Genomic DNA, 65,347 nt, shown 5'->3' with positions numbered 1-65,347 from the left:
GAGCAATTCCAAAGTAAGTTAAGACCCATAAAGATGGTATATTTTTTAAAAATTACTGCATAAATAGGCAAAGAGGTGTCAAAGATTCCACTTAAACCTGACCAACAAAAGTAAATTTTGTTTATAGATTATTGCTTTGTAAAAAAATATATTCTCTTAACAGTAGTATAACACATTATTAACAACATATAATAATGTGTCTTGTTCAACTTTATAAGAACCTTGCAGTTGGTAGACAATGGCCGAAGTTCAAATACAATTGGATTATCATGCCTTTCCCTATGCCTTAATGGTGATGTATGTATTGCTTAAAATTTCGAACCTATTGTTTATTATGCACGAGAGAGATTCGATATACGGAAATAGGAATCATACGTCAGAGTGCCTAGCTACGAAAGCAACCTCTCCCTCCCCGGTGAACGCGACAAATTTTCATTTACCAAGAGAAGAAGCCTTACATTTCTATATTAATAGCTGGAAAATGTAGCCTTTAGAAAAAGAAAAGCTGCGGAAAACAAAAATAACAAATCGTTTCAATGAATAGCGAACGTTTCTCTTTCTCAGGCCTTATACTAGCTTTCTATTTATTTATTTTTTTTTTCTTCGCTTCGGTTCAAGAAAGGTAGAGGTGAAGGTAGGGCGGGCACCTTAACTTATTGGAAAGTGTGTTGAAAATTTGTTTTTCTCAAAACAAGAAAACCACAAAAAAAATCCAATCCTAGTCACTAGGTAAAGCTCACTCCGTCAATGTGGTTCGATGCAATTAAGCGGGAGACAAAGTAATTCGATAAAATTTACACAAATTTTATAACAATCAGTAACGAAATTTGAAAACGGAAATGTAATAAATAAGTAAATGATATAACATTTTTTCTTATTCTTCTTTTATTCTATTTTAGAGGTTTTATGGAATTTGTTGAACTACTATCAGTGATCATCATTTTAGGAAGACGACATAACCAATAACAACAAACAAATAAACAAACAAATAAGCAAACAAACAATATTAAAACTATTAAAAGTAAATGATAACAAAACAGTAACAGCAGCAGCAGCAGCAACAACAACAGCAGCAGCAGAAGTTACAACAACAATAAAAAACGTCTCCAGCATTCAATGCCTGAAAGGACTTTGGCACCAGCATTAAGCGTAAACTTTAACAGAACTTGAAACTAATTGAAAATATCAAAATAATTATAAAAGAAAAGCAACGGAGGGGAAGCAAAGAAAATAAAAAAGTAATAGCAAGCAATGCTTTAGCATTCTTTTGAACTTCGTAACCAACCAAGTCAGCCAGCCAGTCAGCAGTAAATCAAACCGATAATCAATCTATTCAATACTACTGTGAATGCTATTCCTCAGCTGGCATTAGAAGCGAAAACGCAAAGCAAAAAAAAAAGAAGTATAGAGCGCAAGAGAGAAAGAGAAAGAAGGAGAAAGAACGAACGAGAATAAGTAAACGTTGGACTTCATCAATCTCTCATCATCACATCCTTACCGCCGTTCCATTGCTATTTAAAGTAATCAAATAAAGGTCAAAATAGTTCCAATTGATAGAATATTGACAAGCGCCCACGAATATACTCAAATAATTAATTATAAAAGTTTAATAGGTGAAAAAGAAATAAATAAATACAAGGCGAAAGGAGGAAGGAAAACAATTTCCGGAACATTTCAATCATTCAATATACGTAATAATTATTAATTACAATAATTAAAAATCATCTAAACAACCTGAGGCGGCTTCTAAGCAGCGTAAGCGGCTTTAAATTTAGTTAGTATGGAGTGCTGTTTGTCGGAAGAGGCCAAAGAACAGAAACGCATCAATCAAGAAATCGAACGCCAACTGCGTAGGGATAAACGTGATGCGCGAAGAGAACTCAAGCTTTTGCTATTGGGTAAGTTTTAACGTGCAAACGTAAGCATATTTATTTTTAAATAACCGAAGAAGAAGAAGAAAAATAATATATGTCTTTTTATTGCCATCCCCTCGAATTCCCTAAATAATCGATAAGAGTCAATCTTTCCCCAGATATTGAAAGATAATAAGAACACTTTTTAAATTTACAATTTTACTCCATTTTTTTTTACTCATTTTTTTTCTTTTCGATAAATTATGGTTTTGCCCAAAATCTGATGTTAAAACAGTAAAAACTTTGAAGGAGACCACGGTCTACCATTATATATCTCGCAGCGGCCTTCAATATAATGACTTTTCAAAACAACGCAGTATACGCGAAGTGGTCGAAAAATGGACGAAATGGGCCGAAACATTTTTGTGTACTAAATTCCATTAAAATATTTAAACTTTTCGAGCCTGTAGACACAAAAAAACAAAGCGGACAGATGGACAGACAAGCTTAAATCGATTTAACGTGTAATTCTGAATCGAGCGGTGTAGCAAAAGGTGATTCTATATCAAGCCCTTCCGGGTGTTAAATACATCCGCACAAACTTAACACACCCTTGTAACAAGTTCCTTTTTGGATTACTAGGACACTTTGGGTACCGTATTCACATTCCTTGAGTAAGTTTTGCAATATGCAGACATGCGCTGTTTTCACTAGTTTTGATCTCTTCGCCTTCATTGATTGAACCAGTTGTTCGCCTAATTTCTCATTCAGATGACGAAGTATGAGCATGTACTGCCCTGATTCGATTCTTCGATTTGACTATTAAATAGTTTCTCCCGCTTGGATTAATATTTTCTAAGCTTTGGATTACTACGAGTAGTCACTTTTTCATCGACTGTCGCCTTTCCTTCCTATAGAACTGGAAAAATAATCCTTCCCGACAACACACACATAAGTCGCGAGGAAGGCAAAAAAACGAACAAGATACTGTCGCCTTGATAGGAAGATGACGCGACATTATCCATCTAGCACAATCTTATCCAATCCTCTCTTGTTCTTCTCGTCTCTTTCTCTTGCCTTCTCTTGAAAATCCTACCAAACTTAATCACATATGCAGTAAATTGCAAACTGATGAACTTGATTTAAAATTTTTCGTCTTCTCGCCACTCGTTATGCAAAAATTTGCTCCTTTCTCTCGCAATTTGTTTGTTCAGGTGAATTGATGCAAAATTAAGGAACACTGAAATGGTTTGGACTTAACTTCATAGTATGCAGACATCGTCAGAAGTGTGTACTCCTTCAGATCAACATTTGAAACCTTAGCTATCTTACAATAGTAATCTTAGAAAGTAATAAGACGACGGATTAGGTCACTTAGGTGCAACGAAAGAAGAAACTTCAACTAATTGAAAAAAAATATATATATTAAATAAAGATAATAAAAACAAGTAAAAACACTAACCTACGTCAGCCTACTACTATTATATGGGAAGCAGTTGAAAAAGTGGTCCGATCCGAACCATTTTCAGTGGCATTTGTCGTTGACCCAAAACATGTTTGTGTACCATATGTTATTAATAAAATACCTTAGAACTAGCGGACTGTAGACTGAGCACATAATAAGGACAAGACGGACCGAGGGACAGACGTACTTAAAATGATTCAGAAACTGATCCCGAAACAAGTGATATAATAAACGATGGTTCAATCTCAAATGTTTTTTACCGCACAACACCACAAGTGGTGCAGAGTAATAAGAAAAAAAAATCCTCCTTACCTTCAGAAACGTCCAATTAGAACATTGTGTTCGTCAAAATGTTCTGCCTTAAGGGAGAGGAGGGATCGACTGCCTGTAGTGTAACTGAATATGACTCAGCTCTCATAAGTTAAGTTTACATCGATTTTTATTTAATTTCTTAATATTTGTGTGTTAATTGAATTTACTTACATATGTTATTGTTCCGTAGGGTGAGTACTAAACGTATGTACACAAAAGCACGCGTACACACACACACCCACACACACAACCGAATAAATGAATAAATTTATATATATTTTTACTGCAAGCGTTGATTTTGTTTTGGAAACCATAAGAGTGTATTTTTGTAAACATAAAATGAATCCAAGTTATTAAGCGATACATGTGTTATTATATATGCACTTAAGAATAAACCGAAATTATGTTTTTCGTTAAAAAAATGTTTTAGATAAATGAAAAAATAATAATAATAATAATAATAGAAATAAAATTGTATTCTTATTTATGCACAGGTACCGGTGAATCGGGTAAATCCACATTTATCAAACAGATGCGTATTATTCACGGAAGCGGTTATTCGGATGAAGATAAACGTGGTTATATAAAATTAGTCTTTCAAAATATATTCATGGCGATGCAGTCGATGATCAAAGCTATGGATATGTTACGAATTTCCTATGGCAAAGAAGAACATAGTGTATGTATATGTTTTACCTTTATGTTATATATATATATATATATATTTTTATTTTTTTTTTTTTTTTTTTTTTTTTGTGGAAATTTCAGGAACTTGCTGCCCTCATTATGAGCATTGATTACGAAACAGTAACTACATTTGAAGATCCATATTTGTCAGCCATTAAAACGTTATGGGATGATACGGGTATACAAGAGTGCTACGATCGACGAAGAGAATATCAATTGACAGATTCAGCTAAATAGTAAGTTATATCTTGACTTGAATGAATTCTTTCAAATTGGACAATTGGACGTTTATACTGATCTCTTCTCTCCATGCATATATATTATTATCATTTTAATTATATTATACTTTTCGATATAATAATCTCTTTAGTTATCTAATGGATCTTGATCGTGTGGCTCAACCTGACTATTTACCAACGGTGCAGGATATATTACGTGTTCGTGTGCCGACAACGGGGATCATTGAATATCCTTTCGATTTAGAAGAAATACGTTTTAGGTATATTCTATTTTCCTTCTCTTTCTACACTTTAATTATAACTTTGCCCTTATTTCTAACACTCGTCTTCTCAAGCATGTTTACGTTCTGTTCAAATTGTTAATTTTTCTTCGAAATTTGCATGTTTTATATATTTCAGAAGATTTCGTAAATAAAACTCTCTTTAGATATGGACTTCGAAATCTGAAACTAATGTTGCTGATAAATTAGGTTGAGGCATAAGTAATTTCCGATCCAGCTAGGTAGAATCCAATGTCCGTGTTTATCCACCATAAGTCACCGAAATAGGCGAGATATTATTTTCACTCTATAGATGAGATGATCCAGTTAGTCTTCTATCAAGTGTTTTATGTCGTGTATGTTACGTTCGAGCATTTTTCTTAAGCTCTGCAATGAAGAGTCAAAAAGTGAATATTTGACATGTAATGCTTTGGGAATTTAAACAAGGCCATAGCGTTAAGATGACAGCTGAAAAAATCTGCAGCGTATAAGGTGAAGAACTGACAACTGGTCGGGCAGCTAGAAATTGGTTTGCAAAATTCCGTTCTAGGGGTACGACCATAAAGGACAATCTTTTAAAGGCAATATTAGACCAAAATCCACGCCAATCAACAAGAGTTATAGCAAAACGGCTTACCTCACAATCAACTGTTAAATTAATATAATTTTTTGATTCAACGGAAACAAAATAAAAGTCTGATAAAAAAACGCAAGTTACTTATGACTCGACCTAATATAAAAGAAAAATTGCAACAAAAAATTATATATGTTTTCTTATGAGAAATGTAAAAAAACCAAGAGATATATATCGTATATCAAATTGAAAAAGCAACAGATTTATATCCCTCTTGGCTGGAATCGTTGCCATCTTCTACTTTAACCTAATAGATGAAAATTAAAACGTACTAAGACTATACTTATTTAGGCAAAACTATATTTTCTGTAGGTTGTCAGATGTGTTCAGATCAGATATTCACACCCAAAATATTGGTTACGTAAAAATTGCAAAGTGTTTTTTTTTTTTACCCATCACCAAAGGATGAGGGATATATTCATTTTGTCAAAACACTTGGAGGGAAGCATCATAGATCCCACAAAGTGTACACATACTCGATCAACATTAAATTCTAAGTCGCATGTCCGTCCGTCTATCTATGTGATGTGTGTTGTAAACGTTCTCCTGGCCGCAAAAATTAAGTTAAGGCATTGACTTGAAATTTAGCAGAACCATTGAAAGTTCTTGCACGTACACGATGGGCGAAATTGGTGGAAGAATATGTTCACGGTACCAAGTAAAATGAGAACACCTCTTTTGTTCGAAAGGAAAAAAAAAATTGAATTGTTGCTTATTACTCATAAACTGCAGTAGCTTAACGTACAAAAATTTGTATGCGCAATCTACGGGCTTTAGCACCTGTACAAAAAATCGCATATTTATGCGAATAAAAAGTGTGCATATAATTAGCTGGGATTCTGGGAGGTTTTCTTAACCACTGCAAATCCCTTGAAACCTATAAAAATGTTAATTCTTCATCGGCATATTATTCCTTCAAGGGATAAGAGATCTCTTTACGCCCAAATGGGATAATATTATTAGATTTTCTCAAAAGAAATGAAAATATTAACCTTTCTCACATGTGAAAGAAAGTAAGAGCGCCAAGCTATAAAAAAACACTTTTTGAAATTGCACAAATAAAGTGAAGGCTCGCTTCGCTTTTATACCCTACACCCGCTGGGAGTACAAGAGTATATTGTGCGAATGTGCACAATAACCAAAACCGTTTGAGATCGGTCCACTTCTTATTATACCGATCACTTTCTGAATCGATTTTAACTCGTCTGTCCATCTTCTTCTCTTGTGTTCAACCTTCGGTTCCCAAATTTTAAGGTATTTTGATGAAATTTAATGCGCCAACATCTTTTGGCCCAAGGACAAACGTTAATGAAAATACACCACTTTTCGATCGTTCCCCACGTAAAGTCGTATTTTTAAAAGTGGTTATGCGGTGAATAACTGTACTAAACGAAGTCGTGTAGGATACTTAATAGAATGCTGCATTTCCCTATAGTGTTTTCACTTGTTTTGCTTTTAGAAATGGACAAAAAATTTCTTTGCTTTTTACAAAATGAAAAAAATGACGATATTCCTATTATATGCTCGATTTTAAAGACAACAACACATCTACGATATTAAGGGATTCTTTTCATCATCTGGTTATTTTCTTAATTTTAATTTTTTCATTGTGACTGGACGGTCTCTTCGAAAGAGAATTTTTCTAATATTACGGGAAATAGATTTAAATTTTATTAAAATTATTTAATTTAGCTATTTAAGTGATCTACCACGTATCGAGCTACCAGATTATTTACCGACTGAACAAGATATTCTGCGTGCTCGTGTTCCTACTACCGGTATACTCGAATATCCATTCGATTTGGATGGCATTGTGTTTAGGTATTTTTTTTCACATTTTCGAAATCCCATCTTTTAAGATAAAATGTATGACGCTCTGCTAGGATTTATATGCTAGAGAAAGTAAAAAAAAAAAAAAACAATCGCTTCAAATCTCCCATTATTGTCATTGAAATTGTAGAGAAATTTGAAAGTAAAAAATGCTTTTTATGTGTTTGTTAAAATTTCAAGCCTGTGTTGTTAAATTAAATTAATTTTTCATATTTTTCTTAAAAAAAAAAATTAATTATTTCAATTAAAAAAAAATTTTCAATATTCAATAGAATGGTAGACGTAGGCGGCCAGCGTTCGGAGAGAAGAAAATGGATTCATTGCTTTGAAAACGTAACATCCATTATATTTTTGGTTGCCCTATCGGAATATGATCAAATTTTATTCGAATCTGATAACGAGGTTTGCATTAAGAGAATCAATTAATTTCTTTTACGTTCTTTTTTCAATTTACGCAATTTTCTTTCTTCTATTCGAACAGAATCGTATGGAAGAATCAAAAGCTTTATTTAGAACTATAATTACGTATCCATGGTTCCAAAACTCATCCGTTATTCTTTTCTTAAATAAGAAAGACTTGTTAGAAGAAAAAATTATGTATTCGCATTTGGTGGACTATTTTCCTGAATACGATGGTAAGTTTTCTTTGCTATTGCTTTCTTAATGAAAGTTGTTTTTTTTTTTTGGTTATTGTTTAATGAGAAACTTAAAAAATAATCATTGCAAAAGGTCCTAAATGCGATCACGCTGCCGCCAAACAGTTTGTATTAAAAAAATATTTAGCAGCAAATCCTGATCCTGATCGTCAATGTTACTCTCATTTTACTACAGCCACAGGTTAATTTTATTTATCTATTAAAAAAAATAAGAAAAATGTTTTCGCTTTAAAAGCGAAACATTTTGTACCCACCAGCGTAAAAACTTATTGTAGAATTTTTTCAAAACATATGTCCATGAGAAGTGGACGCCATGTCTGCTCACTTTCGACAACAACATATAATGACAAGGATTTTTCATGCGAGGTATGACAATATGGTGACACACGTCAAAGTCAAATTGGCAGTTAGTCAAGTGGACAGCAATCGGCGAAAACCGTCCATATGAGCAGTGTCACTAAAACAACTGTAACTTGTAAATATCATAAAATCTTGATAGGTATCGTTTGAAGGTTGCTACTATCCACAAATCGTACGGGTCTGTCAAGAGTGTTGGCACATATTGCCAGAACAGAGACTTATTGAGTGATGTGATTTGACAAAAAACCTAATCTTGCGTTTAGGTGCACGCACACGTCCAATTTCAGATGATTTCTTACTTTTTAGGCCATAAATCATTTAGAAATATATATATGAAAAGTTGCTATAGTTGTATGAATTTCAGAGAGTGGATTCCGGATGTTCATCTGCGAGCTTGATTGTTGAAATTGTAACAAATTTTGAAATTTTGACAGACTATTATTTCTCGACATGTTGGGTACAAAAGTAAAATTTGAAAAATTTATTGCAGATCAGCGTGAAGTAGTAAAATCATGAGATCTTCATATTAAATAATTAAGTGTGCAGAGCTTTTATTTTCTCTTTCCTTTTATGGGAAAATTATCGCTATAACGTGTGTGACATTAGAAAAATGCTTTTATTTATTTTTTATTATATGCTGCTATTTGTTGTTGTACATTATAGATAATATATTCCTTAAAAATTTGCTTATAGGTCCACAAAGAGACGCTATAGCCGCCCGTGAGTTTATATTGCGTATGTTTGTAGATTTAAATCCCGATTCTGAAAAAATCATTTATTCTCATTTTACATGTGCTACAGGTAAGTGAAGAAGAAATTCCCGAAGAATTCTTACACCACATACCCATTACACACTGTTTTTTTTTTTTTTTTTTTTTTTGTACAAAAAAAGTTCTTTTAAAGATGATCTCTGTGCACCTCGAATTTGAAAATTCTCTGTGGTAAGGCGTATAATAAGGGAATATTTATTTTATTTTACAAATGCTTTCTACAGTAGTTTACGGTTACTTTGTCCTTCATTTACATTTCGCCAGAAATTGCTTTTATGGCAGTAGTATTGTTGCTCGTCGGTAATCATTTTTCTTTTTATATGATATGAAATAATTTAATGTTTGTCCTTATCTTCACTTTTTTACTCTGCGTGAATTCTGGAATTCGTATGCTGTTTGTGTATGTCGCTCTTTAAAACAGATACTGAAAATATTAAACTTGTATTTTGCGCCGTCAAGGATACCATTATGCAAAATGCTCTTAAGGAATTCAATTTGGGTTAAGTATTTTCTGGTTTCCTTTTTCTACTTTTACTCACCGCCACTTCAATTGTCCACTATGACTCATTCTAAGTAATCATTGGCTAATTTATGAAAATGAAATTATATCAAATTAGTAAAAAAAAAAAAAAAAAAAAAAAAAAATTTAATTATTCTAAAATATATCCTATGTACTATATGACCAAGAAGAAAACAAGGAATAATAAATGCATTAAAATTTGTCTATTGTTTTATTCATAAAAAAAAATAATAATAATAAAAACGCTACGCTCAACGCTCAAATGTTAATCAGTTCAGTGCAACTGTTTCGCTGTCTTTGGAAAGCGATTCGCAAGTTGAACGCCAATATGTACTTGACTAGGTAGCTGTGTTACATATTCGATATTTAAGTAAGCCTCCCTTTTATTTCGACTTGGCCTCACCTTCAATATTTCAAACATGTCGAATGCATTTGAGTTTGCGCATAAATTGTCGCTAATTACTACTCATGACGGATATACTCGTCTTACCCTTGTTTATACTTTTCTCATGACCTGTATACTTATGAGCAGTTAATTGGTTCATTTCACGTCCGCTATGTTTTCGTAATTTCCCTAGTATGCATCCAATGTAAGGCACGATTTTTGAATTCTTTTTCTTCTAACAACAATCATTCTTCTCTGCCTAATGTATGCCATTTCCATCGTATTATATCTATCCCCTGTGCTTCTTCGGCAGCTAACCATTCCGCAACCTTTGCAAGTGCATAGTACAGTCATTTCTGACGTAACGTTAACCAACTAAATTTGTTTTCTTGAGTCTACGACGTTCAAAGTTATTTTATGCTTCATTTCTTGAATTCTTTCTTTATCGCATGCGAGTGCAATTTCGTATTGAACATTAATAACTGCCTCTACTTTAGGCAACATAACCTACTTAACTTGGAGACGATGTCAAATTTTCCCTTTAGATTGATAGTTCTCGTTAACAGGAATTGAGTTGTATTGTTCTACAAGCACTTATGATATCACAAATAGTCGTTTATGTAAATATAACGAATGAGAAAGCCAGCTCGATAAGAAAGAGTGCCATCAACTTCAAATGCGATCGTATCGTGTTAGATAGCTCGACTGTAAACCGGCCCCTGATTTTTTTATTTGCACATATTGCAAGTTTTGGCTATTGAATCGCTTTGGTAAGACTCAGTGGGCGTAGATAATACAATCCACTGTTTTTGTTTTGCTAATTGCTTGGTGTTCACGCCGGGCAAGTTTCGGAACTTGATTCCATTTAATGGTTAGAAGCGTTATTTTCTTGATAAAATTGGATAACCCATGGAATAACCCATTAGAATTGTTTTGCTCAGGGTTTACTGTGCAGGCACGTAGAAGTCTCAGGCATCTGGAAGATGTTTACATATACGTCGCTCAAGTAATGCAGCCTATTGGTATCGCGGCAATCAGCAATTAGTATGTCTTGTATGTTGATATTAATCTGTATTCAACTAGGGCTTGGATTGTGGATATGGATGTGTGAAATCTGAACATTATCATTACGAGATGTACAGGTCTATTATCTCTATTTGAAAGACCCAACAATTGCCAACGCCGTGAATGGGATTCAGTCGTTGAATGCCGATCTTCGTTGTTCAATCCATTCCCCAAGTTGCTGCAAGGGAGATGGAATCCTGAACTAGGGAGCAGTGCTTAAAAAATTTATCAGTAATGGACTTTTGTAAAATATTAATACAATCTCTAGTAGTTTTCATCATGGCTTATTTCCTTGTGGAAAAGTGCCTTATTCAGTGCAAAAAGTTAATGGTATCGCCATCGACAGGCATGTAAATATAGGAATTAACCTTTAAAAACAAATAAAAACTGACGTTGTCTAGTATGTCCACCGCTTTTGGTTGTCCACTGTTTTCAGCATAATCGGCTTTCTTAAGGCGTCGGCTTTCTTATGGCCTCGAGAAGAGTTGCCATTACGCAGTTCAAGTTTATGTTCGAATAGTGATTTTGAGAGCTTATAGTATCTTCAAGATCTTTATCGGTCAAAGATCATGAGCGGATCATGAGAATCAGGTGTCCACAGAAACATCGGTCCACGTAGGAACATCTTTCGCTCAGAACTACTGATGGCAGAATTTTTGCGCGGAGAATGACTCCGGAACACAGGTGGATCGCTTTTTGAATAATGTGATCTCCCAATTGACGGGGACTGTTTGTCTCACTAATGGGCGCCGGGTACTGTTTCCTATTTAACCCCTGTGTTATCGGAAACCATAGAATTATACTTTTGTGTGCGGATATAAACAAACTGAGACAGCTGTACTGGGAGATACTGATACCAAAGTCGGTTCTCGGTTTTCCGTTTGTGATTAATAATAATGTTTTCTTTTTCCAAAGACCTACTGACGCCGAAGAACTAGGGAAGTCGATTGCGTTTGGCTCCTTTCTAATGTCGCGTACAGGCCCTAATACTCCCTGCATTTTTCAAGCTTCACTGCTTTCATCGAAACATTATTAAAAGGCTATTCAAACTGCTTATCTCTGCTCCTTAAATTAAATTTTCGTGTCCCCTCTGCTAACCAAAGATGTGTTCATTGAATCTTTGCATGATTCAGATCTATATCTCTAAAATTTTTTCAAAGATATCCCTTTCTTAAAGAGAGTATGCACGTGGCTTGGAGGATTCCAACTCGTAGACCGGAAATAGACGATCTAACCTAAAGTAAATGAAAAATTGATTTCAATGCACGCAAGGTATCCGTAATAATCAAGCGCTCGCTGAAAAGTTTGACTTATAATAATTTGTAAACAAGGAGGTGACAAACATATGTGAATTTTGTTCTGTAAAAATATGCCTACCGAGGTCATTTGCATTTTAACATACGCTGCTTGCAGACATGTTCTGGCGTCCAGTGACCGGTCATTAGCCGTTAACGCGGACAATGCTTCTTCTTGTCTAATTTTTCAACTCTTGTTTTTGGGTATTTCGGAGCAGTAGTCAAAATGAGACTCTCTCTGATACCAATTTTCATATACAACAAGCAACTCTGGTCACTGTGCTCACGAAAACCACAAAAATGCTTACAATGTTTAAGACTCACTTGTGACATATCTGCGATGATTCAACCGTTCTATTTCGGTTAAGAAATGCAAAACGTTTATGCGGCTACGGTTAATGTAACTATTGCTGGTGGCTATTCCTGCACGCATGCCCTAAAAAACTGTAAATTGTTCGGATCTGTCTAAAGATTACTCTACAACAAATATTGATAAGAAAGAATGATAATTGAAATAGTTCACCATCTGTGTGCTTTTTTCGACATTTCATCGTTAACCACTTTAAGGAAATCCAATTTTGGTCAAATATAGCTCATTATGAACAATAAATAGGACGCGCCTGAGAGGCTATTTTCTACCTTCGTTAAGGCGAATGCAATTTATTTTTTATACCCTATATCACTTGTAATGCATATATAGGGGTACATAAAGTTTGTGTAGATGTATCCAATACTCAGAAGGCCTTGAGATAAAGGCACATCTCATTACACCGATCTAATATACATTCTGAATCAAATAACTTTTTGCATCGATCTAAGCTTATCTATTCATCTGCCTATATTGTTTTCTTATGTGTTACGTACAGGGCGCAAAGTTTTGAAATATTTTGATTAAATTCGATAAACTGATATGTGTTCACCCAACGACGAGTTCTATTGAAATCGGATAGCTGGATCGGAACGTTTTTTCGACCACTTCCAACAAGACGCTTTGTTTTAAAAAGTTACATGAGCAACGGTAGAGCCGTACACATTTCACTTGTTTTTCTTTTTTTTTTAGGTCTATGTCTTTACCACCGAAAGTTAGCTTTACAATTAAAAAGTCGAAAGGATTACATCAAACAGAAGAAATTTCTATAGATAGACCCTACAAAGTAATTACATTCTTGGTCAGTATGAAAATACGAATCGCATGTCTAATGCGTCCGTCTGCAGCATCATGTGTCGTAAACATTCCTTTTTGGCAAAATTTTATAAAATTCGGAAGTTCTTGCACGCCCGTTGATATTGAAGGTGAATGAAAAACCACATGTAGTACATCATAAGCCGAGGTGCACGCAGGTTAATTATTGAAAATCGGCCAGGCCAAATTGATCAAAATACAAAAAAAAAAAAAAGTTTTTTGCTCATCGTGCCCTAAATTCTAGGGGAAGATAATTGCATTTTTTTTCACCTTCTCCGAGATAAAAGCGGTCGCTGTCAATAGTTTGGCCACTAGCAAATATTCTTTTCTTATTTGTTCCTTTTTTTTTTTTTTTTGTTTTTCCAATTTTCTTTTCCCTTTTTCAATGACTTATTATTAACAATGTATTTCATTTTGATTTAGATACGGAAAATATACGATTTGTGTTTGCAGCTGTTAAGGATACTATACTCCAATCAAATCTAAAGGAATACAATTTGGTCTAAACTGGACTTTAGATCGTCGTCAAGATAAACCGAGAGCAAGAAAAACGAAGAGAGAAACACCCAAACGTTTTTTGTGATTTTTATTATATTATTCATAATTCCTTTTTTATATGTATGCATAAACAAGAAAAAAGAATAATAAAACCATAAAAGCATATAAGTCAAACAACAACAGTTTAAGAGAAACATAAATAAAAATAAGTATATTTAAAAAGAAAGCAGTTGACAAAAAGAAAGAGAAGATTCCGTATGAAATGTCAAAATACGCACTTAAAAATGAACAAAAAAAAAAACAAAAAAAAAAAACAAAGAGCAACTTTTTATAATTTGATAATAATACAAGATACAGAAGCAAAAGAAGACGAAGACGAAGAAAAAGAAACCAATACTAATTAAATTAATGATAAATGAAATATAAAAAAAAGGAAGATTTTTTGTAACGCTAATTATAACAGAATATATACTTTATATATACAAATAAAAAAGAAAAAGAGAAAAAAACAAAACACAGCAAGCAAGCAACCACACAGAAATAGGGGAAAAAAGTATACTTAAAAGCAATTGAAAAGTAGTAAAACAATACCGGAGAAGTAGACATACATAGCTGAGAAGTTGGCTTTCGCCTTCGCATAGATACGTTCGGTCGTTTTCGACAAACAGGTGAATACAGCGACGAAAGCCAAATTTTTCATATGTGCTTACCCCCCACCCCGAAGTTTTGGCAACCAAAACAGACTCTGATAGATAAGTAATTTTTTTTTTCTCTTTTTCTCTTACAGCACTCAAATACAAATGCAAATACAAATACTATTACATCTGCGAGAGTAAAAATAGCAATAAACGTAAAATTGGCATTATAACATTAAAAAAAAAAAAAACACTCTTCATTGGAAATACGGCTATTTTCTCCAACACATAAATACAAAAATGAAAAAGAAAACTCGGAAAATTAAAGGAAACGCTAAAACAAAAGCGCAACTACTACTAGCGATCGATCGATTTGTACGTGTGTAATAAACTGAAAAATTATTATAAATTAATAAATTATTATATAGTAATAGTGATTTCTCTATTAAAAAATAAATAAATAATAAAAATAAATAAATAAAAAGAAATACAATAAATAAATAAATGCAAGAAAAAAAAGAAAAATTTCTAAAAACAAAAAAAAAAAAAAACAAAAAAAAAACAATAACAAATTTCAAATGTTATTATTTATAAGTGTATATCAATCTCAAGTCCAAAACTTCTCTTAACTATATACAAAAACACACAAATTCAATGTAAAATTTCTATAAAAAAAAAATTTTTAAAAAAATAAATAAAAAAAAAAAAAAAAAATGTAAACATTTTTCTTTTCGTTAACTCTTAACTTGATCTCTCTCTTTCTTCGACATGAGAAATTTAAATACAAAATTGTAAATGCATTGTTTCCACTACCACCTAACTGTGTAGGATAATGTTTCTGAGCCTCTCCAATGTGAAAACACCTCTCAAATAAAGCATTTTTAGTTAATTTAAAGTGAAATGGTTTATTTGTAAAGAGTGTTTTTTATTACTTTAATGTAAAAAGAAAAAAAAAAAAAAAATTATTTTCGTTTTTCGGACACTAACTCGTTTACATTTGCAGCTACTTACCAACTTTTACTCTCTACCTATTGCTTAGCAATTTAAACTCAACGTCATCTTGTAAGCGATTTAAAATTCCTTGTTTCTTTGTACACTTAAAAAAAATTCATTTCCATTTTTCAAATTCTTTTCTTCATATCCACGTCCGCCAATAGAGCGAGGGTTAAAAGTTTTGCATATGAAATTCCATTTGAAAAGCAAAGAGATAAGTAATCATTGAAATTTTGTCAAAATCTTTCAATACTAGATTGCCGGATGTTGGGTATACGCCTATTTTGCCTCTAGCATCAAAATTCAGAATTTTCAAAAAAAAAAAATTAATAAATGTTAGTTTAAAGGGATTTATATTGGTGCACATGCCCGCAACATCATATGATGTCCTTAGTAGCCTTTTTGCATTTTTAGCGTAGATTAGGCGTCTGCCCGACGATTTTTTGCTATCGAAAAGAATGGGTCTAAGCATCTATATTAAATTTTATGCGAAAAATAAAAGTAAGTGTTCTAAGTCATATAAAGTGCTGATTGCGGCAGTGGGCCAGCCCGCTTTGAGCAAACGAAATATTTGTAACTGATACTATCTGTTCACAGGAGGCCTTCAAGCTATTAATGATGATGCCAGCCGATAGAAGCATTGAAACAGTTAAGAAAATTGTTTGGAAAATTGTTACTAAAGATGTCCACATGTCGGTTAGCTCATGCCATGCGATTTCTTCGAATGCTTTGACCATGACCAAGGTCATAGCTTGCTCGTATTTTTTGGGCGAAAAGCAACACCGCAATCACGCCTCAGTTACCGTATTCACCGGACTTGGTCACATGCGGCGTTTTCCTATTCCCAAGCTTTGGTACGATTAAGGCGACAAAGACCGTCTCGCTGAAAGACCTCAAATCTATACTAAAAATCGGAAAAAGAGAGATTACCGCTTCCATACATTCCATAGTTTTGTTAAAAGCCAATGAATGTTTTTAAAATAATTATTTTACTTTACCAATTAAGTCGCAAATGGGTGAAATTGACCAGCTCCCGCAATCTAGTGTTCTCTTCTCTCTTCTTTTTACTAAAAGTGAAATGTTGAACACAATGTTTGCGTTATGCGCCATGAAGAATGCACAAAATCAGTTGAACACACAGGAAAGTCGTAGAGTTACAAAAAATTAATCAGGTGAAAGCTTTCTTTGAAACAGACATTTTAATTAATAATTATTTTAAAGAAAAAGAAGGAAGAAATACTATTTTATTTGAAAACAATTTTATTTTTAATTTTCCTTCCATGTCGTTCCTTCCTGTTTCAATGACATTCGTTAAGTAAATCCAAAAAAAAAAAAAAAACACTGGTAAGGCTATAAAATTAATCATACGCCTACGTTTTGTTTTAACGACAACACCGTTTCGCTTGTCAAAAATCACGAAACCACAAATTTGAGAAGTTTACCAAAAATGTGCGCTTACGCACCATGCACGACGCAGCCGTTGTGTAGTGTACTTCAGATTACAACAAGTTTATCGTGTCTTCTTGAAAATGTGCTTCGAAACTCACAAATTTCAGAAGACCTTTCAATACGCTTCGAAAGAACATAAAAAAAAAATCAAGACTTTAAAATTTTCTTTTGACCTCACAACTCGGACAGCAAGAGAGCAATTTTGGAGAAAAAAAAGTTTTTAATGGCGAAACTTGGAGTACTAGAAACAAAAAGGATGTGCTTGATTCGAAGTCTTGAAATGCTATAAATATCGGACATCTCTTCCTTTTAGCAGATGAAACAAATCAAGATTCTTTTCAATTCAATTGATAGGTGAATTAGTGACTCTAATATTAGCCCAAATTGTTTTATTTTTCTGGTTTCGGCAATGAAAGACAAAATGTGAACTAATTTTTAATTTAATCACTTATTTATATTATCGGAAGATTTGAATATAAAAATTCGGTTTTTCCGCCATTAATACCCATACACTTGACTAATATCTTTTCTACGATTAATTCTTTATTTTATATATTAAGTGTTTGCAGAAGTTTTGATCATTTTTTCACAACATTTTACAATATTTTTGGCAGCAAGGCGATATCATGTTAAAAGAACTCTTACAGCGATCCACCGACCGACCTATTTTCAAACTTCTTCAACTTGGCGGAGCGCCGTGCCAGCCAAGCCATGCTGCAACGATCTGAGCAAGTGGTAATGCAAGTGAGTGCACTGGGTTTGGCCGAAGTCACTACTACTTAAACCATTGAAACCAAAACCGATAATCGGAATATAGTGGAGTAGTGTTCCCATAAACTTCTGAACGTGTTTAAAGGGTTTCGGCAGCAGATATCTTCAAATCAAACTACAATAAAAATGAATGTCGAAAATGCAATTTTGAGGGTTCGATCGTTAGCGTCGGCGTGCGATGAATAGATCAATGATATTGAATTCAAAACTGTTATTTTTTGTCGAGGAAGGTCAAAACTATCGAATTCAACCGTTGTGTATACTGCTATTCGCCATTTCTTTATCATTTTCACTTGTAGAAGTCGCTGATCAAAATTTTTGTAAACACCTCATATATTAGATATGTATAGACTAGATTTTTTCTTCTCAACTCCGCAAGACATCTATTGTTGATTTGTTGACTCATAGAAAAAGAAGAAGATAGATTTTAAACTAACTTTCAGTTTTTCTGCTTATCTGTTAGTAAAGTTCAAAGTTATTTTCGCTTCTCTATCAATTCTTTCTTTCTTCTTAACCGGCCACTTAGATATGTTATCGATACCTACGTACACAGGGTGTTGATCGGGAAAGATTATTGAAATTTCAAAATTTAAATACATTCTTGTAAAAAAAACAAACAAAGAAATCAATCTGATCATAATCGTTGAACGATCAACCTTTCCTCCAAAAAAGAACAGCACTCGATAAGCGCATGATTCTAAGTTGGCCTAGCTATGTTGGACCTTTTATTCTTTGCTAGCATCTCGCAGTGTTATTGGAAATACAACCTCGGTCGGCTTATTAACACGAAATTGGTTGACAACATATTCTGTAAATTTTATAAAATCTGTGATGAAGATCTCAGGCTTTAATTTTATAATTTCTTTTTTCCTTATTGAAACAGCCGTTTGGATATTTTTTAATACAGCCAGTGGCTCAAGTGATGTCCCCTATTCGCCTAGCACGGGAACAAGGGAAAGAGATATGAAGGTGTTGTTGATCTTAGCCTTGTGAGTGTATACCCAATCGGTAAGTGTCACCTCTTCGTCAACTAAACGCTCACTACAGCAACAACCAAATTGAATTTTATCGTATTAGGGATTCGAACCCGCGAACCCTGACTTGGTAATCACGATGCTTACCTACTTGACTACTCATGTTGTTAATTTGAAATTTTATGGATGACGGTAGCTTTCTTTATTGTAAAATGTTGACGACGATCTTAAGGCATTTGGCTTTACTTTTTCGTTGTGTGAACAAATATTGGCTATTTTGATTAGGGGTTCCTGCGTTGTTTACAACATCTTCATATTTATGGGCATAAAGAAAATTGTTTAAGTTATTAAAATATTTAACAGCGTTTTCCACACCAAATTGTTGAAAATTTACTTTATTGGAAACATAACTACAACATAAGAAGCGATTATTTGGGAATTATTGAACTGATAAATGCGTCCGCAAGGTCTGTGAATACATGTTAATCGAAATCTTTACCTTGGTGTGATCAACCGGCAACGTTTACTTAACGTTATACTGGCTGTGCCATAAAAAGCAAATCCTCTTCGAAGCTGTTCCGTCTATTCAACAACACGGAATCTGTTAAAAATCAAGTACATCAAAATGAAATAAATTTCACAAATTTTTTGTTTGTGGTGGGAAAGAAAACTTAAAGAGATATCAAATGGGCATGAAAAGACCAATGAAGCAAAGACGATATTCCATTGGGGGTTCGAATCAATACAATGAGCAGCTTGTGGCCACAGTCTGGGAGGCACTTAACAGATCGTTTAGCAGTGTTAAACCTTCACCACCCGAGTACTCACTATTTAGCTATAATCACACATTTGATTTTTCCTACTTATAAATTAGAAAAGAAGAAAACTATTTGCCCGAAATCGTACTTTTGCAGCACGGCAATGGGTAATTAAGAAATCTACTTCTCCAGTTTGCGCTACGATACTCAGAGAGTGTGAACCAGTAATAAAAAGCTGAATGTCCTTGGTGGCCCCATTTGAAGGAATCAGCTGGGTGTGATGTGTTACCAAATAAAGTCGTCAACTAGGAAAGCTAACTGGAATGCTTGATGAAATTCCGCCGATAAATGGGCCTAATATACTAAATTCATTATATCGTGAAAAAATTCGGCTCCACGTAGCATAATTTGTTCAAAAAGTCTTTGCAATTCTAATATCCTATTCTCCTCGCTTTTATCAGCAGATGTTTCTCCTTCTGATTAATATTGATTTCAAACGATGACTTAATGCTTGTTTGAACAGTGCTTTGATTCTTATGATGTTTCTTTTTCCAATAGTTTTAAAAAACGAGATTTTTTGAGATGTAATTCGAAAATTCCCTGGAAGAAGCAACAAAGTCGTACCTAACGGACGATGGACAACACTTTGAATAAAATACATTATACAAATTTCCTTGAGTAAAGTTTCAAAGTTAAAAAAAAAATCCTCAAAATTTATGCGTACACAAAAAATATATTATATTACGAAGCTGAGGAAAAGAGAAAAAAAGGGAGATATATTTTCGCTGCTTCTGTCATGTATATATGATTTATATATTGCGGACTATCGCTTATTTAACCTATCGTACGTTACCTATTAACATACGTTCAAAATGGAATTGAAATTGTCTTTCTCTCTCTCTCTCTCTCTCTCTCTCTGTTTTGCCAGATTTCTAATAGGATAATAATTTTATTAAGTTTAAATGCAGATGACTAAATAAGAGCTAAATAATATCACTCATTGCAAAATAATACAATTAAACAAAAAATGAGCCATAATAGTATTTTCCGATGAGTGATTTCAATTCAAATAATAGCCAAGTATATCTCCTTCAAAGGATTTTGAGTTACATGAGTTTCAAATGCATTTAAATTTAATAAAATTCCTTAAAGCGATAAAATTAGAATGAAATCATAAATCAATATTTATGATAAAGAAGAGAAGAAAGAGAAAAAAAAGAATTGAAATAAATAAAACACAAGAAGCATTTACATAGAATAAACGAGATACAGACCACTCAATCACTTCTTCTTCAATCAATCAATCGCTCGCTAGCAATGCCATTTACATTAGGGTAAGAAAGGTCACCGTAATATAAAATAAAGAAAAAAGAAAACATGCATGCAAAACAGCAACAACCCACTACTAATTAATTAATTAATATAGCATGACAGTAAAACATTATATTTTATAATTAATAAAAACCAAAAACCTGAAATTAGTAAAAAAATTTATAAAATATCGTAAAAAAAAAACACAAGCATCATTACACATACCACTTGAAAAAAGGAAAAAAAAAACCAAATCGAAAAATCTTTCAATTTACGCATGCATACGTACACATATATCCAATACATACGCAAATTAGTAAAAACCATAAGGTAAATAAAGAAATCGGGCCACTACTCCTTTATAGTAAAAATTCCAAGCGCTACTGTTGCAGTTCTTCAGAAAACATTTTTAGTTCTTGGGTATGGATATAATTTATTACTATTATTTTTTTTTTTTTATTTTCAACTTTTGAAAATCAATCACAACATTTACTAAACTTACACCCGCATAAATATGTAAAAAAAAAAAAAAAACAAAAATAAAAAATTAGTACTAAAAATAATATTTAAAAAATATACCTTTAATTACGTTTTACATATAAGACAACTTGCTAAATAAAAAAAAATAAAACAGAAATTCTATAAAAGAAGAGAAATCAAATCAATAATAAGTAAATAAAAAGAATAAAATAAAACTAAAAAACAAAATGAAAAGGAAAACTTTAAAATATATATAAAAATTCAAAGCGAAAAAAAAAATTCTAAAATATTTTAAATTGTTTATAATTGCAAAGGCACTTTTCTATCACATTGCGATGTAAAGCAGAGTTGGGCAGCCTTTCATTTTCAAGCCGCCATGGGGGCCAGAATATATTGAGTGAGGATTACCAAAAAGATGAAAGTTAATATCTGTAATGAACCTTTTTATTGTTCTTAGTATATTATTAGTACCAAAATGGATATATTAAACATATTACGTAAACTTGAATGGGGAACGTTTCCGATTTGTTATAACATCACAATTAGGATTTTATTCGCCGGTAATTTCGTCTACCAGGTCAGTCAGGTAGAGTTTTCTCTGGCTGTAGCTGTATTTGCTCGCTAACTGATTAAAGGCATAATGTGTACGTTTATCTGCTAGGGTGCAGCCAACATTTCCCTACGTCTCGGTCTTTCCTCGTTGCTTTCTAACCGTCATCGTTCTACTCAGATTGGGAAATATCCTATGAGTAAGAGGACATGTAAAAAAAAAAAAAAATTATTCGAAGCTCTGCTTCTTGTAAGTTTTATAAATAAATATTTCAAGGTCCCAGTATTATTAAAAATTCGGCATTATATTCGAAATTTTTCTTCTCTTTAAATCGCTCCTGTTAAGCCCTAGTGAAGAAAAAGAAAAACACTTAAACACATTTCACACTTGATAGTTTCACAGCTGAGGCACTGCCAAGTGCAAACAAATTCAATTATTTGAAAGGTAGAGGGCCGGATATTGCCCATACCTAGTGCAGAAAATAAAACATGCACAGTCGTATTTCTCCTACGCTTTAAAAAATTTCGTATCATCATCTTTATTCACTTGAAGATACCCGTTAAAATTTCTGAAATGCTAATCAGTCCTCACAAAAGGGGGTTAACCCTTTCTGGTCTCTATCAATTTCTACAGTTAATTAGTCAAATCAACACACGAATAAAATGGTATCAGAACTAATTGCTTTCAGGCTCATTTCCGCATCAACCCAGACGGACAGACATACTTAAAACAATCAAGTAAATAATTCTAGACAAAAACCGCATGCGTTCGAGCAAGGTATGCAGGCGATTCTCAAAAGAACTTGGGATGGATTCCTCTTTTTTTATTATCACAACTTATTCAGGAGCATTTTGTAAGCAATTTAATTTGTTTGCTGTATTGTTTTATCCAATGTACAGTGGGCTACTTTTGAATTGATTTTGTAAACTTTCACTTAAGGACGAGCACAATGAAAAAATGGATCACACAACTTTTACGGACGGACTTCGAAAAGATGGTTATATGAGAAAATTTATGTTTTTCAATTTTTCTCAATAAAAATCCATGAGCGATGGTATTTTGGGGATGGAATTGGAACATTTATCGAACTACCCCCAATTCCAATTCAATTGGCTCGGACGCTCCCCAGTTATATGACAACAGTTTTAAGGAATATTTGGCAGATGAAATTGTAGAATTAACTGGGAATGTAACTCGAGACAAAAACAGGTAAGAACATTATAGTCGGTCAACACCGACTATTACAAACCCTACACCATCTCATCTAGCACAGTTATGCGCTCGTTTACTCCGAATTCATGCAATGCCACAATTGTCAGGAAAGCCTGCATATTGGAAGGTTAAATTTTCTCTCCATGTAGGAGTTTACGCATCGTGATAGGGTCCAAAACAAATAGACCTTTGCGATCCAAATTCCCTACAGTTAATTTTTTTTGCTGAAACACTCCTACGAATTATTAAGATATGAAATGTCTTATATGGAGTAAGGTCAACAAATAGACCCATGTGGTTTAAATTAGATTCACTTAATTTTTTTATTTAATTACTACGATAAACTAATTTTCTTCACACACAAATTAACAATTAGGCTTTTGTCGCATATAAGGGTTTACGTATCAGGAGAATCCTTACATTCAGTGTTATCCAAAAATAAACCTGGGTGGACCTGGGAGGTATAAAGAGAAAAGCAGTTACAATTTTAATTTTCATTTGCATTTTTATATATTTTGTTTTTGCTTTGCTTTTCTTCCTTTTACTGATTTGTATTATTGGAAAGATTGGGTAAATAAATAAATGAAAACACACACATATAAGAATACTAATAATATATTAAAAGTAATCTAAAATATATTTGAGTCAAATTTTGGACCAAAAGCTTTTGGATATTTTTAAGATGAATAGTCTCAGAGAATGCTTCCGCTTGCTGCATGCTTAACACCTAACATTAAATATAACGATCAAATAATAAAAATTCATTACAGGTAGAGAAGAAAGACAGATATCAACATTTATGAGAATAAACTTAGTTTAGCGGAAAAGGAAGGAATTCGCTGCAATTATGAATATATGGGAACGGAAATGTGGTAGCAAACATGCGAAGGAGGTAAGCCACCTAGAGTTGTCTTCGCGCTGCCAGAAGCTGAACGAAAGGATGCAAGATTATGTTACCGCAATCGAACGCCTGGCCAAACTCGCGTATATCGGTGTGCCCGTCGACTTGCTGGGAAGATTAAAAATCGACGCTTTCGTTAAAGGACTTCGTGACACGGAGCTTAGAAAAGCTGCATGGACGTCACCTAAAACTGTGGACGTCAAGCATGAAAGTGAGACGCACGGAAGTTGCCAGCGAGAACGATATCTCGGATGTGGTCTGCGAAGCTGTTCGACAAGTTCTACACGAAAGTAAGCGAATGCCGGATTCAAAATTACGCAAATGTTATGTCTGCCAAAAACCTGATCATTTTGCACGGGAATGTCGATTAAAGCACAAAAGAACCCACTCCACATCACCTACATGGGATATAAGTGAAGGTGCCAGCGAAATATCGAAGAAACAGGCGTTAAACTAAAAAGAGTCAGCACAGTGGGGCAACGGCTGACTCAGAAATTTAGTAGCCCTATGGTCGTTATTACTAAAGCAAAAAGAAGTAATAACAGCCTAATGATCGATGGGAAGAACAAGGGCTGTAACCACATCATCACGCCGGACAACAGTACAATCGTCAAAGAAAAATTTGACCCGTTAGTGGGAACACAATTCCGAACGGCAACTGGTGAGGAAGGTGCTATTAAGGGTAAAGTTATGAGAAACAATTCGATTAGCGATGTTTCGATGAAGCAAGAATTTCTGGTAACAGATGTAGTGGACGAGGTAATATTGGGGATGGATTTTATGGCAAAGCATGGCTTCGTACTGGATATGAAAACACAATTGTTACAATACGCTAATGTGATTTTGCCATTCACTGTGGGATACGGCAGACAAGCCTAAGTATTACAAGTTGTAGTACGACGACAACAGAACATCCCTCCAAACTCCGAAGCAATAACAGGGGCCACAGGTACCCAAGAGCTAAGGCTAAGCAAGATATGGGTTGTCGAGCTGAATAAAGAAAGTACGAAAGACAACATCACCATTGGAAAAGCGGTTGTCTCACCAGTCAACAATTTAATACCAGTACGGGGATTAAACCCAACCAGCGTTACAACAAAAGTTCACAAAGGGGACATTATAGCGCAATGTCAAAACGCCGCATATGTCGTAAATCATCAAGCTGAAATTCAAAAACATCTCCAAAGATATCCCCAGAGGTTGAAATTCTCATAAATCTAGATGAGTAGCAGAAGAAATATGCTAAAAAGTTTTTGGTAGACAATTGGTGCATCTTTCTGGGCATTACAAATTCGGGTAGCCATACTAATGTTGCGAAGCATATAATCAACACTGCGGGAATTGATGCGATTCGGTAACGACCTAGAAGAATTCCACCAGCAAAGCCCTTGGTGTTCGGCAGTAGTTCTTGTTAAAACAAAAAGATGGCTCCACCAAATTATGTGTGGATTATAGGAAACTGAACGAGGTGACCAAGAAGGATTGCTACCCTTTGCTTGGCATCGATGACACCTTAGATACATTGTCAGGTTCGCAATGGTTCTCAATCTTAGTTTTGAAGTGTGGGTACTGGCAGGTGGAGGTTGCCGATCATGACAAGCAAAAGACCAAATTTTCTGCTGGCGAAAACTTATATCAGTTTACCGTAAGATGAAGAGAAAATCAAAGCAGTAAAAGAATGGGCACGACCAAACAGTTTGCATGAAGTTCACAGTTTCCTAGGACCTTGCACATACTATCCCAGATTCGTGCCCACGTCTGGCACAGTTGCTAGTGGGCTGCATGACCTTCCGAAGAAAAATCGATCTTTAATATGGGGAGAGCCTCAAGAGCACGTGTTCGCGCAGTTGGAAGAGCTGTTATGCGCGGCACCCATTTTAGCTTATCGAGTACCAGGAGAAAAATTTTTACTGGATGCCGATGCAAGCGCAGAAGGCTTAGGGAGCAAATTGCAGGTAACGAAAAAGTAATAGCATATTACAGCAAGCGCCTTTCCAAATCCGAGAGAAATTATTGTGCTACGCGAGGGGAACTGCTGGCAATAACGCAATCTGTGAAGCACTTTCGCAAATATCTGTATGGGCAACAATTCCACCTAAAGACAGATCATGCTGCTCTGCGATGGTTATTCAACTTCAAAGAACCAGAAGGACAATTGACTAGGTGGATTGAAAAACTGCAAACTTACCAATCCTCGATTTACCATTAGAGCAGCAAATCGCATGGCAATGCGGATGATATCTCCCCACGTCCATGCGTAAAAAATTAGAATAAAGGAGGTGTCGTCATCTGTCGGACTATTGTGAAGTCCAACGGAAACTTTTCGAAGGAAGACATGCCTGTGCTCAAATGGCCGACGATGATTTGAACGCAATATTAGAGGCTATAGAAAAGGAGGAGCGTGCCACCTGGTAAGAGGTTTCAAGCGAAAGTCCGATTACGAAGGCGTATTGGACTCAGTGGCAAAGCCTTATCGTTGAAGATCGATGCTTGTGGCGCAGATGGCATAGTGAAGATGCACACATGAGCTAAGAAATTACTAGAGGTCCCACTAGCAAGAGCTCAAGATATTATAAGGGAATACCACAACGGACCAAGCGGAGGGCATCTTGGCATCACAAAACCGTGGAAAAGATCAAGGAAAATTTCTATTGGGCAGGCATCACGAATTCTGTAGCTGCATGAACTCACAGCTGCAGTCAATGAAACAAATCGAAAGGCCCGAAAATTAAGCCGCGAGGGCGCTTGCAGCAGTATAACGTGGGTGCACCTTTCGAAAGGATCGCAGTGGATAATATTCTATTTATATACATTTTTTCCAGAATATTACTAGTACTTAATTTTATAGCTTCATTTTTAATCCGTTAATCTGCTTTTCTGGTACTCGTTTTCCTCGGCCGGCAGCTGCATGACGAACTGCGAATGTGTATTTGGTTTTTCCCTCTTTAGGGATTTTATTACTTAGCTGGAATGTGCTGGATTTGGGATTTCCGTAACAGTACATTATCTACAGGCGAAAGACATGAGTTGTCTAAGAGACACATTCAAAACTAAGAAAGGCAATTTCGATATTTGCTTTTGCTATGTGAAAAAAGCAATTTCTTTTATCAAATTGTTATTAGCACTGAAGGGTAGATATATTTTGAGAATTCCCAAAGCAAAAGAATCGAAGCTTGTACCGGAAAAATCATCTCGGAAACCTGACAACAGTCCACGTTTGTGGCGATCAGAGAAAGCTCATGAATTGTTAGCTACTGAGATGGTACGAAACTGTGAATGAATGTCGTTAACCATAACAATTACATGGAGAAGTCGTCAACAGTGTGATGAATCCACCGCTTGCACACTTCTCGACAAAGCAAATTAAATAAACAGATCTGTTAGTCATTGAGGGCGATATTAGCTGAATGGCGTTTTCAAACTAACTTACACTACCACCGGCTCTTATCATTAAAGCCAAGCAATACTCTTCATTGAATACATCGAATAATTTGCCAAACATACCAGTTAAGCATTGCGGCGAACCAATTGTTGTTGCGTTAAGTCTCTGTTTATATCTAATGTAAGCGAAGTGTCATCGTTAAAAAGGAGCAAACTTTCAAATGAGCTTGGAAAGGAGAACAACGAGCAAGAAACCAGTACTTCTTGCAAAATTACAAAAGACAATGAATCGCCTTAACAAAGCTGGTTAACTGTAAGCCATCTTATTGCCGATATAGGAAGTTCATCAAACGTACGTAACGATATTCCAAAAGATCTTGAGTATAGATCAATGATCAAAGGTGTTGCAAACAAAAATGACATACAACAAAGAAGCGGTGCGGAAAAATATACTCACAATCGAATAAACAGCCGGAAAAGGCTGAAGGAATCTCTTTAGGAGATAGTAAATAATGGCAAAGAGCCACAACTACAAATAAATTCTTGCGCTCATTCGTGCTACTCATTCAAGAATCGTTGTCAAATAAAAGCAAAATGCAGGGCACCAAGGCAGAAACGAGTTCTCGGGCAAGGCTAAATCGTGCCTGATCGAATCTAAACAAAGCAATGAATCGCCTTTACAAAGTTGGTACACTGTAAACCACTTTACTACCGGTAAAATTATGAAAGAATCTAAAGAAATAAGTGCTTCAGCTGTTAATCGAACATCGAAGAAAACGAAAGTTTAGAAATTTCTTCTAGCAATTCAGGCCCTGCAAGTGCTGTAACACATCGGTCCAGTAATAGCAATTCAGCTGCTAGCTTAATTTTACGAGAAATTAATATCGATGCCTGGCTTACCGAAAGTGAAGATAAGCACATTGCCGAAATAAGATCCTGGGATATGTTTTAAATTATATCTCATACACAATTTAGGTTACTGCAAGTGAAAAATTGTCGAATGTCGTATATGGTGAAATGGAAAAAAAAGGAAAGCTAAAGACATTAGCAATGCACCGAAAATTTGTCAACATCAAAGTTCAGCTAGGCTTTTGGAAACGCTGTTAGTAGTCGTTTTGCCCAAATTGAGATTGCAACTTTACACCACATCATTCGCCGGCCGTGAGAACTCATTAACCAATTTTTCGGTGCAAAAACTTTTGCATCATATAAAAGAAAAAGAGGACTTTGAAGCCGCTTTTCAGGAATTGAAAGAAAATATAAAAAGCTTATTGAAAATTGGCCATACTGGCGTCGTAAAAGACCTAACTGCGGCTTGCTTGCCGCTGCACTTGTTAATTACTTCCATTATCGAAAAAATGTCCACTGCGAGAAAGTTTCTTTGTCAATTATTATTATTATATTAAGCCTTAATTTTATTGTAAACATATGTATATTTAGTGGAAAAATATAGGAGTTTTGATTCATTATTGTGCATGTGAAATATTCTACTTTAATAATATGATTTTTTGCGTAGGATCTTTCGTCGCACTGAGAGATATAACGTCACCGCGTTTTATATTCCTCCTTTTCACATCCCATCTTGACAAGAATACATAATCTTCCTAAAAATATTAAGAGAAAAACAAAGATTTAGAAACCTTAATTAATTGAAAACGATCAACTACTACAAACATCTAAGAACAGTTTGGCAATCGTAGATAATACAATTCCGGTTCTTCGGTTTCTTTATTTGTCTGTATTAGTATTTTCCCAATGCGTATAGCTGTAAAGAAGACTTAAACTAATTATATATTTTTCAAGAGCTCTGATTGATTTGATATTTTAATAGTGCTTTCTTACGTTACTTTGCGTTTCCCCCCCCAGCTTTACAATTTAACAACGATTGCCACTACTTGTTTGCCATTTAACAGAGCTGAATGACAACTGCGTTGCCACTTTTGGACTATTTTCCTTATTTATGACAACCAACTCTGTACTCTCTTCATTCTCCGCACATTCTTATTGGTTTTCTTTCTTATTGTTTTATATTGGTGTGAAAGAAATAGCCAACTAACGGTTTTTTAGGCAGAAAACATTGAACATTGAAAACTTTAATCATAATTTTTACGCGTAAAAAGATTCTTTAACGTATATATTCATTCATTACCAACTTACACTTGAGAGTGCGCTCAAACTGTTTCAACCCAATAAATTAGTTGCTATCGCCGGCACTTCTAGCGAATTTGCCAGTGAACATACAGTTCAAGTGCTTGATATAATCATAGCCAACTCATTCAACTTTGCTCATTCAACTTGGCTATTCTGCGTTTAAATAGTAATTTGCCTTTGGACATATGAAACGACCTTAAGTGGGTCATTTTGGACGATATCGATAACTCTGATAATTCATGTTTAGCAAATTTTTACTTCAGAAATGTAAGTGGCAAAGAAAAATATATGTATGGTAGTCTAAAGGTAAAGTTTATTTATTAATAATATAATTTATTAAAGAAAACTATTATATTAATATTTTTAGTATAGTTTATAGAGATAATAAATATTATAATTTTTTTTTATTTTTATTTATATATATATATATAATTGCATGTTTCATCAATTCTCTTCATTGTCATTGTTATTTCTTTGAACTAGTACGAGTACTTCTTAAGCCCAACAGCCGCCACATCTTTTGTAGATTTACCATTAATATTGTATCGGGATCTTTTCCATTTCCTAAAGGGGCAATTTCCTATTGATGCATGGTGTACTTGTTTCAACAGCATTTTTAAGAAATTCCCCTAATTCGGTCGTAATCCCGGTTTGTAATAAATTTCTATTGGGTGTCTCACAGAATTCATTTCCACTTACTCTCTGAGGTGGAATCGTATGACTTTTTGGAATTCGAATTTACAATGTTTTCGTCAATTAAAGTATCATCGAATTGATTATAAACATTGAGAAGATGCGTATTTTTTTTGCATTGCAACAATGAAGATGAACATGTACTCATATTGTCCCCAATAGAGGCCTTGAATTTTTCCTTCAAATTTGACTTCGCCTTCTATTTAAATTTACGGCTATAGTAACGTTTCGGTTTCTCCTGTAATATAAATAAAGGGGTCCGCTCCAAATTTCTTAATTTGCTCTCAGGTGACACTAAAGGACTGTTAAAAGGCGTTGTAGAGAAGTCCTCAATTGTTATATCTACTATTGTTTTGTTGTTATTGTCACTACGAGCTCTTCCTGGTGCGTCTATATTGTTTACTTCCATTTGTGGATAACACAGCATACTGTGATAATAATTCATGACAAGACGTAAATTTTTGCGAGGCTGTCAAAATTGGCTATTGACGTTTGCACATAAGACCGGGAATCCGCTAAGGACATTATTACATCTTCGTATCGACTCACGTTTTTTTCTAAAGCGATATCTTTTTGACTTAAGAATGTTTTATTGATATCACAATCATTCGGGCCGTCTAAGCAACTTTCTCCACTTTTGTTGTCGCAGAAATCAAGGGCTGGTTGGCGCAGTTTACTATCATTAGACTGAGGAGAACTTATACTACGTTTCTGCAATTTATGTTTCCTTTGCATTCGCTTCTGATAGACAAACTTGTAGGAACAGTGGCGACTAGATTCTATGCTTTCATCCATCTTTCAAATTTAATAAATTGATTTTCAATTCTTGCACAAGTGGAGTACGGGAGGATTGATAGTTTAAAAAAGAAATGTTCTATATATAAATGTGTAATGTATACCGTCAATATGAACTATCGCAAGAGATGCACATCAAAGTAGTAAAAAACAAGAACAAAAATTAGTAATTTACATGCATTATGCCGAATATGATTGAGTGATTTATTTAGTTTCTTTTAAAAATTAAACATTTTTAAACGTATTATTGTTGTGTCACTCGTGCAAATCAAGTGAGTACAAGTATGGCGGCGCACAGTTGTATTTACTAGTACGTACTTGTCCATACTTGTTGTTGTTATATTAGCCATTTCTCTTTTGAATTCTGCAGAAAGCTCTTCTGCTCATTTTATGAAGCAATCAATTTTAGCACTAGAAGTTTATTTGCATATTTAATGCATATCTTGAGACGATTTTTGGATATTTATAAGTACTTTAGAAGGAATGATGGGTATTACAAATCTTACCTGCTATAGAGAGAGATGAGAAGATCATGCATCTAAGAAAAACAGTTTTATGACATTTACTTAAGCTAATTCTCAATATAAAAACGCTTTCCTAATGAAAATGTCAAAAGGTATATATTAAATATATATATATTTTTACAAAATTTAATCTTAAATTTTAAAATAAACCAAATATTTCCTTAAAACTATATAACGTATTTGATAATACACGGATAAATTGGGACGTGACTGCTAGGAAGTTAGCTGCCACTGTAACAATAAAATTAGAACATCTTGTTACCACAAAGGATGTCCAGTATAAAGCACAGTTAATTAAAAAGGAGCTTAGGAGATTGAACAAAAGAGAGGAGGGGACCACACGAACGAGACTGGGCGCATTTTTGTGATACGCTCTAAAGTTAGGGCTGCGTCACGCAGCTGACAGATTGACTAAACAATTACTATCGGACGGAAAAATAAAAATTAAAATAGATAGAAATTTGGACGATTTTGTAGGCTTTGACGAGACGGAGGAAATGGATCAGCGGTTTTTACCCCATTTACAAAAGATGATTGACGAAACAATAGACGGAAGGACTGAGAGACTGATAGAGATACTGACTGACGAACTGATAGGGGAAATAGTTAAGGAAACTTTCGAGGAAGCGACTTGGGAACAGACGACTGTTGGTATGCGAAGCCCCGCGAATTTAGGTATTATAGATAGAACTAATATAGATTACAGCAGCTACGACGAGAGGCCATCAATCTCCGCCGAGGATGTTAAGAAAGCGGCGTCGTGAAATCTAGTTCCAACTGGTGAACGAGCATGTACTCCAGCAGGAACATATAGCCCAGGAGGCAAACATAGAAGAATCATTGGAAGAAATGAAGCCACCCACACTGAAGTCATGCTGGAAAAAACTATGGCCTACTGTGACTGCCGTAAATGGCGAAGAATCTGTGCAACTTCAAACTTTGACTGCAAACATAGCCGAAATCGCGAATGGAATGGGACGAGATGGGTTCGAACAGATAGAATCAAGTGACATTCAGGAATTGCTTGAATCGCAAAATCAAGTTTTGACTGAAACCGACTTGGAGGAAATGTTAAATTCACAGCCCATTGAAGAAGAGGCTTCAACAAGCACTGGAAACGTGACATTTAAATTGAAAAGTCTTAGTGAAGGTTTAAGAATGGCAAATGAGCTTGGCGATTTCTTTATGAACATTGATCCACGAAGTCTTATTTTTAAGAGGCAAATTGTTAATGCGACCGGTGCATATCAGTCTGAATTGAAGGAGCTTTTAAAAACTGCCAAGCAAGAGAAAATTACAAAATTCTTTAAACCAATGCCTAAACATTAAAATAATTAATCGAAAGTTTCAAAAACTTCAATTAAATTTGTTTTTTTATATATTTGATTTTTTTTAAATTCGTCACCTAGGAACGTATCCCCTATAATTCCCTAAAAATTACCATTCCGTATTTACAGTTTCTTTTTTTATTTTATCACCTAGGAACGTCATTTTTATGGAACGCATCCCACGCGAATAAGGAACTTTTACTGTACATTATAAGACAAAGATTGAAGAATTCCAATTTCATCGGTCCAACTTGACGGCTCTATGGCAACCATTATGCTGACGTATGCGCGACTGATAAACGCTCGAGTGATTTTGCAAACAGACAACGAATCCATCATGTGGTTTAGAGTCCCTATGCTGAAGCGAAGTCGCATATTGCTACAGTTTCGTTCTGATCGCAAATTGAAAGTGCTTATAAAATACGCCCGATCTGCTTACGATAGAAAAACTTAATAATTTTGCGCACGTTCTTGAAATCTTCATTGCTTTATAGCAAAATGACAGACAGAGATTAGACTTTTAATTTAACCGAAAACACTAATAATCTCAAAAGAAGATGAACTCCACATGAGAGCAACCCAAGATCTTCCAACTGAAATAAAAGAAGTATTTTGCGAAAGAAATCATATTCAAAACTGCCGCTTATAAGTAAGTCCGTCTGATTAATATTCAATGAAGTTTAACGTTTTTATTAGTTTATAATATATAAAACAAAAATTTGATTATTACAATGTTTTTTTTTTTAATATGCTCATGGATTAGTTTGCACTATTGCGTTAGAGCTTTGAACAAAAATGAAGTAACAAAACAATTATTTAAAGACTTTTGAAAGAATGAAAATTTTATAAATCTATAAAAAAAAAAAAAAACAAAAGTATTTTACTAAAATAAGTCATGACTCATGAGTATCACATCACATTAACTCTCAACATTTAACTCATCAGATAAAAAAAAAAAAAAATCAAATAACATTACATAAAAAATCAACTCTTACTGAATATCGGAAAGAGGCGAATAACGAAAAGCTTACAGCTAAAGTCTTTTTTTTTTTTTGGTTTTTCAATTACAATCCAAAAATTTGGCTCTTTTTTTTTTTACATTATAACAAAATCACTCAGATTGCGTTCTGGTTGAACCATATTTGAAGGCATTAATTTAACAAGCTTGTTAAAGAGGAAGTCACGACGAGTTCTTAACTCATAAATGAATTCATTTCGCGTTAATTTACCACCCGATTTGCGGTAAGCAGTATAGGAAGAAGCCAAATCGGAAATGCCCGACGAATGAAAGACCGAAGAACTCTCAGACGATTCCATCGATGAATCTTCGGGTGGTTGTGTACGATCGCTATTGTCTTCTGATTTAGAGCAAGCATCTGCGAACAATTTTAAATTAAAAATTTTTTTATGTTATTTAAAGCACAATTAAATACCTTCGTCTGTAAGCATCAAATCTGAAGTAGTTTCAAATTTGTCCGTGCCGAAAGATGTGGTAAGCAAACGCGGCCTTTCCATGGCACACTCACTGAAGTTATTATCGTCAGTTCTGAATAGTAAAGAAGCTAATTTATGGAACTACGGAAAATATAATAATTTTGTTTATTCTTTAAATATTCTTAAAATTATAAAAAATTATTTCTTTATTTACAAGTATATACAATTATTACATGGTACACCACTTATAGAACAAGGACAAATTAAGTTTGCGCGGATTAATACAATATACAGAATGACTTGGGATAGATCCAATTTTTATTATATCAATCGATTCAAAATACGTTTCTGCATCAATATAGGCTTGTCTGTCTGTCCGATGTCTATCCATGTGTTCTTGTTCTGTCCATCACACTTTCTTTCATATATTTTTCTAATGACCATACAAATTTGATACATCGATATGTTTCGGTCCAAGAACGAATGTTATTGCGAATAGTTCTCATCAGACCACATTTTCGACCACTTCCCATATAAGGCCTTATTTTGAAAAGTCGTAATTGCGTTAACCAAAGCGGTGTAGAGTAATTAAAGGTGGGCCGTAGCCTACTATGATGTTTTTACTTGTTTTTATTTAGTTTATTTTTTATTACATAAGTTTAGAGATTTAAATAATAACAATGTCTTACATGTTGTTGTTGTTCCTTATTATTGTGATCCACAATTTCCCCGACATGTTTTCTAAGATATTGCATCGCTTGATAGGTATCAGAGCGTGCCATTTCCTCATACTTCAATTTACGTATCAGAAAGCGACAATGATTTAAAATCTCTGAGCGTTTAGGCCTTTTTTCCATTAAAAAAAAAAAAAAAAATTATTTAAAAAAATTTATAAAAATGAAATTGCATTTCTTACTTTTCTAAACTTAAAATCCAAAAATCGTCCAATCGCAATTGAGGAGACGCCGATCTGCCAGGATTACCACCAAATAAATAATGCAACTGAAAAAGAAGAAAGCTTGATGAAATAGTCAAGAGAACTTCATTATTCGTCGTAAGGCAAATTTTAAATACGCACAGCGCCACTAACTGAAAATTAATTTTTCATTATCCTACATGGACTCTCTTCCCAACGGATATTTATAGGGTAGAATGCAAACATATCAACAACTTTAGTGTGTAGGCCACTAAGATTGTGCAACTGCTTCAGAAGACCACACACGCTTATATATACTGGTTTTATACTGGCATATACTCTATATGCATACACTATATGATATTTTTTAAGGCTATTCCAAAATGACATATCTAACAACAATCCATCCTCTTCGATAATTGGAAGGGTACAATTATTATGAGTACCTTTTCAACTTCATCATAAACAAATTGATGAGCATAACGGGGACAGGGTTCCAAGGGCACATTTGCACGCAAATTCGCCATTTCCGCCGGATTATAATGACAAGTATAAATACGAGACCATTTACGCGAATCTAACGAATATACCCAAAAAGAATTGGAAGCTTCCACATGTTGTATATCACGGCGATCTTTGCTTTTACATAAACTCTGGAATAAAAATAAAAAAAAAAAAAAGTTTTAATTAAATTTAAAACATTTTAAAAAATTCATATATTGCTACCGAAAAAACATAAATTTCATCGCGTTCACAGTCTATTGTAGCTCTGAGGGTATAAGTAGGCGAAGGCTCGTTAGTGCCATCGTTGCACATGCTGGCGCTGTGATTATTATAATTATTGTCGTTTTTATTTAAAATTTCTAAAACCTGAGTATCGACATCATAACAGATAAATTCATGTATATCCGTTTTCACACGCTGCCCTCCATATATGTAGAGTTTACGTTTTTTCTTAAATTATAAAAATTAAAAAATATATCATTATAAATGCTTTGACTCCCCCTTACATTATGAAAAACCATGCAATGAGTTATTCGAGATTTAACTGACATAACATCCGGCAACGACGCCGACGGATGGTGGCAGTCTACGAGTATTTGCGTCCAAGTGTTTGTAGCGATATGATATGAAAACAATCCAGAATACTCTGTCTCGCTGGAAGTGCAAGCACTAACACTGCGTGGCGTTAGTACTTTCCCGCCAAAAACATAGATCATGCGTTTCTCAGCATCGATGCACATCTGGTGATCGTATACAAGTTGTGGGCCGCTAACTTGACTGGTATCATCGCATATTTGTAACCAGGTGCCAGCACGTGTATCATACAAATAGAAATCGCTTTTTATGTACTCCTTAGTTCTTATCGAATTGTCCAGATAACGACCCAGCATAAAGATATTTTTACTTACGGGGTCGAAAATCATTTTATGACAAGAGCGTGGTGTAGGTCCATTCATTTGTTCAGAATGGGCACATAATTGTGTCCAACAATTTGCTGTAATTTCAAAGACCCATAAATCACTGAGATCTTGAAAGCCATCCCAGCCCCCGTATAAATAAATCAAACGTTTCTCTGCATCTACAACTAACTGATGACCGCCACGATTACCTAATAAAATTTTGCAAAATTTATATTTTCAATTCATACCGAATGGAATTTTAAACGTTACTACTGACCTGGTTGTGTTTGTCCCTGAGCTTGTTGCAAACGCCAGATGTGCTTATAATCTTGGCGACTAAGATAAGCATCTACCAGCCCTTCATCTATGCAATTGCTCATAAATTCTTCAGCCTTATCAAAATCACCATTCACGACCAAGCGTTCGTGCAATTCACTTACATGTGGATGCTCCAAATGCACTTGAGTCTCTTCCTGTAAAGCTTTAAAAGCAACATCGTAACCTTGCTGGCGGAAATGTTTCAAACATAAACGTACAATTTCCACTTCACGCAACTAAAGAGCAGACGGTGAACGTTAATTATTAAATACAATTTGCCTTAAATGCAACAAAATAAAACCTTATTATATTCCTTCATGCAGCTATTGGTGTACATCGGATCATCTTGACCCAGCAACTCTATATACCAGATACTATAATTGAACGTAGGGCCCCACGACAGTAAAGGGACAATTTTTAAATATAAGACCGGTAACTTGCTGTAACCATCCTCTGCAATGCAACGCAAATTGAACGTTTCCGGAACATTATCATTTTTCAAGCCTCTATAAAGAAAGGAAAATAGTGATTTACCGGTATGCACAGAAAAGGAAAGAAAATGAAAAATTTCATACCCTTCCAATAGTAATGGCATAAATTCTTCATTTAAACCGCCATATACGCGAAATTTTTTTATGTTGCAAACATGAGATTTTTCAAATTTACCGAATTTAATCTTCCGCACTATTGAAGGTCTGCGCAGTTTTAGGGTTAAGTACTGTGGTGGGTTATTAGTATGTGCTGACCAGCGTGATGACTGATCAGAAGGGCAGTCTACTAAAATATTTCTAAAAAAAAAACAAAAAAAATTCCATTAAAGTTGAATTTTATATTTGTAAACACAACTGTGCTTGAGTAATGCATTGTAAGTATTGGCAACAAGCTTTGAACATTAACGTGAATAATCGTCGCCTCTTGGCTAGCATATGTTTTACAAATGCATTGTTTCACATGTTGAGCGTCATAAGTGCTACATCATTACTTCAATTTCCGGTTAAAACATAAATTTTTTAATGTGACTAGTAAGTATGAAATTACTTAATTAAGTAGTTCAAAAATGGCCCTCTCCAAGTTAAGAACCATTAAGAACCATTGCAAAAGTCAAAAGTTGGGAAATGCCTGAAAATTGTCTAGAAATTGAAATGTGCCTCTCCTGAAATCACCATCAACAAATTACGAAAGATTTCATTATTATGAGGCATAGAGATTACATCTCAACATTTGGTCAGAACTTACTGAGAGGTACTTTCAATTATTACATTAAATATCGAGATCCAGTTCCCATTCCATTATGTCGTAATTTCAGATCCTTGCATTTCTCTACATATCTAGAGCCCATAGGGTAATTATTGAAAGGTCACTTGTCATCATTCAGTCCACCTGAGATATTTACACTTAGGCCGATACTTGTTAGGAACTCTGTTGCCCACTGTTGCTTGCTTTTTATTCCTTGCCTTCTTTAAGGTTTTCGCTAGACCAATGGATTTTGTAACATGACAATGCTCAAACACTCATTGCTAAGTCCATCGGGGGAAATCTTTTCAAAAACCAATCTCTCAAGATATTGTCTGTTGAATTTGTTTTGATCAGTGTAGAATTGTCTGCCTGATAAGTTAAGTTCGTTAAGAAACTTCAATTAATTAGCCATAGTTTGGTCGTGAAACAAACTTGTTCTTCAAAACATGGAAAATAATTCCGATTAATAATTGACCGTACTTTAAAATGATCTCCTAAGACAACAAAAAGAAACATTAGGAAAGCATTTCAAACAATCAATATTATCACAATAGCCGTTACTAATTGCTTGTTTTCTTTTCTTATCAAATTTTTTCTTTTTTTTTTTTCTTTGAAAGTGTGGGAAAGTCACCAACGCAAACAATTATAAACATGCATTACTTCTTGCATTTATTTGTGTAACAGTTCGACACCAACAACAACAAAAATGACCAGTTATGCAAATTGCAGTTTATGCAAAAAAAATAAACGCCTGCCACACATTTTAATTACAACAAAGATCTTCTACAAAACATAGGACGACAACTCACTCAGGCACATAGTTTGTTGAAAAACTTGAAAAGCGATATATTTCATAGGGTAAAATTTCTATTTCTTCCAAATTTATAGATTTATTGGCTGCTACTCCATGTTGATTATTTACGCGGTGCTTGACAGGCGATGTCGTCTTAGGAATCGAAGAGGCCATTATTATTTAACAAAATTATTGTCTGATGTCGTTTCTAGATTTCTTTTTTTTCCAAAATATTACTCTTTAATCAATTGGTTTATTTAATAAATTCGTTGTTAAAAGAAAATAACTACTAATCAAAAAAAAAAAAAAATTTGCAGTCTTATTATGCTTCTTCCTCTTTCATTTAAATTGAATATTGCCAACAACGTTAATAATGCAACAATTTAAAACAAGAAAAAAAACAAAATTTACCACTCTTTAAAGCAAATTTCTCTAAAGTGATAACAATGTACATTAATTCATATTGCTGGCAATACTTGAACAAAACGATGGTGAAAATTTTTTTGTGTATAAGAAGACATCAAAAAGAGAATTATTTTTGCTCTAACTAGAAAAAATTAAGTGAAAAATCCAATTAGTTATTTAAGTTAAGTAAGAAAATTTTAAACCAGAAAGGTTATTAACCTTAAAAATTTACTTTAAAAGTATAAGAAAATCAAGTGCACAAATAAATCAGTAGACTGAAAGAAGAAAAATAAAGAAAAAAAGAAAAAACGGTCTGTAGTGATAGTAGTAGTGAAAGAAAGAAAAGGAGCAAAAAAAAAGAAGAAAAATTCAAGTGCTGTGAAGTGTGTTTGTCACACAAACATACATATAAAGTGAAATTTTTGTGCAGATTTTTGCGTGTTTTAATTTGCACAGCAAATTCGTATATATATATATTTTTTAAATTTATTTTTAAGCACATAGTACTTTAATATAAAGGAAGGAAAACCAGGAAAATGGTAAATTTTTGATTTTTTTAATTCCTCTTTCACAGATCCCATAAAAACTAGTAGCTTAGGAATGCAGTCCCATATATATATGTATATATATGTTTGTGTGCGTGTGTATGTGTGCATTTCATTGTTGGTGAAACTGTGTTTCTGGGTTCCCCTTTGTATATTGTATGTGGTGCGACCCCGAGCATTGAAAATCCAAAACTTTGTTATCGCATCCCCATTTGGCCCTCTACGCATGCCTTATTAGGCGCCATCGTAACAATAAAAATAAAAAAGAAGAATATATAAGCAACGCAGTTAATTCATATCTTAAACAGCACCTGATTATACTAATAAGGAACCAAAAAAAAATCTTTCCTCAGCCATTAAATTAAATTCTAGTTGCGTCTGGTAAATACTTTCTCACTCGATTTAATAATGGAATGTAATCTTTAGCATTTAAACGTATTGAAATTTTTCACTATTATAACTACATTTGCCTGTTATGAAACTTCAAGGCAAGAGTTTTTTTTTCTTTCTTTTTGTCATTATATTAAAATTTTAAATCTAATTTAGATTTCAGTTACTTGCTAATGTATATTTTATATAATTTTTTGCAGGGAAATGAAACTTCTTTGCCTATGGAGATGTGCTCCAATTGTAAGTATTTACTTCTAAATATTATTGAGCTTTATTCAAATCAGTTGCGATCCTTAGGATTTTACAGTTTACAGTTTGCAATAACAACAACAACGACAATTCCTCAAGTCCGTACATAAAAAATGAAATGATTTACTTGAGAAAGACCGTCATCAATATCACACATCACTTCAGATCAAATTATTTAATGTTGTCACATGTCGCTCACGAAACAAACAAAACAAACCTACATGAAATTAGTATTTATTTAGAAATTTCATAATTTTTTTTTTTTTGTGTTTTTCTTTACAAAGTACAGTTATTAATAGATTATTTATCTTCTATTCATCATCGGCAAGTAGCTAATATGCAAAGATTTTTAGTAGAAGATATATTGAAATTCTGGTTATACGTTGATGCACCTTAAGTAGCCTTCACTCAGTTTAAGGTGATTGGCATCGAGAACATATATGTGTATGTGCGTTTGCATGTGTAGCGTATGCATTCAATAGAAACATTGTTCAAATATAATTTTAAACATTTTTTTAAGTTTTTTAAAATTATCTTCGACGTATGCAGGGCAAACTGTTTCATAAAATTACAATTTCGGCCCTCAGACTTGGTCTAGGCAGTGTGAAATGAATCACCGAAAGATAGTTGTGTGCTAGATTTATTATTTTGTATTCAACAACTAGAAATATCCACAAATTTGATCTACTTGTTGATCAATTTGTTCACTTACGCTGTCAATCGTAAATAATACACAAAAAAAGAACACTTATTTTTTCAGTAAATTGGGAAAAAAAAGGAATGAAAACTTTATATAGTGGGCCACGTCCCATCATTACATACCCTACACCACCCCACAATTATTCATATAACTATTTCGCAAAATAAGACTAAGTGATTGAAAAAGTGGACCGATTCGTACTATTTTCAATAGCTTTCATGATTGGGCCAAAACAGGTGCACCAGATTTCAGTAAAATATCGCGAAAATTGCTCTCTGTAGGTTGAACACAAAAAAAGAAGTCGGACAAAGAGACAGACAGACTTGCAATCATATTCTGAATCGATCGATATAATAAAAGACAGCTCTAGCTCAAGTCCTTCTGGATGTTGCATATATCCCCACAAACTTAAAACAACAACCAAATTATGTGGACCATCAAAACTAGATCGGATGAACCTCATCAAGAAATATTTAGTGCCTCCTTATTGACCTTTCTAGAAACTTGTAATAAATGGTGAAGTGAAATATTGAGAATTAACACCAATAATCCTTTCGAGATTGGTTGTTTGTATCAAGCACCGAGGAACACTCCATTCCAGGAACACTAGAAAGTACATCAGTATCAAATTCTTAATCGATCTAGGCATGTCTACCCGTCCACCTGCATGTCTTTGTGCAATAAGCTTTCGTGCGGTGGGAAACATGGAGGCAAGAGCTCCAAATTTGACATTTCAATGCCAGGTAAATTGGTAATGAAAATAGGTAAAATTTTTCAAAGGACCAGTCCGCATTGTACCACCATTGTGTTTTGTAAAAATTCCAAAAAGGAAGAAATGCTATACAAGGATATAGAAAATTGTAGGAAACATTTGGTGAGATGGTACACTTTCTGATAGAGAATAACCAGATGATATTGTCTTATAAGCCACCATCTGGACGACCATTTTTGATTAGTGTCGATAGTGCGAAGATAACGTTAAGGCAAAATCCCTTATTGATGACATCGGCGATTACGGAAAGGCGTGATGCAGCTCAACAAACCATTTCGGACTATATTCGAAAACTTTGTGGCATCTTCACTGAGTTTGCGCTTATTTGTGGACTCGGCCACAACGTTTACATGCCTACATGAAAAAAACTTTTGTTTGCAAAATAGAAAAATTCAGCCATGCCCACACGATATTATCGAGCATGAAAATTTAGTTGTTTCACTTTCGTTTTCTTTTTTAGGATAACGGTGATGGGTATAAAAAATTCGGTCGCGACCGAATATAATTTTCCTACTCGCTTTTTATATGATCAGCAATAGGTGCGAGCACGATGTTGGTTAGGGAGGGTTATAAATAGAGCGAAACGAAAGGAAAAAGAAGAGTAGTATCTGTATACGTTTGACGTGAATGTGAAAACGTCAGACATGATGGGACAGACCACTGTTAGTAGATTGTTTCAGGCGCGGGCAGTGTGGTTAAACAATGACGAGTGCGGTATTGTGACGTAGGATAGGCAAGCGAACGTGGGGGTAGCAAAGCCCAAGAAATCCTTGTGGTCCTGCTAAAGGACTTAATAGCTGGAACTTGTTCCTTTTAACTCTCTAGAACTGTGCCTATACGTAAGCACGGTACGGCTGCAGGTACCATAAATGTATTTTATAATAAAACATATAACTTAACATATAACAATATTTTTATCAATGAAATATATTTTGTCTGTTAACAGTGCATATATATTTACATTGTCTAAGAAACTGACAGGTAACGATGGCTTTTTTTTAATAACTAATTAACGTTACAGCATAAAATTCTGCTCTGCATCCATCCAATGCATTCTTTTTCACTGAAAAATAATTAAGCTACCGAAATATTCATCTTACACCCACCCACATCCTTCCTTATTACCTACATCACTTGCGGTGCAAAGATATATTAAGTTTGTGCGGATGTATGCAACATCCAGAAGAACTTGAGATAGATTCATCTTTTACATTATAGATTGATTCAGAATTTTTTTTTTTGAATCGACCTAAGCTTGCCTGTCAGTCCGTCAGTCCATCCGTCTGTCTGTCTTTTTTACCTGTTTTGAATCTAAAGATCGAAATAGGGTTATTATTAGAGTTATACCGTATATCTAACCAAGGACAAAATGCAATCAGAACTGGTCGGATGGGTCCACTTGTGCGAGCACTTCCTATATAATGCCCTATTATGTGAAGTTATACATATAGGCGGTTTACGGTCTTTGTGGCTATAGTAATTATGGTGGGCCGTGGCACACTAAAGTATTTTTACAAGTTTTCAACTAATTTAATGTAAAAAAATAATTTATCATTACTATTCTTTTCAGTCGATGCCGATGAGATACGACGCTTGGGTAAACGTTTTCGTAAGCTCGATTTAGATAATTCGGGTGCCTTGAGTGTCGATGAGTTTATGTCATTGCCTGAATTGCAACAGAATCCTTTGGTGCAGCGTGTAATCGATATATTCGATGCGGACGGTAATGGTGAAGTTGATTTCAAAGAATTCATTCAAGGCGTTTCACAGTTTAGTGTCAAAGGCGATAAATTGTCAAAATTACGTTTTGCGTTTCGTATTTACGATATGGATAACGATGGCTATATCTCCAATGGTGAATTGTTTCAGGTAAAATTTCCAAATTTAAAAATATGATAAATTCAAATTCAATTTAAAATTAATTAATACAAATTTATTATGCAGGTGTTAAAAATGATGGTGGGCAATAACCTTAAGGATACACAATTACAGCAGATCGTAGATAAAACAATTTGTTTTGCCGATAAGGATGAGGATGGTAAAATATCCTTTGATGAATTCTGTTCGGTGGTCGGTAATACAGATATACACAAAAAAATGGTTGTTGACGTTTAAAAGAATTAAAAATATAGAAGCAAAACCAACAAGTAATCATCGTTAATCTCTAATCTCCCTGTCTCTCTTTTTCCTCCCCCCCAAAAAACAAAAAAAGCCAACAAATACACACACGTACTCAAATGCATATAGGAACATACTTAAAGTTATATTTTTACTCTTGTAAATTTTCTATAAGAAAATAGTCTCTTTAAATTTATACATACATATATAAATTATACAACAAGAAAAACAAAGCTGGATTAAAAACAAAAACAAACAAAAAAAAAAAAAAGAAATTAGCAAAAAAGAATAAACTTTGTTATTTTTATTTATATATTTTTTAATTAATTTTAACTTTTTTAAATCGCGTTATAAGACAAATTGTAACATAAAAACAAAACTATCACAAATAATGGATTTATTTAAGCCAATCACGTTTTGTTTAGAAAATTAATTAAATTAAATTAATTCATTTAAAAAAAAAAAAAGAAAGAGAAAATAAGCAAATAAAATACCTATAACGCATTACCTACATACACATGATTATAAACTATTTAATTAAAATATGTTTATAAAAACTTAATTTGTACTTTTAACATAAATTCTAAACAAAATTTTACACAACTCTAGACCGAAGTAAAATATGATAAAAAAAAACAAAAGAGCAAAAAATAAATAAATAAAAACAAAGGAGATAGGTTAACTTTAAATCTGTGCAATATAACAACATAAACACATAAACATACAATACCTAAATAAGCCTCTTTATCAAAAGTAAAGCAATTAATCATTTAAAAATAGATAAGGGAAAATAATTAATTGAAAATAAAAATTAATATCAAATCAACTTAAAAAAAAAGGAAAGAAAAAAAAAGAATATATATATATATAAAGAGAAAGCATTTTTCTCAAAAACATTACATTAAAAAAACAAAAAACAAAAACAAACAACCAAACAACAATGAAAAATTTTAAATTTCAATTCTAGTCCACTGCTTCTGGCTGATATTGTCATCTTAAGTTTCCTAAAAAGTTTCTTTCAATGAAAAGTTTCTAAAATTCAAGAATATTTATTAATTAATTCATGGTTTTCAATAACTGAAGCTTATGAGACCCCCCGTATAATGACTAAAAATAACTGTTCACAACTTTTCAACATCAGTTTTACACTCTATGCCTTCCTTTACTTTTTATATACGAATATAAATATATATATGTGTATATATGCATATATATATATATACATATATATATAACGGGAAAAAAAAAATCTAAAGTAAAATTTGACATAACCATTATACATACATACATATATACGCTAACTATATAACTAATAACTAACTAAACAAAAAAAAAAAAAAAACTCTTCTCTTCTTTTTTTTACATATTTTGGAAAGTTAAAAATAATATAAGGAAAAAACAAAATTCATATAAAAAATAGAATCCGCATGCAAAAATTTAAGAGAAAGTGCAGTGCGAAATTGTTTGATCGGTTTTCAAGTCGATTTTGTTACGGCCCTACACCACATTTATATTGAAATATAAAATACACTTTTCGCCTCTCAACGGATTGTTATGTCATATAAGGGCAGTTTTCATGAACTGATCTTTACGCAAAATATATCTAAATAGAAGAAAATTTCGAACCTAGCCCCCAACAAATCCCATAATTTTAGCAAATAATTGCTTTATATAAATTAAAAAAATTCTTCGCAGTACAAATATCAAAATACACTAAGTCTTTTTTGCACGCGCCTTACAAAACGTGTACGTTCCTTACAAAAACGTGTAAAAATATACTTGCGGCATATCGTAAATTAGGAGATATGTTCCACAACTTAAAAAGTCTTTTCTTACAAAATCGTGCAAAAAAGGAATCGCGTAAAAATATACATGCGGCGTACGGTAAATTTGGCAACATGGCGCACAATTTTAAAAAATCGTGTAAAACTTTAAGCACTTTCCCAAAAAAAAACCGTGCAAAAAAAATTAATAATGAAATCTACACACATATATAGTTACAAGCCAAAAACTATTCATTTTTATTGCAGAAAAAAAAATTAAAATTAATATAGAGTGAAAATTCGGTGCGTAAGCATGATATACAAAAAGAGTTAAATTGAACATGGCAATAAGAATTGATTTCCCAACCATGTATCGGTACTCGATAACAAGACTCCACGTTTATTACGGAGTGAACCAAAAACGCTTCCGTCTACAGATTGATATGTCAGCCTATGATCTGATGCATATGATCTATTGTTTGTGATTGAAATGAGGGATTTTCTTCACATGCTGTAGTAGACCAAGTCACTAACACATGTGTGAATATAAACCGACTCGTTTCCGATCACCGTTTTTGGAAGACAGTGTCAGCATTAAAATTTGAAGAAAAAATTTTTTGGAATTCGTATCGGAACAAAAAATTCGGGTTAAAAAACAATATTTATTCTTACTGGTGAGCCGTGTTACTTCAAAATCGAATAAACATATAGACTGAGTCAAGAAAGTGTCGAGTGTAATGTTCTATACAAAGAAAAAAGCTTTAAGTCCAAAATTTACTACGATCTTAAGCCTTACGAAAATAGTGCTTCCCAAGCTTAAAACAGTAAATTTTGCAAGTTACGTTGGTCCGGCTATTGGATGCCAATTTCTTTAGGTGGAGATATAAAAAAGGGAAGATAAGTTTTGTGCTTTCGCAAAATCATTCCACAATTTCGGTTAATTTGAATAATACGTAGGTTGATTTTTTCTCGTAAATAATTATATTAACTTTCTTCTTCTTCTTCTATTCAGCAAATCAACAACCCAAAATTCACTGAGATGTGCATTATACTACCTTTCAAAACGATATTAATTATCGATGAATGGCCATTTACACCAATTCTATGGCAGGCAAAGCCAACTGCAGGTTAGCACATTGCAATGCTGGAAACAGATTATTACCGCCTTTACGAGCAGACCTTTTTCTGATTGCCGCTGTGATATGAAAGTAGGATTGGTCCGTTGATGAAAACTATTGCCCACTCCTGATTATGTGTAAATGGAAAAAGAGTTTAAAATTGGTGAAGGGTTCATCTATATCGTACGCACATTTGACATGACCGCTCTCCCTGAGAGAAAAAATAATGCTGCTATTGAAGATTCACCTTCCACATCATTTAATCTAAAATCATCTTTAGATATAAGTTAGAAAAAAGCAAAAGTGAAAAAGATCGCAAGGGATCAGATACAGGAAAGCAAACTACGCCAAACAGCGCATTGGAATTTGTAGGGATATCTTTTTTAATCATTTTGGGCATAATGTGGTTTGTTTTGATATGGGCCTCGATTTCTTCTTCTCACTTTTGTTCTTGTACCAAGGCCTTCAAGAATTTCAACTATTCGGCTCACCTAAAATCATACAAGGAGAGATCTCCTAAGTGATTGGGCATACTTAAAAAACAACGCATCTACTACTTATAAGTGTAGTTGGGCATATTAGCAGACTTATGGCATCCATTGTCACACTTCACTTATGTTTGTTTGGATGGAAGTCTATTGTTTGTTTTCCTTTTTTTCGTGTATCGTTCTATCTATCTCAGTTGTGGCAGGTCTAGGAATTTTTTACTAGATCGAAATGTTCATTATTAAGGATTTAAAATTTTGGAAAAAATTTCATATAATATTTTGCAAAATTTGTGGAATAAACGGAGACTCTAAAAATAATTCAGCTCAATCTCGCAAGAGTTCTATAAATATAACAAAGTGATCTTTGGCCAAATATGTGGATACATAGGTTTTTTTTGTAAATTATAGATACTATCATGAATAAAAAGAAGCTTGATGCACTGGTAACAGCGCTTAAGATGTAGAAGTTCGTTGGCAAACATCACTGAAGATCGTAGCAGCTTGCGCACAAACCTATCTGTCTACGTAAAGAATGTAAAGTTTTTTCTTAAAGGTCTATAACCTTGGAACGAGACAGTGATCCGACACAATCGATAAGATTGAAGAGTTATTATAAAGAGTTTGAAAGGAAAGGGTGCCATACATTCTCAGTTCAACGTTTTTCTAATATTATAGAAGGTTGTATAAGTACGTGAATACAATATGTATATATATATATATATATATATGTATTACATATATATATATGTACATATATTTAAAAATGATTCGATTTTAACCTACCCAGAGTCTGAAAAATTTAAAAAAAAACATCGAAACTTTCTCGCGTGATAAACATAAGATCAATTCAATAGCAACGAGAAGTCAAGCCGTGAATCTCGCATCCTTCGCCTATTATTTTAATTTCGCAACATTTCAGCGCTTCCATAAAAGACTTACATATACATATACGTACTCTATCACATCTTACACAACGAAATTCTCTTTGTTTTTTACCATCTCAAAATCCCAGAACACATTCGATCAAAAATCTTGAAAAAAAAAAATTTGAAACTTGAAAAAGATCACTTCCCGTAAAATGATAATAGTTACTTTGCGAATGTGATAACACGTGCGCACATTTATATGTATATATATATGTCTGCAATCAAGCCAACCACCAACTTTATTAAGATTCAAACAAACAACTTCTTGTTCACATTGAACCTTTTTGCACTCAACTCATCTGTTGTTGATTTGCTGAAGATCATCACAGACTCCTCCTCTTATTTTTCTCTTAAAGGACTGGTTAATATGGAAAATATAATGTTAAGCGAATTTTATTAAAAAGTGATAGGGAGTGAGACGATTGAAATGTTCATCATAAATAAATTCGACATTTTCAATTCGCAAATGTTGTCAGAAAATTTAAAAATTTCCAATCAATTATCATATGAAATCATTTATTAAATAGAGATGAAATTGATCGTCTAAAAAATATCACCTTTACGACATATTGGAAGAGCATGAAAGTGAAAAAAATTCATTCACAACACACAATATTTTTTTATATTTTGGACGAAAGTTGATAAACTCCCACTATTGAAAGATACCACCTTTTCAAGCATGACTTTTTTTTTCTCTTTTGTGGTGTAGGGTATATTCTTAATAATAAACACAAAAAAAAAAAAAAAAAAATCATTCACTCTCTTAAGATTATTGAAAATGAAATTTTAATTATTAATTGGGAGTTACTTTGAAGAGTAAGTTACGATTACAACCAACACGAAGAAAAAAAAAAAGAAAAAAAATTATCGACACATTAAAAAGAAAAAACAAATTAAATTTTAATTACAATAAATTCAAATAAAAATTATTAAAATGATAATAAAGACAAGAAGAACAAGAGAAATAAGTAAAAATTTTGAATAAAATATTTTTATTTCAATTTTCATCTTTAAGAAGTTTCTATTTATTTGCTATTTTTAACTTTAACTGATGTCGTTTTACTATCATTTTTGCTCGAAGAAAGTTGAAAACGTTTATCGATTCTTTTGAGCTTTTTAACTTCACTTGGAGTTTTCTCATCTAACGTGGATTTCAATTTCTTTTTTCCGCTTTGAAATTTTTCTGCGTCTATGGCTTTAAAACGTTCATCCTCCACCAGTTTCGACAAGTCTTTGCTTTCCGAAAACTTCAGACGTTCTTTGCGCTGACGCTTTAATTCACGGATTTTATCTTTTTGTTGCTTTTTATACCTAAAAAGAATTTGTATCAAAATGCTAAACTTTCCTTTCCTTGCTCTTCACATAATAACTCACAAATTTTCCATTTCATCGGGATCTTTGCCTTCTACAATCCATTGTTTACGTCTATAGTTTTGCGCGCGTTCGTTGAAATCGTTGTTGTCCAACTGCATCTCCGATTCTCGACGGGTAACATTAACTTGCATAAAGATGCGTTCGACCAAACGTTCTAAAGAATTATTTATTCACTTATATTCCTTTATAGATTTAAATTTTATTCGCTTACGATCTATTGGATGTTCGGTTAACTTGATGTTAATTGCATTTTCAATTTGTCCCAACAGCTCCAGATCACGCGGAAAACGGAATATTGAAATTGCTATACCTTTACGCCCAGCCCGTGCCGTGCGTCCCACACGATGTATATATTCTTTGGGAGTCCGAGGTAAATGATGATTCATAACCAGCTGAACACTGGGTATATCCAAACCTCTCGCAGCCACATCCGTAGCAATTAAAGTGCGTACATGTCTGGATTTAAATCGATTTAAAGCTGCCACTCGCTCCTTTTGGCGCATAAAACCATGCAAGCAAACATTTTCAATACCCATTTTTTCCAATGTCATGGACAACAATTGACAGTATCTACCGAGAAAACATAAGATCTCAATATTAGTAAATAAGTACGAGAATTATATTCGGCTAGGGCCGAGATTTCTATATTTATCCGAATCTCGCATAGCCATCACTTTGTTTTTTGCATTCTACTCTCCAAGTTCTTTTATTTGATACCCATATCGCTGGTATTACTAAGAAAAAATTAACCTATCTAATGTCTATCATATTCGTTTTAAAATTAGCCCATTTTTAATTAGATAATATATCTTCATTTAAGAAATGTACAAAGTAGTTTGAAACCTTCTGTCTTGTTTGCATTATGGTAACTAAGCATAAAACCTCAAAAAAATGAAAAAAATAAAATTTAATTATTCGTAACTTTGTGAGGGCATGGCCTATTGGTTCCATTTTTGGACCTAGAGAGAAGACCGCTTCGTAACATAAAAGTGGAGAATTTCAACCGTCTAACTTCGATAATTTCCGAGTAAAGAGCAAAAATCCAATAATTAAAAAAAAAAAAACTGAGTTGCATTTAATTTACGCCGTAATGCGCACTTCCGCTGTGGCCAATTTGACCTCTTTTCAATACCGACCTGCGTGCAGAAACTTGCTAATGCTTCTACAAAATTGGATGTCGATATCTTCTTTTTGCGACGAGGAGAGTGCCAACAATAACCGCCACACAGACGGACAGACACGGCTAAAAAAACGCAGAATTTAACGCTGATCAAGAACATATATATATTCTAGCATCTCTGAAGCTTCCTTTTGGGTGTTATGTGCATTATGGAAAAAGCAAAATGAGTATACCCTCATCTTACAGTGATGGGTATAAAAAGGAAAAAACAAAAAAATAAAATTTCAATGATCCATAATACTGGAAGGGTGCGGCCGATTTTTCCCATTTTTTAGATGGTTTGTACGGCCATCTATAGAATATACGCGAAAAAGTTTGTCGCTTATCTGCTGTAGCTTATAATAACGAGCAGAGTCCTATTTTTTACTTTTCAGCCGAAAGATTACCTCAGTTAATCTTGCATTGTGAGAACATCTTCCTTTCAAAAACTTCCAAACTTGAAAACAATACAATGTTTGTGATTGACAGATTTTAGTACAGGCATTGCACAAACAATATTAGATATTTATAAATATATTAGATTTATCAACATTCCACCAGCTTTTGTTTAGATTCATTCACATTAGCAGCATAAATTAAATATTAAAAATAACTCTGTGATTCCTATATTCTGAACAAATGATACTTTTTATGAACTATATGAACAGACCGACGTGCTTAGGTCGATAGGGAATTTGGTACTGATCAACAACTTTATAGGATCTCTAAAGCTTCCCTATGGGGTATTACAGGACCGCTTGACAAAACCAGTGTAAGCCCACCTTTAGAGTGGGGTAAGTCATCGCGAGTCCATTTAATCTTGTTTGTCCATTTTGTTCTTCCTATATTATCATCGCAACATATTGAAAAACTAAGCAGATCTAGTTGGTGGCGAGCAGATAATAGTTAAGTTTTAAAATAAAACTGAGAATACGTAAAACGAAAGATCTTATATTACATTCAATACTCACTTAAGGCGAGCGTAAGATGTTTACATTTTTTGTACCTACTTTTTCGTATTCGTAAATATCATCACATTTGCGGTTTCATTTTCCTCGCGATATTTACGCAAAGCCTCTACTAATACCATATCACGATCATAATTCGCGCATAGCAGATAGCGTTGATCCAATGTATCTACCGTGGCCACTTGCGACTCTTCAGACCATTCAAAGCACTTTTAATGACATTCAAGTAAATTTGTGCTGTTATTATTATTATTTTATTTTATTTATTTTTTTTTTTTTGAGAAGCTTACCTCCTCTCTTATAGGGAATATGCTAGATTCTTTGATGAAATCCTTCATAGTGGCGGAGAAATAAAGATTTTGTCTAGTTTTAGGTAAACTATTTTCGATAATGGCGAGACTTTCATCAAAGTCGCCACTAAGCATACGATCGGCTTCATCAACTACCAGGAACTTTAAATTATCAAAAGAAAATGTATCACAGCCGGTTAAATGGTCAGCTAAACGGCCAGGCATGGCAACTACTATATGGGGACGTTGCATCAACTTTTGAGCTTCGATAATTTGATCGGTTCCACCTGACACCACGCAAACTCTGACTCCCATTGGTTGACCGGCTACCAGGAATTGTTCAGATATCTATCATTATATGTAATAATAATTATTAATCTTTACTAAACGGTATTAACTATTTACCTGATAAGCCAATTCGTGTGTGGGAGTTAGAACTAAAGCAAAATGACTGACAGGTTCCTCACTTAATTTTTGCAATATGGGTAAAGCAAAGGCAAACGTTTTGCCCGAACCTGTCTTCGCCGCTCCAATGCAATCCTTACCTTCTAATATGGCTGGAATGCAATTTTGTTGTATTGGCGTGGCTTGTTTTAGACCTGCAGATAGAGCATTTGCAGGAAAATGTAATCTAATAATTAATTTCTAATGTATATATGTACCCAATTTCCTTAATTGTTTAACGAGCCAAGGTCTTAAACCCAAAATTTGAAATGGATTTTCTTCTGATTTTAACATTTTTCAACTTCCGAGATAACTTTTAATTTCAATGTAAACAACACGTTGATTCCAGCCCTTGCCAGATGTGCGAACAATCGTCTCATATGTTGCCAAACAACTGCAAAACAGGTATGGTAAGAAAGAAATTTCGGTTTTATTTATTAAAAACCAGTTTTTCTTCTTTTTTAATTGCTGATATTGTCTGCACTAAACCAATAGGAAGGCTTATATATCCACTCCAAAAATTCTTGGAAATTGTTGAATAAAAAAATTTGTTTTTTTCCAATTTAAAAAAGAACTGCTGTTACTCATTATATTTAACATTAATAAAATATCAAAAACAGAACTCTTAGAAATTTTAAAAAGTATACTACACTTGGATATTGGGAAAAGGTGATGAGGATGGATTTGAACTAGATTTCAGCGAATGAACTTAAATTCTCTTGGCATATCGAATATTGAAAAAAAACATTTCGCTACCACTGTTAGACATGTTTAAGCCCTTCTTCCCTAACTATCTATTAGAAAAATGGGGAAGAGGAGATCCATTAATAATACGTCTATATGAATAAAAGCAGACAACAGAAAAATTCAAATAACTGGCTCTATTCATTAATATTGATTTACGTTCAATATCTTGACAGAATCTTCAAATATCATTGGAATTTCACTTTGTTTACTTTTTTATTTACTTAAAATACAAAACAAATGTTTTAATTTCAAAACTCCTTAATTCCATATCCACATCAAAAGGAAAAGCTTTCGGAATAATATGCTGGTTCTATTTATTTCTTGGCGCTTTGACCAATCTTCGCTTTAGCGGTACCACGCACCTTCTTCATTCTGTTTTTACGTTCTTTGCGCTGTTTACGAGTCTGTTTTTTAATTTCTAATAATCCATGCCGGGCCAAACGATATTTAGGTTCAAATTTCTTAGCGAAATCCAAAGTATCATAGATTAAGGCAAATCCAGTTGAGCGTCCGCCACCAAAATTGGTACGAAATCCGAAAACGAAGCAAACGTCCGGCGTTACCTTATACATGGCTGCTAACTTTTCACGAATTTCAGTTTTGCTCACAGATGAAAGGCCCGGATGAATGACATCGCAGACCATTTGTTTGCGGCATAGCAGACGATTCGTCATAAACTTTCTTGTACGTATAGTGGCCGTGGTACCAGACATGACTACGTTCTGTAAAGAATAAAACGAAATAATTAAAATTGTTTATGCATCTTTCGTTCCCTCATATTAAGCACACATTGCCCACATAACCTCTCTCTTCGTACTGTAGAGGTTTTAACAACAGAATTTGACAATTGCTACAGGGCTACAAAAATTGAACTCCACGTGTTTTATCCACAATTGCCACAGTTCATTTTAAATAGTTAATAGAGATATTTCCTTTTTCTTGCTTCTAAATATTTTATATCATATTTGCCAGTTTTTTTTAATTTTTACCTTTTAAAACAATTGAAAAGTTTTAAAAACACGTCTTTAAAGTAGACACAATTTCACGAAAAAGAAAGATGGATGCCGGCAGAGTGACCTACGTTTTCTATTTTTTATGTAGTTATTAAGGGTTGCCTTTTTATTTAGTATAATACTTTTAGTATAATTTTATGAATATAAAATTATTTATAAAAAATTTCTTTAAATGTGATGCCCAACAAATAGAGAAATCGTAAAAAAATTCAAATCATTTACCAAACATCCCAATAGATATTTTTACAGTATTTCTATCTATTCGTTCCCGCTTACGAAAAAAGTGTTATTCCAAAGTCATAACCAAAACGACATTCTTCCAATTGCTCTATCGAATCTCTTTGATTTATCTTATTGTCTATTTGCTTTAAATTTCCATTCACAAATAATCACAAATAAAGACATTATAGTAGGGAAATAGTTTATGTTTATTAACAGCAGAAAAAAATAACGAAAAGATTGGCAAGCTTTTCCTTTTGTATATAAGTTTTACTTAAATACATGAGGCATTTTTATAGGTCTTTCTCTTTCCTAATCTCATTTTAAATTACTTTTTGCAGCTTTTTCTGGTGACTACGATCTTTAACAAAGAGCTCTTCTGTTTGAAATCTACTTGTTCACAAGTTGTATTAGTAGAAAGCTTTTTTTAAACATGAAATTAGGCTAATATGTTATATAAAGAACCATTGTAGAAACGCTGCCCTAAATCATCGAGATGTATTAAGGAAAATAAGTTGAAAACCTTACTTAATCTATGTGAAATTGAATGAAGAATCACACAATATGAGATACTTTAATTTACTGCTTGTGCAATTTTGAATTAATGAAGATGTGGTAACTTTAAAATTTCACCGATGTAAATGCAAGGAGTAAAATCAGCTGCTTTTACTGCAGAGAGTGTGAGAAAAAAATGTGAATTTTACCCCCTGCGAAATCTATAAAAGCAACAAAAATCCGTTTAGATTTTCAGCGAATTCACATCAAAGCAATTGGACATCGCAGTTTCTGAAGCTACAAATCATATTTTTTTAGTTCAATTTATTTCAATAAAATCGTATAACGTTCAAAGGAAGTGTTAAATGAACATCGTTTAAAACAGTAATAGAAGAGAAAATTCATTATTAAATGTAAGTAATGAGTTTTAATAATTGAAAAGAGAAAAACCTAACCTTTTAAACAATGAAAAGTTGAAAATGTCAAAGTAAAAAAAGTGGAAAATACTAAAAAAAATTACGTGTTATGTAAGCGGTGAAAAATTCTGATATGAACAGACATTGCCAAAAGCATTAAATACGAAATTTTCGGTGCCAAGAAAATCGGAAACTGCCTGTTACGTGTAAAAAAACAATTTATTTTGTTTGTTGCTAAGTAAAATCTAGTGTAAGAAAAAAACATGTTTTGCAAATATATGAAATTTTAATAAGAAAGAGTTTCTGATTGATTTTTTTTTTTTCTTGATGTGATAAAAAAAAAGAACGGTAAAAACTGTTATTGTTATTGATGCTGATGCTTTACATAAACGCTAATAAAGAACAGTTTTTTTCCATTGATTGTGGAACACCGAGAAACTAAAGTGCATTAAGTATGTCATTCCATATGCGACATGGAGAGATATACATTTACGATCTCCTAAATCGTCTTTATGTTCTTTAGAACGTAGTTAGAATTCTGCATTTTTCAAACGGCTAAACCTTTGATTTTTTTGTTGCAATAATTTTGAGTTTTGCGAATTAAGTCTTAAAATTTCAAAAAGTTTAATATAAAAGAATTAAATTTTTTGGCATATGCTTAAATGAGAGGAATTTATGTTCATTAAAGCGTAGTTGCAATTTCATATTTTTCAAATAAAGTTCCGAAACGGATTGGGCTTGAAAGATCAAGAAGTTTAGCTTAGGCTTTCAGTTTTAACGGTTTCAAGCATAATAATATTAAACTCGTAAGTAACAGAAATTTATATAGTTAGCACTAAAAAATAGCTTCTATAGCGTTTGCAGCATACCGTGTCGTATACGCTTGGGAAAAGTATTTATTTATATTCTGAATCGTTCTAATTTTATGAATATGTTTCAAATCGCCCTCCTTCTCTACGTCGTCGCTTGTTGAAACAATCAGTTGACATACCGTCAGTGAGAAAAATATCTGCCTGCAAAAGGCGGCCTGTTTAATATACCCGTCGGTGTACATATATATGTATATACAGACATATATAATTTGCATAAAGTCTTTTATTGTTTTTAAGATAATTGAAAAGAAATTTCTTTTTTCCTTTGTTTTCCTTACATTAGATTTGTGCTTTAAGAAACTACAATAAATCCGTGCGTGCCTTTGTGAGTCTGACGAGCTGTAATTGTTAAAGGAAAGAAATATACCATCAACAAAATGAAAACAACAAGTGTGGGTCGTTACGCTTTACGTTTGTCTTTCGGACAGGTGAGTGTGCAATAAATATTTATAAATAATTATGATAATTCTCATGATGTGTTGTTGTTATACAACACAAAAATCTAAAAATTGTGATAAGCGTGAAAAACAATGACTTTGAGCGCGGGGGTAGAGAAGAAAAAAGTAAAATACTTAATATCGATTTTTTTAAAGCTTAAGATGTACTCCATATTGCCTTCAATTAAAAAAAAAGAAGAAAAAATCACAATAACTTAAGCATTACATCTGTGTTTGTTAATTAATGTTTTTCTCTTCATGCACACATTTTGTTTATCTTTCTTCTTCATTATCATAGCAGAACCTTTGAAGAAGGTAACTTAATCAGCGGCAATATGGAGTCATCTGGTTTGCAAGCCGGTGACCTATGCATCGATTGTCAGCAGCTGGGTTTGGAAAAACGTTTACGTTACTTTACCATTAATTTACAAGAGGAGCAAATATTGAAATGCGAAAATGTATTCTGCTTATATCCACATAACGATGAGCTATCATCATCAACCGATGATGATAATGATGATGATAATAAGACTGATTATGAATATTTTACAAAAACACAAACAGAACCACAAACCGCGACGTCACCAAACGGAACGTTAAGTGGAGAAGAGTTTACTAACTTTTTAATTACTAGTCACCAGCAAACAAATCTAGATTATAGTTTAGATTTTTTAGAATTTCTTGAAGAGGAAGATCTAAAAGTGACAGCGACATCATCCGTACAGCAAAATGATTTATGCGTAAATTTGCCTTCGGTTAATAAACCAGAGAATGGATTGCAGCAAAATGCTTTAAATTTAAATGTCCCTTCGATTAGTGAGCAGGATACTGCAACCGCTGTTTGGCGTGGAACAATAAAAGAGGAAATGAAGGAAAAACCAAAAATTGAAATACAATCTGTAGAGACTATAAAAGCAGGATCAATTTGTAATTTAGATAAATCTTTCCGAAAAATACCCAAAGCCAATATACGTTCGGGTCAAACAAAATTGAAAAACAAAAAAGTCCAAAAAACTAAGATAAATGCTTTAGATCAAGTTATGAGTTTATTAAAATTAAAAAAAAATTCTTAAAATTTTTTTACTAAACACATTATTAATAAACACATGCTAAAGCACGCTTTAGAAGCGTGCTCAATAATTAGCCGATAACGGTTTTTCCTTTTCTACTTTTTTTTTCATTTACTTGTTTTTTTTCTTTTTCTCAATAGCTACAATAAATATAATCTTTAACACATGCACTTAATGATAATAAAGTCATTTATGGAAATAATATTTTTTTTTGTGAAATCTGCCATCAAACAAAAATCCGTAACATCAACCCTATGATCGACCTTAGAATTTACGTCAAGCTCAGAGAGATTGTTGTTCTGTTTATATATATATATATTTTTTTTTTTTCTTTGTTTTTGTTTTTGCGTTTTATATTTGAGGTTGAAGACCGCAGCACCTGAGTGATACACACTTTAATTATTATAATTAATTAAAGTAAATTTGCAGTTTATTGCTCCACGCATTTAATTCATTAAAAACACTTTTTCATATTTTTAAAAACTATTCTTCAGAATAATTAATTTTAAAAAAAAATAATTCATTTGAATTGTTCTAAGATCTTTCCAAACTGTGGCTTGTTGCCAAAAAGCTATTCGTCCGATAAAATTAACGAGTAACTAATTACTTACTTGGTGAGTTTTAAAAATAATTAAATTAAATTTGTTCTAAATTCTTTTTAAACCTATGGCTCATTGCCAAAAAACTAATAATAAAAGTAGAACGAACAGATATATGTAAAAAGAAATTACTATAATTTTTAAGTACAGGCGTTTCCCGCATAACGCGGTACATATAAAGCACGGCTTCGATACGACACGATCAAATCCTAAATGCGTTAGGGTTTTCAATGAGGCCAATAGCCTTACATGTTAATGCAGTCTTTAGTCTTGGTATTTATATCTGTGGCCAATTTAGTTATAGTAAATATATATATATATATATACATATATATTAGGTGCTTGCAAAAATTTTGATAATTTTTTCACATGAAGGGACCATTAACCATATATCGATAAAAATTGGCATAACGTACATTACTCGAAATATTTTCCATCATTTTCTACAACAATTTAAGAAAGAACTTATATTGATTTGGAAGCAATCTCCCCGGCCGACCCATTTTCGTACTTCTTCAACTTTGTTAACCTGCGTGCCGGCCTAGGCATGCTACACCGATTCTAGTGAGCATGCTGGGTGTTGCAGAGGTTCCCTTTCGAGCTGCAACAGGTGTTGCAAATTGACACAAGTCAACCCAGAGAGAAGCTTCACCCTAAGGCTATTGTTTAGTGGGCTTCTGCACCAGATTTCTTCCAATAAACAACAAAAATTATAAATTTGGTAGAAAAAGAAGTTTTCCGTCTGCGTGCGTTGAATAAATCAATGAAATGGAAAATTGTTATTTTATAAATTTATGAACTTTCTCTTCAAAGCGGTTCAATACAGTCGTTATATACCCTGGTATTTCCCATTTTTTTTATCGTTTTTAACTGTAACAGTCGATCGAAATTTTTACAATCTCCTAGCATATATATATATATATATATATGATATTTTAGTTTAAATAAAAAAGTTTCGTATAACATCGAGAAATTCCGGGGAACACCTATACTATAAAGAGAAATTAATTTCAAAACAAAAAAAAAAAAAACTTAAGAAAACAATATTTGCTTAGTGGCGCGAAATTAGCATAGTCCAGGTCGATTAGAATCACTTTTGTATTAAACTTTGAAGTGGTTTCGGTACACAAAAGCCGTCTGTAATACGTTGAAAGTATACCGCGTTATATGAAAACTGTATTGTGTGGGAAATCCAGAATTAATGTAACTTAGGAAATGCTGCGTCCCGTGAAGGTCGCGTTGAAGCAAAAATAGAATGAGAAAAGCTCAGATAAAAATGGAAAGCGTTATATGGAAAATTCGTTATAAACAATGCAAGGTTAACGTCTTGATGCTCTTGATCATATGTTAGATAAGCGGTACTAGATTTTTTTTTGTTCTTGTTTCTTACATATTAATATAAGAAATCAATTGAGTTGCTGCCGAATGTTTTCTCTCGTACCAAAAACGTGTTATAGGAGAAATGCGGCAGTTTTCGTAGCGCGTTGTATGGATACTTCTTTATAAAAGCGTTGCAAAGGTCTGACAATTTAGAATTAGTAAAAGTCAGAGAGAGAGAAAGAGAGAAAGAGAGATGCGTTTTCATTGTTGTTCGCATCGCGTTCCACCGCGTTTAGTTCAATAACGAAGAAAGAGCAAATTATTTATGGATGTCAATCTATATTGATCAGCAAAATAGTTGCTGTAATAGCCTGTGACGCTAATAAATCAGGGAAAGCCAATTTTAGAAGAAATTTTGATTTCAGGTTCGCCTTTAGCCGTCGTAACTTCTTTTAGGCTGCGTATACCTTACAGATGATAGACAGACCCGGTTCATTTTTAATTTTACGCCGTAATGAACGGTTGAGAATATGTCTTCCAACTTTTCGCTTTTTATTTCAATAATGAAACGAAAAATCCAACAGATCCGCTTGTTTTCTGATGACGATTGCAAACTGAAATAAACTAAGATTTTCTTAGAAAAACCTTTAAATTTTAAAGAAATGTTAAGATTAATTAAACAGGTAAGAAAATTATATTCGGTTATGGCTGCAATAAAAGAACTAAATTTTCATGTTCTATAATGTGCAGTGGGCGAGGCTGCTTTCTATTTTCAAAATAACATATTTTTGTAGTGTAGGCATGTCGGCGTTGTAGGCGCGTCTTTTGGAAAATTTAGTTCACTTACAAATTCTTTTGCAAGTTCGTAGGCAACATCTTCATTTGCGCTACGGACAGATGGACAGACTTGCTTAGGCGCATTCCAAATTTGAAATTAGCTAAGAATTTACATTCTTTATAGGGCTTTTGAAGCTTGCGTTTCTGTGCCTCATAAGATTAATTTGTAAATTGACGGATTCAAATAAATATTAACGAAGCGTAATATAAATCATCTTCGATCAGCATGAACTTAATGCCAATATTGGTAACGAGCCAAAGTCTTAGCTATTTTCACAAAAGTTCAATGAATGCCGTTGTTCGATTTGTTTATTCATAAATTTTTCGTGACTATAACAAAATAAAACAAAGAGAAAAATTCTATTTTTTGGCGGCTTAGGCCGATTTGTTTTGTTGTACTTTGTCACACTTTATTCTTTTCTTTTTGTTTGTTCAAGTTTTACATAAGAAAAAAATTTTTACAACTAGGCGACTATTCTCTCTAATTGCATTAACATAGAAATGTAAAATTTTCTCAACAGCAGCTAAAGCAAGCATTAGCGTCAATTTTTTTTTTTTTTTTTTTTGTTCATAAAGTTGGCAAAAATAATTTACTTATGGGAAATATATATGTGTCTAGGGTCAAATCGCTATCAGTTTAAAAGTGCGTTAACGAAATCCTTTATGTAAACATGCTGGCACAGCAAGAGCTTCGTTATAAAAGCAAGCTGCGTAAGCAACATTTAGATTTAGAAAAGTAAATTTTTGAACTTAATCTCTGACGATTATAAAAATTGTCTTGTTTTTGTTCGAAGCAAAGTTTTAGGAGATTGCAATCGCGATTTTGCTACAAATACGTTCATTGCCCAATCAATTGTGATTGTTACCATGACGTAAACAAGAACGAATCTCAATCAATATTTTCGGCTCGAATGATCGATTAGGTAAAATAGTCTCGACTTACAAATCAATGGTCATGGGTTGAAATCTCAAGTGCATTAGTATTTTCCATGCAAATGTGTTTATATTTAAGAAAAAGTCATAAAAAATATTTCCCCAAAGAAGAACCACTTTTGTAGCACTTTCTCAACTATTCGCCATATAACGCCTTAACGTTAGATGAACAACTGTAGGCCATGGCCTACTTGTTTTCCAATTCAATTTTTCGAATTATGGAGAGTAATTATAGTTATACCGTTTGATTCAGAATAATTTTGGGAATCGACTTAACACGTTGACGCTCACTTTAAAATCGGCGAGTGCTTCCCAAAACTCACTTCGTTTTTCTTTTAATTTACAATGCTAAGAATGTAGGACTGCTATAGGCGTCTTGTGCATCTACAGGCACTCGCAATGAACATCATTTACTGTAATGGGTTAAGCTTGTCCGTTCTATATTTGCGTTATAAGTATTTAAGATATTTGAGACAAATTTCACACTGTACACGCACCTTTACACCAAGATAAGCCGCATCATTATCGCCATAACATCATTTTAATCCCGATCATAAACTCGATTATAAAAGACGGCAATAATATCATAATTGTACACAGGCTTATTTAATTTTACAACAACTAACAACACTAAAGGACGCCATTAAATACCCTACGCAATTGTACAGTTATTCATATAACGACTTTTTATAAAGTAAGGTGTTATGTAGGAGTTGGGGTCGAATAAGTGAGACGATCCGAATCATTTTTAATAGCGCTCGTCCTTAGGCGACGAAAACACATCACTGCATCACATTTTCTGAACGAAAATAAGGCGGACGAATAAGCTCGATGAAACGGTATAATAAATATTGAGTCTATGTCATGCATTACATCCGCGTAAACTTAGTATACTTTCATATCACAAGTGACGACGTATGGTGTAAAAAAAAGATTTACGTGCATTATGAAACAAATAGGACATTAGGATTAAAAATTGTACTTTTTTTTTATACAATGGGTTTTCTTTAAAATACTCATTCTAAAATCATTTTATTACCGTAATTACAAAATTGTTCTTTTGATAAGAAATACTTGCGATAAAATTAATATTTTTAAAAATAGTTCATGTTTTTTTTTAATCAACAATTGTAATTTTGTGTATGTGCGTCGTGTGTGCATCTATTTTTCAGCCGGTCTTTTTTGTTTACATCAAAAAAAAAAAAAAGCATTGTTTTTAAAATAGCGGTTGTTGCGTCACATATTGGCGCCATGTCTATTGATATTCGCTTTTAATACAATTCGTAATTTGTTTTCCTCGATTCTTACATATATTGTGCAAAAAAAAAAAAAAAAAAACGAAACTTGAACATAGTGTAGCGTTCATAATAAACTTACACTTTCGAATATTATACGGTCTGCATGGTCACGTAATGTGTTTTGTTATGAATGCGCATTTCCGTTGGCTAACAGATGTCCCGTCCGCTCGTGTTTTTATAATTTACTCTACTGCTGGCTGTTGTTATTATTTTTGTTTTTTATTATAGTAACTATAATTTTCACACAAATAATAGCAATAATAACAACAAGAACAACAGTAGTAGTAAGAGAAAAAATCTAACTGTAAATAAAAAAAGAAAAGCTATATTACGTCGCAAAAATCTTTTGCGAAACAAAATCGGAACGTAGTTTGCTTGTTTTTTGTTTTCCATTTTAAATCATGTAACTTAAGTAGCGTGCGTGCGCATATTCATGTTTACACAAAAGCACACAAAAGCAGCATACGGTTTCGTTTCCTAAGAAAAGTGAAGGAAAATGCAAATTATTTCTTAGCCTGCCTTAGGGTAAACAAAACTTTTGTTCAATGATATGTATATAGTGAACTTGCAAATGTTTCATCTTGTATTGTTTGCCTTTCTGCCCTTTATCGAAAATTAACAAACTCCTTGCGAGCATACTTGACAGACATTATTCTAAGAATTCACATTTCTTTTCGAGCATATTGGGCCCTTGAAACCTAGATTATACTTAACTTATCACTTCAATTTCTCTATTTACACAATGTACATATCATATAAATAGTTCTCTTAATAATACAAATTAATAGTTGTATTAATATTAATAAATTTTTTTTATAACAATCACCGATCGGTCGGGGGTATATTCATTTAGTCAAAACGAAAGCTTCAGAAACCCCATAAAGTGTATATACATGTTCGATAAGCATCAAATTCTGAATCGACTTAAACATATCCATCTGTCCGTCGGTGTAATGTTTTTGATAAACATTCTCCTGGCCGCATGAGTGAAGACATCGCTCACAAGTTTGCAAAAGAATTTGAAAATAATCTAAAGCGGTCGAAGGACGCTCCTAAAACACCCATACGTCTTGCTTTTTACCCATGACGCACAACACAAAGACCATAAAAATGTCTAGTTTTATTCTTAATATAGCGAAAAAGAGTCGATTGCGCCCACCCAATATTATAAAGTATAAACATTTAATCCTTTTTCTCTTTTGTCAGTCTTTTTGGATAACGGTGATGGATATAAAAGAAGAATATAAATTTCTGACTCGTGTCTATACTCCTTTAATAATATTTTTAAATTTTTAACCTTAGATTATATTTGGCAGATACTTATTACACCTAGAGGCGGATAAGCTTTACGTTATCCAGCGCCTTTGAATAATTTTTTGTAAATTTATCTATAAAATATATGGATAATAAATAAATAAATGTAAATTATTTACTTATTACAAATTGCAAATTAATTCTGATAAGATTATCGCAAAGAGGCAATGACTTATCAAACACTCTTGCACATGACCTTTGCTAATTTTTAAATTTTGCAAATGGTGTCAGCTGTTTTCTGTGGCTGAATTAAAAAATTCATTGCCTTTCGTTTCTTGCCAGCTGTTGCTTTCTCTGATATTAAAGCCTATTGCATTAGTTTTCGACAAATTAATAGAACATTTCCAGTGTATTTTAAGAAAATCAAAGACCAGGATCAAAATTGACTTGATTGTTGATTCAAAATATTTTTTCTTTACTCTCTACGCTGTTCTTTATATAGTACAATAAATTTAATAAAATTCTTATATTGGCAAAAATGTCAAATGTGAGTAAATGCTTATGTTAGTAACATAAAAATGCTTGCGCAAAAGTAATGCGTGAGTCTGAACCATAGATTATGGTGGAGCGATAGCACTACAGCGAACCAAGACAAGAATATTCTTTCATATACATGTAAATATTTTTTATACAATTCAACTATTGATTACACTTGCGAGGTGAGAGAGCAAAATTGTATGCACAGAAATTAATGAATAAGAAGAAGAAGTAGTGCCAAATATTAAAAAGAATATTTCACAGATTGCAGAGGTGACGGAAAATTATTTGAATAATATACGAAATATATTGCGTGAATGACTGCTCTTGAAATAGATCTAATAAGATTTTGTATATTGCAAACAATTAAAAAAAAATTCAAAAAGTTGATTTCTTAGGAATTTTTGGCGTCCGTGAGAACGTGTTAAAATTCTTCTGAAACATTAAAATCTTTCAAAAAACAAAAAAAAAATGTGTACTTTTAAATTTCATCCCATTTTTTAAACGCCAGCATATAATTGTCAGGTCGGAGGTTTTCAGATACATTCACTACACATTCGCCGATTGGACGCT

General features: G+C 33.3%; 6 protein-coding genes, 3 long non-coding RNA genes and 1 pseudogene across 17 annotated transcripts in view; 7 read left to right on the top strand and 3 right to left on the bottom strand.

The window, feature by feature from the left end:
- LOC119637039 overlaps positions 1–993 on the top strand; it is a 17,905-nt gene extending 16,912 nt beyond the window's left edge. The window contains exon 2 of the long non-coding RNA XR_005247204.1: positions 900–993. This is a non-coding gene — a long non-coding RNA (uncharacterized LOC119637039). The remainder of the gene's footprint in view (positions 1–899) is intronic.
- Positions 994–1,040: 47 nt separating this feature from the next.
- On the top strand, positions 1,041–14,162 carry LOC119637038 (G protein alpha q subunit). 5 transcript variants are annotated; one of them, XM_038032817.1, is made up of 9 exons: positions 1,041–1,898; positions 4,125–4,309; positions 4,399–4,553; positions 4,688–4,816; positions 7,143–7,271; positions 7,553–7,682; positions 7,762–7,915; positions 8,990–9,097; positions 9,488–9,692. In XM_038032817.1, exons 1-9 carry the CDS (start codon positions 1,781–1,783, stop codon positions 9,568–9,570), a joined length of 1,191 nt encoding a protein of 396 aa, XP_037888745.1. In that variant the 5' UTR covers positions 1,041–1,780; the 3' UTR covers positions 9,571–9,692. The 5 variants fall into 5 exon arrangements, with proteins under 5 accessions (XP_037888745.1, XP_037888741.1, XP_037888743.1 ...); XM_038032813.1 differs by lacking the exons at positions 4,688–4,816; positions 9,488–9,692 and adding an exon at positions 13,938–14,162 and having other exon boundaries at positions 1,781–1,898; XM_038032815.1 differs by lacking the exons at positions 7,143–7,271; positions 9,488–9,692 and adding an exon at positions 13,938–14,020 and having other exon boundaries at positions 1,781–1,898.
- Positions 14,163–14,379: 217 nt separating this feature from the next.
- LOC119637036 lies at positions 14,380–14,845 on the top strand. The gene is made up of 2 exons (XR_005247203.1): positions 14,380–14,680; positions 14,800–14,845. It is a non-coding gene; the product is annotated as an uncharacterized LOC119637036 (long non-coding RNA).
- An 11,550-nt stretch (positions 14,846–26,395) lies between these two features.
- Positions 26,396–28,379, top strand: LOC119637019 (annotated as a pseudogene).
- Positions 28,380–29,482: 1,103 nt separating this feature from the next.
- Positions 29,483–33,880, top strand: LOC119636903. Its single transcript, XR_005247189.1, has 2 exons — positions 29,483–29,845; positions 33,073–33,880. It is a non-coding gene; the product is annotated as an uncharacterized LOC119636903 (long non-coding RNA).
- LOC119636901 (muskelin) lies at positions 33,829–39,243 on the bottom strand. The gene is made up of 11 exons (XM_038032608.1): positions 39,035–39,243; positions 37,565–37,777; positions 37,291–37,495; positions 36,949–37,225; positions 36,279–36,880; positions 35,995–36,222; positions 35,715–35,921; positions 35,269–35,354; positions 35,042–35,198; positions 34,352–34,493; positions 33,829–34,294 (listed from the first exon to the last, which is right to left on the bottom strand). Exons 1-11 carry the CDS (start codon positions 39,190–39,192, stop codon positions 34,014–34,016), a joined length of 2,556 nt encoding a protein of 851 aa, XP_037888536.1. The 5' UTR covers positions 39,193–39,243; the 3' UTR covers positions 33,829–34,013.
- Positions 39,244–39,649: 406 nt separating this feature from the next.
- On the top strand, positions 39,650–44,308 carry LOC119636902 (calcineurin subunit B type 1). 2 transcript variants are annotated; one of them, XM_038032609.1, is made up of 4 exons: positions 39,650–39,962; positions 40,559–40,598; positions 43,650–43,948; positions 44,024–44,308. In XM_038032609.1, the coding sequence occupies exons 1-4, from the start codon at positions 39,960–39,962 to the stop codon at positions 44,192–44,194; spliced, it is 513 nt and encodes a 170-aa protein (XP_037888537.1). In that variant the 5' UTR covers positions 39,650–39,959; the 3' UTR covers positions 44,195–44,308. The 2 variants fall into 2 exon arrangements, with proteins under 2 accessions (XP_037888537.1, XP_037888538.1); XM_038032610.1 differs by lacking the exon at positions 39,650–39,962 and adding an exon at positions 40,236–40,349.
- Positions 44,309–49,481: 5,173 nt separating this feature from the next.
- LOC119636910 (probable ATP-dependent RNA helicase Dbp45A) lies at positions 49,482–53,077 on the bottom strand. The gene is made up of 7 exons (XM_038032630.1): positions 52,946–53,077; positions 52,689–52,882; positions 52,284–52,631; positions 52,036–52,202; positions 50,078–50,436; positions 49,867–50,020; positions 49,482–49,803 (listed from the first exon to the last, which is right to left on the bottom strand). The coding sequence occupies exons 1-7, from the start codon at positions 53,019–53,021 to the stop codon at positions 49,518–49,520; spliced, it is 1,584 nt and encodes a 527-aa protein (XP_037888558.1). The 5' UTR covers positions 53,022–53,077; the 3' UTR covers positions 49,482–49,517.
- Positions 53,078–53,673: 596 nt separating this feature from the next.
- LOC119636939 (40S ribosomal protein S24-like) lies at positions 53,674–54,567 on the bottom strand. 2 transcript variants are annotated; one of them, XM_038032671.1, is made up of 2 exons: positions 54,464–54,567; positions 53,674–54,196 (listed from the first exon to the last, which is right to left on the bottom strand). In XM_038032671.1, the coding sequence occupies exon 2, from the start codon at positions 54,185–54,187 to the stop codon at positions 53,789–53,791; it is 399 nt and encodes a 132-aa protein (XP_037888599.1). In that variant the 5' UTR covers positions 54,188–54,196; positions 54,464–54,567; the 3' UTR covers positions 53,674–53,788. The 2 variants fall into 2 exon arrangements, with proteins under 2 accessions (XP_037888599.1, XP_037888600.1); XM_038032672.1 differs by lacking the exon at positions 54,464–54,567 and adding an exon at positions 54,264–54,442.
- Positions 54,568–55,412: 845 nt separating this feature from the next.
- Positions 55,413–58,074, top strand: LOC119636920. 3 transcript variants are annotated; one of them, XM_038032645.1, is made up of 3 exons: positions 55,413–55,614; positions 56,773–56,917; positions 57,228–58,074. In XM_038032645.1, exon 3 carries the CDS (start codon positions 57,262–57,264, stop codon positions 57,997–57,999), a length of 738 nt encoding a protein of 245 aa, XP_037888573.1. In that variant the 5' UTR covers positions 55,413–55,614; positions 56,773–56,917; positions 57,228–57,261; the 3' UTR covers positions 58,000–58,074. The 3 variants fall into 3 exon arrangements, with proteins under 3 accessions (XP_037888573.1, XP_037888572.1, XP_037888574.1); XM_038032644.1 differs by having other exon boundaries at positions 57,225–58,074; XM_038032646.1 differs by lacking the exon at positions 55,413–55,614 and adding an exon at positions 55,652–55,867 and having other exon boundaries at positions 57,225–58,074.
- The last annotated feature ends 7,273 nt before the right edge of the window (positions 58,075–65,347 follow it).

The sequence above is a fragment of the Glossina fuscipes genome, unplaced genomic scaffold (genome assembly GCF_014805625.2).
Source record: "Glossina fuscipes isolate IAEA_lab_2018 unplaced genomic scaffold, Yale_Gfus_2 42, whole genome shotgun sequence".
NCBI classification, from domain to species: domain Eukaryota; kingdom Metazoa; phylum Arthropoda; class Insecta; order Diptera; family Glossinidae; genus Glossina; species Glossina fuscipes.
This window is presented reverse-complemented; position numbering and strand designations above follow the sequence as displayed.

What these genes read in the sequence shown, in the direction of transcription:
- LOC119637038 (XM_038032817.1), top strand. Translation starts at nt 1,781, where the DNA reads ATGGAGTGCTGTTTGTCGGAAGAGGCCAAAGAACAGAAACGCATCAAT. An exon ending in TTAGAAGAAATACGTTTTAG is followed by an intron (nt 4,817 to 7,142) that starts GTATATTCTATT and finishes TATTTAATTTAG; the next exon opens with CTATTTAAGTGATCTACCAC. An exon ending in TATTCGAATCTGATAACGAG is followed by an intron (nt 7,683 to 7,761) that starts GTTTGCATTAAG and finishes CTATTCGAACAG; the next exon opens with AATCGTATGGAAGAATCAAA.
- LOC119636901 (XM_038032608.1), bottom strand. Translation starts at nt 39,192, where the DNA reads ATGGCCTCTTCGATTCCTAAGACGACATCGCCTGTCAAGCACCGCGTA. An exon ending in ATGCCATTACTATTGGAAGG is followed by an intron (nt 37,496 to 37,564) that starts GTATGAAATTTT and finishes CTTTCTTTATAG; the next exon opens with AGGCTTGAAAAATGATAATG. An exon ending in TCAGGGACAAACACAACCAG is followed by an intron (nt 36,881 to 36,948) that starts GTCAGTAGTAAC and finishes AAATTTTATTAG; the next exon opens with GTAATCGTGGCGGTCATCAG.
- LOC119636902 (XM_038032609.1), top strand. An exon ending in TATGGAGATGTGCTCCAATT is followed by an intron (nt 40,599 to 43,649) that starts GTAAGTATTTAC and finishes TATTCTTTTCAG; the next exon opens with TCGATGCCGATGAGATACGA. An exon ending in CCAATGGTGAATTGTTTCAG is followed by an intron (nt 43,949 to 44,023) that starts GTAAAATTTCCA and finishes TTTATTATGCAG; the next exon opens with GTGTTAAAAATGATGGTGGG.
- LOC119636910 (XM_038032630.1), bottom strand. Translation starts at nt 53,021, where the DNA reads ATGTTAAAATCAGAAGAAAATCCATTTCAAATTTTGGGTTTAAGACCT. An exon ending in TAAACAATTAAGGAAATTGG is followed by an intron (nt 52,883 to 52,945) that starts GTACATATATAC and finishes CTCTATCTGCAG; the next exon opens with GTCTAAAACAAGCCACGCCA. An exon ending in CCCGATGAAATGGAAAATTT is followed by an intron (nt 49,804 to 49,866) that starts GTGAGTTATTAT and finishes AATTCTTTTTAG; the next exon opens with GTATAAAAAGCAACAAAAAG.
- LOC119636939 (XM_038032671.1), bottom strand. Translation starts at nt 54,187, where the DNA reads ATGTCTGGTACCACGGCCACTATACGTACAAGAAAGTTTATGACGAAT.
- LOC119636920 (XM_038032645.1), top strand. Translation starts at nt 57,262, where the DNA reads ATGGAGTCATCTGGTTTGCAAGCCGGTGACCTATGCATCGATTGTCAG.